The following is a 72,089-nucleotide window of genomic DNA, read 5'->3' on the forward strand; positions in this document are numbered from 1 at the left end:
GCCGCCGCTGCAGATCTCGCCGTCATTGGCGCTTGCATCTCGCCTCCGCCATCGCACTTCGCCGCACCGCGCCGTCGCCGTGTAGCGCCGCCCTCGCCATCGCACCACCCCGCGCCGCCGCCGCGCTGCTGCTGCCGTTGTTCCGCGCCGGAGCCGCCGTCTTGCCTCGCCCCGCTCATCGGAGCCGCACCGCCCTCGCCGGAGCTCGATCAGATCAGCCGCCGTCGGTTTATTTAGACCGAACCGGTATAACCGCAAACCGCCCCGGTTTATTTTTATTCGTTTTCGGTTTTTATCATTAGATCGTTTTTTTATTAGGTTTAGTTATATAGCAAACGCTCACTAGTTTAGCCTCTATAGTGAACGGTTTCGGTTGTTAGGATTTCGTAGCGAACATTCGTTTGGTATAGTTTTTCTTTTCTTTTTAATTTCGGCCAGGGACCCATTAGTAAATACTTTTCTTACAGTTTAGCCCCTGGACTTCAAACACTCACAACTTTTTGTCCACTTATCCAAATCCAACGAAACCAATGTACACTTCTTCATTATGATCGGCTGCTTCTTGACTTGCACTCCAAGTCCTCTGGATCACGTTCGTTCCAAAAATCATGCTCCCGAAGGTTTCATTCCGTTTGGACTCCGTTTGATATTCCTTTTCTTCGAAATACTGAAATAGGCAAAAAAACAGCAATATGGGATGGGCCTCCGGTTAGTAGGTTAGTCCCAAAAATGATATAAATGTGTAAAATAAAGCTCATAAACATCCAAAAGGGGTAATATAATAGCATGGAACAATCAAAAATTATAGATACGTTGGAGACGTATCAAGCATCCCCAAGCTTAATTCCTTCTCGTCCTCGAGTAGGTAAATGATAAAAAAGAAATTTTTGATGTGGAATGCTACCTAGCATAATTTATAATGTAATTTTATTCATTGTGGCATGAATGTTCAAATCCAAATGATACAAAATAAAAGTTCATATTGATAAAAGAAATAGTAACACTTCAAGCATACTAATCAAAGTAATCATGTCTTCTCAAAATAACATGGCTAAAGAAAGTTCATCCCTACAAAATCATATAGTTAGGCTATGCTTCATTTTTGTCACACAAAGATGTTCCCAACTTCTATACCCCCGATGACAAGCCAAGCAATTGTTTCATACTTAAATAATCTCAAACTTTTTCAACCTTCACGCAATACATGAGGGTGAGCCATGGATATAGCACCATGGGTGGAATAGAATATGATGATGGGGATTGTGTGGAGAAGACAAAAAAAGGAGAAACTCTCACATTGAGGAGGATAATCAATGGGCTATGGAGATGCCCATCAATTGATGTCAACATGAGGAGTAGGGATTGCCATGCAACAGATGCACTAGAGCTATAAGTGAATGCTCAACAAAAGAAAACTAGTGGGTGTGCATCCAACTTGCTTGCTCACGAAGACCTAGGGCATTTGAGGAAGCCCATCGTAGGTATATACAAGCCAAGTTCTATAATGAAAAATCCCCACTAGTATGAAAAAGACAACTTATGAGACTCACTATATGAAAAACATGGTGCTACTTAAGCACAAAATATGAGACTCACTACATGAAGAACAAGGTGCTACTTTGAAGCACAAGTGTGGAAAAAAGAGATAGTAACATTGCCCTTTTTATTTATTATCTTTTTCTTTTTTCTTTTTTCTTCTGTTTTTCTTCTTTTTTTTCTATTTTTTGGGCCTTTTTTGGCCTTTCTTTTTTTCTTTTTTTCTTTTTCGACAATGCTCTAATAATGATGATCAGCACACTTCTATTGATTACAACATATGAATTACAACTCGAAACTAGAACAAGATATGACTCTATATGAATGCCTCTGACGGTGTACCGGGATGGTGCAATGAATCAAGAGTGACATGTATAAAAAATAATGCAAGGTGGCTTTGCCACAAATACGATGTCAACTACATGATCATGCAATGGCAATATGACAAAGTAAAGTATGTCATGATGATGATAAACAGAACGGTGGAAAGTTGCATGGCAATATATCTCGGAATGGCTATGGAAATGCCATAATAGGTAGGTATGGTGGCTGTTTTGAGGAAGATATAAGGAGGTTTATGTGTGATAGAGCATATCGTATCATGGGGTTTGGATGCACCGGCGAAGTTTGCACCAACTCTCAAGGTGAGAAAGGGCAATGCACGGTACCGAAGAGGCTAGCAATGGTGGGAAGGTAAAAGTGCGTATAATCCATGGACTCAACATTAGTCAAAAGAACTCATATACTTATTGCAAAAATTTAGAAGTCATCAAAAAACAAGCACTACACGCATGCTCCTAGGGGGATAGATTGGTAGGAAAAGACCATCGCTCGTCCCCAACTGCCACTCATAAGGATGCACAAGCCAGGTACACTTCATGTTTCAAATTTGTTACACAACTTTAACCATACATGCATGCTACGGGACTTGCTAACTTCAACACAAGCATTCTTTAAATTCATAATCACCCAACTAGCATGACTTTAATATCACTACCTCCATATCTAAAAACAATTATCAAGTATCAAATTGATCATAGCATCCAATTCACTTCGTATTATAGTTTTTATTATACCCAACTTGAATGCCTACCATTCTAGGACCAATTTTATAACCATATCAAATACCATGCTGTTCTAAAGGACTCTCAAAAGGATATAAGTGAAGCATGAGAGACTAGCAATTTCATCAAAATAAATCACCACCATGCTCTAAAAGATATAAGTGAAACACTAGAGCAAAAACTATCAAGCTCAAAAAGATATAAGTGAAGCACATAGAGTATTCTAAAATATTATAATCAAATAGGCTTCTCCCAAAACGTGTGTACAGCAAGGATTATTGTGGCAAACTAAAAATCAAAGACTAATATAATACACGACGCTCCAAGCAAAACACATATCATGTGGCGAATAAAAATATAGCTCCAAGTAAAGTTACCAATGAACGAAGACGAAAGAGGGGATGCCTTCCCGGGGCATCCCCAAGCTTAGGCTTTTGGCTATCCTTGAATATCTTGGGGTGCCATGGTCATCCCCAAGCTTAGGCTCTTGCCACTCCTTATTCCATAGTCCATAAAAGCTTTACCCAAAACTTGAAAACTTCACAACACAAAACTCAACAGGAAATCTTATAAGCTCCGTTAGTGAAAGAAAAAAAAACCACCACATAAGGTACTGCAATGAACTCATTATTTATTTATTTTCATGTTAAACCTACTGTATTCCAACTTCTCTATGGTTTATAAACTATTTTACTAGCCATAGATGCATCAAAATAAGCAAACAACACACGAAAAACAGAATCTGTGAAAAACAGAACAGTCTGTAGCAATCTGTAACTAACGCAAACTTCTGGAACTCTAAAAATCCTACCAAAATAGGACGTACTGGACAATTTGTTTATTGATCAGAAGCAAAAAGAATCAATGCAAAAGCACGTTTCTGTGATTTATTGAATGTTTTCTCGTGAGCGCAAAGTTTCTATTTTTCAGCATAATCAAATCAACTATCATCATAGTTTATCCTATAGGTTCTACTTGGCACAAACACTAATTAAAAGATAAAAACACATCTAAACAGAAGGTAGATGCATGATTTATTACTAAACAGGAACAAAAACAAAAAACACAAAGAAAATTGGGTTGCCTCCAAACTAGCGCTATCGTTTAACGCCCTTAGCTAGGCATAAAAGCGAAGATAGATCTAACGAGTGCCATCTTTTGCACTAAATTCATAAGTAGCCCGCATGATAGATTCATAAGGTAATTTGGCTTTCTTTCTTGGAAAGTGCTCCATGCCTTTCTTTAATGGAAATTGGAATCTAATATTCCCTTCCTTCATATCAATAATCGCGCCAATCGTTCTAAGCAAAGGTCTACCAAGAATAATAGGGCAAGAAAGATTGCAATCTACATCAAGAACGATAAAATCCACGGGCACCAATTTTCTATTTGCAACAATAAGAACATCATTGATCCTTCCCATTGGCTTTTTAATGGTGGAATCCGCGAGGTGCAAATTTAAAGAGCAATCATCAAGATCATGTAAACCTAGAACATCACATAAAGTTTTCGAAATCGTGGAAAAACTAGCACCCAAATCACACAAAGCAAAACACTCATGATCTTTAATTCTAATCTTTATAGTAGGTTCCCACTCATCATTAAGTTTTCTAAGTATAGTAATTTCCAAATTACTTTTTTCATCATAAGACTGCATCAAGGCATTAATGATCACTACAAAAAAAAGACACATCCATGACATTTTGGGCCGAACGAATTTTTTTTCTGTCATACATATGACACTTCTATGACGATAATTGTGAGAAAACCTGGTATCATCATAGATGTGGTGGGCTCCTACTTCTATGACAAAAGTCATGACAGAAAATGGGCCTTTTGTCCTGGGCGGGCCGGAGACGCAGCTGCATGACATTCTTTGGGCCGTCCATGACAGAAAAAACCATGGTAGAAGTGAGGGGGAGGAAAATTTTGGGGAGTTGCCGGTTATGGTGGGAGGTGGGGGGCCGAGCAATGCGCGCATCTCTCGTACACGTACGCGCGTGTGTGCGAGGCATTGGCTCTAACTGAACCCGAGCGAGGCGTTGGGCTCTAACTGAACCCGAGCGATTGCACTGCAGGCTACGCGTTACTGAACCCGAGCGATCGATCAATGGCTGTTAACTGAACCCGATGGAGCGATTCATTCGCTACTACCGCTAACTGAAGCCGATCGATTGGATGAACAGTGAGCATTGCGGGGGGGGGGTGGATGAATAGTGAGCGGTGGCGTTGCCTCTGGATGAACAGGACCCCGTGGTGTGGAGGGCTGGATGAATAGTAGACGGTGGAGGGGTGGCCGTGGAGGGGTGGTTGAACAGGACCCCGTGGTGTGGAGGGCTGGACGATCAGTAGACGGTGGAGGGCTGGATGAACAGTAGACGGTGGAGGGGTGGTTGAACAATAGCCGGTGGAGTAGCGCACGGTGGAGGCTGGATGAACAGGAGCCCGTGGAGGCTGGAGGAGGTCGACTGTAGCCCGTGGAGGCTGGAGAAGATCGACGGTGGAGATGAACAATATCCCGTGGAGTCCTGTTTTGCGGTACGCCACACCCCTCCTGATGAACAGGACCCCCATTTCGACCGTAGCGCTCCAACACAAGTCCGTTTCGTCCATTTTGTGGTACGCCACACCCCTCCCGATCAACAGGACCCCCGTTTCGACCGTAGGAGGTCCGTTTCCTCCGTTTTGCGATACGCCACACCCCTCCCGATCAACAGGACCCCGTTCCGAACGTAGGAGGTCTGTTTCCTCTGTTGTGCGGTACGCCAGGCCTCGTTTTCATCGCCTGTTCCGACCAAGCCCTCCCGATGAACACGACCACGCATTCTGTTCAGACCCAGCCGGTTGGCCCCCCATGAACACGACGACGACGCTGTTTCTCTGTTCCGACCCAGCCATGTACGTATGCGCGAGTAGGCGTTCGAGACCCTGCCCGTATGTACGTACGTGGCCGTATTTTCTTTCTTGCACCCTCGCCGTTGTACGTACGTGTACATGCTACGTGCGTGCCTCTACTACGACACGTGCGCGCCTCTACTACGACACGTGCGCGCCTCTACATCGACCAGTATGTACGTACAGGTTCGCGACCAGAATGACAACGCTACGTACGCTTCAACCAGGTGGGTCCCAACTGTCAGGCACTTCCTTGCCTGCAAAGATGTAGCTGGTGGGTCCCAGCAGTCAGGGTGGCGAATCGTTTTTTTAACGCACTTCCTTGCATGCGAAGATGTAGCTGGTGGGTCCCAGCAGTCAGGGGGATGAATCGTTTGTTTTGCCCAGACGCACTTCCTTGCGTGCGAAGATGTAGCTGGTGGGTCCTACCAGTCAGGGGGGCGAATCGTTTTTTTCTGAACACACTTCCTAGCGTGCGAAGATGTAGCTGGTGGGTCCCAGCAGACAGGGGGGAATGTTTTTTCGCAAAATACGGTGGTCCATCCGGTGGGTCCCCGCTGTCAGGTGGAGGAATAATTATTTTGCGCATAATAAGGAGGCACTTCCTAGCTGCGGCCGTGGACCCAGCTGTCAGCCTCTCCACGTACAGTCCACGTCCGATGGAAGCCATTACTTGACCACATTAACCACGCCGCGCCGAGAGCACCAGGGCGGTGGACGACGGCGAGGCCTAGGAAGGGGACGACATGGAGCCGGGGAAGACGCGGCAGTGGATGCCCACGCATAGAGGAGTATGAGGGTTCACTCGTTCGGCTGCGGTGTGAGGCTGCCATCGCCGCAGAATAACAGGGGGTGTGGGTGCGTAGAGGGATGGCCTGGCCAGCGGTGGGAGTAGTAGGGGGCGGTTAGGCCTCCGCGGCATCACAGCCGGCCACGGGCAGCAGGAGCAGGCGGCACGACCGGCGCTGCTTTGGGTGGCTGGAGCAAGAAGACCAGAGGTTGAAGAAGCACTACGGCCGTTGGTTGGACATCGTACGGTCACTGGAGCTAGAATCGTTCATATATTGACTAAAGTTGACAAAGGCCTCCGTCCCAGTCAACTTAGTAGGCCCACAAGTCAGCCTCCCACCAAGGTTGGTCCCAGCTAGCAGGGGGGTATTCATTTTTTTGTGCGTAATAAGGAGGCACTTCCGGTGGGTCCGAGCTGACAGCGGGGGGAACGTTTTTTTTCGTGAAATACGGTGACCCATCCTGTGGGTCCCAGCAGTCAGGGGGAAACGTTTTTTTAGCGAAATACTGGTGTCCCGTCTGGTGGGTCCCTGCTGTCAGGTGGAGGAATAATTATTTTCCGTGTAATAAGGAGGCACTTCCTTGCGGCTGCCGTGGACCCAGTTGCCAGCCTCTCCATGTACAGTACTCTTCCGATGGAAGTCAGTCGTTGACCACATTGACCACGCCGCGCCGAGAGCACCATGGCGGTGGACGACGGCGAGGCCTAGGAAGGGGATGACGCAGAGCCGGGGAAGACGCGGCAGTGGAAGCCCACGCAGAGAGGAGTACGAGGGTTCACCGGTTTGGCTGTTGTGTGAGGCTGTCGTCGCTGCAGAATAACAGGGGGTGTGGGTGAGTAGAGCGATGCCCTGGCCAGCGGTGGGAGTAGTAGGGGGCGCTGAGGCCTGCGCGGCAGCACAGCCGGCCACGGGAGGTGGGAGGCGGTCCCACCGGTGCTGCTTTGGCGGCTGGAGCAAGAAGATCAGAGATTGAAGAAACACGACGGCCGTTGGATTGACATCCAACGGTTACGTCTGCTAGAATCGTTTGTTGACGTAGTATATAACAACTAAAAAAATCTTGCATACGCGTCAACTAAACAGGCCCACAAGTCAGACCACTCCCTCTTTTTTTTAATAATTTATATATAGCTCATGGCAACTTCTTATGCAATTTATTGCAGCCGTTTTTTTGGTTGGCCAGGGCCAATTTTGCATATTTCTGTGGGTTCCAAACTATTTTTAATACCGAAATGTCGAGCCAGATTTAAAGTACTTTGAAGATATATTTAAATTAGGTTAATGCCCAGTGAAATAGGAATCTGAAAATGTGAAAAAAAAAATCAGAAATTATAAAGTAATTGCTAATTTGTCATCTATTTTTATATTTACAACCCATTTCATATTACTTTCAAGATTTGCAGGCGTCTTGAAAGTGTTGCAGCCCATCAGAGTAGGCCTGGATTGGGTATTCTTCAGAAAAAATAAATTGGGCTCATTTTCACCAATAAAAAAATAGCTGGGTTGGTCACATGGTGAACATAAAATATAAGCCTGGGCTAGACGGGCCACAACCCAGTTCAAACCCTGCTCCGTCTCAACAATACCAAACAAAAAAAAGTACTGCTCGAGTAGCTATGTCCTAGGTATCAGCCGATCTTGTGTTGTTCTCTTGTCTATTAACTATATACGCTCACAATATCGTGGGTCCCAGATGTCAGGAAAACACTAGGAGGAAGCATTTTATTTTTCTATACGTTGACATGGTGGGCCCCTACTGTCATCCTCTCCACGTACTTCTGCCGATTCCTGTTGTTTGTTGACCATGTTGACAACGTGAGAGGGCGGCGCCGCGGCGAGCACACCAAAGCGCGCGGAGGACGTCAGTGTTAATGATTTAGGAGACAATGGGGCGACGATGCGTGCGCTGAGGCGCAGCCACCCGTGGGAGGCGGAAGCAGGCGGCCCCACTGACGCTGGTTTGGTTTTGGCGGCTGGAGGAAGACAGGACTGAAGAAACACGACAAACTGTAAAAGCAGCAGGAGTACTTAACAACCTTAACTGAAACCAGGAGGAGCACTTAACAACCAAATCTGAAAGCAGTATGAGTACTTATATAGGTTCAACCGTACAAAGCACACCTCGAACAGTGCTACTTTGCCTACAGTTAACCAAGGGTGAGGCTGCCAAGCCCCAGGACAAGGCCCAGGCGCCACCCCGCGCATCCACAACCTTCTGAAAGTGGCTTCATCTTGCAACGTGGTCAATAAACAGGATATTCGCTTTAGAGCCATGGAAAAGCATGAACATAATCTTCTGTCCTATTCTCCAAGATGGACGGGCCTTCATTATTTTAGACCACCCACAAATAAGTATCTTTTCACCTCCAAGGGGAATTGAGTAGGTCGACATAAACATCATGTTGTGACCAAGTGCAAGTCTAACCCGACCTTGGTTAGGCATCTGTATAGGAACAATAGAACTCGGCAGTTCCTGTTTCAAGAACATCACAGCTGTAAAACTGTGTATAAGCAATAGTTTATGAACAACATATATAACAGAAAACATCTCGTACCATAAGTTTCTCGACACAGTTGGACCTGTTCAACGAGTGCAGCAGTGGCACACATATCCCACGTGGCCTTCCACCATTGAAACGCCCCACAAGGACCTCAAGACGATCAATAAAGTGTAGGAACTTGTGGATGTCGATCCAGTCAACTTCAGTGCCATTAGTAATAGCCGAGTTATTACAGAGTAACAAATGAGCAGACTGCTTAACTCTGAAAAAACCTACACGTGCCACCAATTATAAGAAAATATTAGTTAGAAGTAGCATCTTCGTGAGAGATTCGTTGCTACTTCTAAAGTTAAATTGTGATTAGTTAGACATAATAGGTGGATTAAGAAGTAATCGAGGCAACAAGCAAGAACCAGATACTAAACTAACATGGATGAACAATTGGAACGACGTCGGGGTGGAAGATCGCAGTGAAGATGAGACCAGGTTCTGCTATTTCCATCAACATTTGTGCGCCAACTTTTAGTCCGTAACACTTGAGAGAGTTTATCCAAGTTCGGCCATAAAAAAAGCAGCGATCTTCTTGGTTCATGAACCCAACTCGAAAGTAATATCCATGGCTTGTCTTCACTATGACCATTAAACTAGTGTATTCAGTTATGGCAAGGCCGAGCATCTTGAGTACATGTGTTCTGGCAGAGCAAATAATACACTGTAGGAAAAATAATATGAGAACACAACATGTTAAAAAAAACCACCCTCCCGGATAGAGAACAGGACTCTAGGAACATACTGTGCGTGTTTCAAAATGCTGTGGTAGGATGAGAAGGAACAAGTGTGGCATCTCGCCGAAGGCACAGAAATCTGTAGGGTATTGGCACTTTGGGCACTGCAACTGAAACACACTAGATTCAGTACGAAGAAAAATGCATCAACGGCGGCGGCTGCCATCCTAGGATTACCTGCGACCAAGGGACTTGGATTTATTGGGGATGGACGAAGAATTCGTACCTGGTTCTCCATGAGAAAACCCTATGCAATCGCCGAGCGGGGGTTTTCTCTGAACAAGCAGACGAGGGTGAAGGGGATTTAGGCCCAGTGAAATATTGCCGCTTCGTCCATCCAGCTTACTGCTAAAGCTGGAAAGGGGGGGGTTGTGATTTGACGGCTCATTGGGCATTACTGCAGCGCTACGACCGGGGTGTGTCTACCATGAAGTTGTGCACTCTAATTTGTGCATATGGCACGTGGACCCCGTTGCCGGTTGCCCCACATATCAGTGAAAGGAAGTAGAAAGACAATAGTAACTAGTTACACATAAATATATATTTTGACAGAGAGATACTCCCTCTGTAAAGAAATATACAAATCTTTTATATCACAGGCTCACCTTGCCAAGAAATATACTCCCTCTGCAATGCACGGGCGTTATGGGGGTTCAGCTTTTTTTATGGGGGTTCAGCTGAGAATATAATACTCAGATAGGCTCGCGGTTCTGGACTTTGGGCCGCAGGTCGACCGTGCATGTTTGGGGGCCCATGTGTTCTACCTCAGCGCTTTTCATATTGCAAGCGATCGGTACTGCGCTGGTTTTAGATGCTGTCGCAAGGCGAATACACAAAACTGAATAAAGCACGGCAGCTGTTGGAATGAAATCGAACGACAGTTCCTAACCAGCAATCAGAGTTGCAATTCTATCAACGATATACCATGTGATAAGTAATACCGTCGTACTACTTATACACACAGGACACTTATTTCACCATGCCAGATTATCACATCAAAATCTCTCGGAGGATAGATCAGTTTAGTAGTTGCGTGCTGCTACTGAAGAATTTCAAAGTTGATTTGGACCAGCTCTCCTTGCCGAGAAAGTTCAATTTTGACATCATCCCCTACCGCAAGATATGATTTAGATTTGAACCTTGACCATCCTTTAGCATCAATCATCATGCGACCATCCTTTGTAGTTACGGTATATTGAGCAGGTTCATTCACACCAAGGCTGCGCATGGTTAGAGAAACTTGGCCACGGTCGCCCGGATTGTTGAACGACTCCCTCGTTGCTCTAGGAATTCTCTGTTTGCAAACAAGAAGACATACCCAAACAGTTAGATCAACACAGTGAATCATGTGAAACAACATGGAAAGAAAAAAGAACGAAGCACTTGGGCGGCCAATGCTTACCAAGAAGGTGGACATGTCGGTTTTTGTAAGGACTTTGGTATATGAAGTGCGAACTGCAGCCCAGTCTGTTGCCAGTGCAACTGCACGGGCCGGACCAAATGCAAGTGCAAGTGTTGGTGCAGGTGCCGAAGCCACCGCTGCTGCCGGAGATGGTGCTCCTTATAGAGCTGGTGCCGGTGTCGATGCCCGATCCTCTGGTAGATAAGACTGATCTGCTGATGCGGTCGGTGCCCAATCCTCAGCTGGATCAGACTGAGCTGCTGCCGCTGTCAGTGCTAGAGCAACTGCCGGTGCTCAATCTGTGCGAGATAGCGGCGATCATGTCTGGTCTGCTATGATCAGCTTTCTAACTTGACTAGGATCCGTGACCGTGATCCAGTTTTTTTCTTCATTTCTTTTAAACGCGAGAAGGACTAATTGTGGCGTTTTTGTTAAACCAAACTGCAGTTCATCATAGGGATTCAACTTGTACCCAGACAACAGACTGATCCAATTTTTTCCAGTAACATAAGTGATGGACAGTGCCTTCATTACTGACACGACATAAGAAGTGAAACCTGCAAAAATAGCCATCGTAGAGCAAACCAAACAGTTTATTCTGTGATGAATGTCACATGGCAAAACCTGCATCGTAAAATTGCAGGAAAAGAAAGAAAACATGACATTAAATCAATAAGATTTAGACAGTAAATCAATAAGATTTACTTGATGTGACATGAGTGCATCCTTACCAGGAAATCACTATGTTGAAGTACTAAACAGAAGATTGATCGTCCAACTACGCATGGCATACAGGGGCCCTGCATACTCCCACAAGCAGGACAGTCCAAAGGTCGTGACAAATCGTATGGACCGAACATCCATTGGACTGGAAATTCTAGTGGGTGCGATAAACCCTGCAATGCATACAGATATTGGAGTGTAACCATAATTGATAAACCGTCCTCACAAAAAATATGATCTGGATACTTCAAAATGTACAGACTAAATTGAGTGGACAAACATTAACATAGACCATTCTCAGGACTGACCACACACCAAAAGAGGCAGTACTAATAAACAATACAGATTTGACAAACACAAATCAAGTAATGAACAATAGTACTTCCTACAGACAAGCAAAGTTGAACTAACTAAACTCTTTAGACTATTTCTTGCCACCGACCTATGGAATGAACCCCACATAACTGACTAGGCCATGGACTTCGTGTGAGATGTCTACATGCACCATCACCATCCTGTCAACCTTGGAGAACCTAACAGAGTGGTCTTTCCACTCATAAACATGATGATGAAGACAGGCCGCATCAGATTTGTTGGGAAGCTTTACAAGAACCACACCCTTCGTAATCGAAGGCACAGCTAGGAAATTGTTGTGGTCAAGTACAGCCTCGAGAACACGCCTGACAACAATGCTGGAGGAAAACACTAGTTCAGGACACGTGGTGACAAGGACACAGCAGCTGGATAGTTCAGCAGTAGAACTCATCATCAGGTCTTCCAGTTCACACGACATGACTTTGCGAACTTCGTCTCCATCGTGGACCTGGTTCTAATTCAAACAGAAACCATATTTTATTACTACCTCCGTTCAGAAATATAAGATGATTTTCGATATTATACTCCATATATGACTACATATACACACAGAAATGAGTAAACAAAGACACTAGAACATGTCTTCAAAGGCATGAGCACAGAGGGATTACATGCAATATCCATAACACAAGTTACTGAGGCAAATATACCCTCTTAAAAGGTAGCATTGGTGTTCATAAAGTACTCCCTCCGTCCCAAAATTCTTGTCTTAGATTTGTCTAGATACGGATGTATCAAGTCACATTTTAGTATTAGATACATCCATATCTAGACAAATCTAAGACAAGAAATTTGGGACAGAGGGAGTAGTTGAAAGTAATCTATAAGAAATCAGTGTCAACCTCTCGCATGTTTTGGTCAAAAGAGGAATTTAGAACCGTCATTTGGCACACTAAAATCACATGCAAGATCACCCAGAAAGTTGTAATACCAGTACTAGTACTGCGTGTTAGATGAAAAAACACGATCAAGATCGAGAAAAAGATCGTCAACAAGAGACATTACCTGGACTTGCTTAATGAGGGATCCCGGAGAGGGGGGCTTGGACAGGGCGATGGCTTTGAGCTTGTCTGCGGTAGTCTCGGCGGGGTGCTTGTGCTTCTTCGTACCATGAGCCTCGACGGTTTTGGCCAGAGCCATAGACATCACGCCGGCCGGTGCTCCGGCGTCCATCCAAGAGAGGAAGCTGAGAGAGAAGAGTGAAAGGAGGAACGAGATGAGGGAGAAGCGAAGCGAGTGGGGGTTTTCTTCAAGAGAGGAAGCTGAGAGATAGGAGTGAAATGATGGTTGCTTCGTCTGTCCAACTTACTGCCGGAAAGGAGGGGGTTTTGTGATTTGATGTCTCATTGGGCATTACTATGGCGGTTCGATCGGGGTAGTCTACTGTCACTCTACTACGGAGTAATTTAGTGCATGGCTGGTGGATCCAGGTGCTGGCTGTCCCACACGTCAGTGAAAGTGAGTAATTTAGTGCATGGCTGGAGGAGGATCCGCACGGTAGAGCGTGTCCATTGTTTTTCATCCTGAAAAAAAATGATTACAACAAGCGTTTCCACTCTTACGACGGAGGAGTGCGACACACGACAGCCACTTGAACATACAGAGTGCTCTTACTACTAGGCATGTGCAGTGGTTCATACATCAGTACTACACAATCTTGTTGCTAGTGTAGTAAGATATGACGATAACAAATGATGTTGTGCGCACGCCAACTACTCCTATATGTAACATATTACCGCTTTTTCGACTGTCCGGTCGAGAATGAACGGTGAGATCAATGTTAACAGAACTAGGTCCATAGCGCACGGAGAGTACGGTGCTACAGTACTCCACGAAACATGAACCATATGAAGCACATCCTATAGTGTTAGACAGGGTGTATGAAGGGTGCACGGGATGGGAGCAAAAGTTCCCTCCTCGACCCACTTTTGGGTGTTTGGCAGAGTGCATGAACCATGAAGGGTGCATGAGTCCACACTAGTAGGTTGACAAAAATACATGAAGAGGAAACAACTATATTGAGATGAGAATGCAACCAAACACACCCACACGCTTTGTGCTATAGTGACTGATCTGCACCGTCTGAGTTTGATCCAACGGTCATGTTGCACCGAGACATGGACATGCCCATGCAAAGGGCACCTAAACACCACTGAAGTCCCTCTGCTTCTCGAGGCACACGATGTTGGTGATGCAGGGTGCAACCGCCCGCAGAGCCCGCTCCCGGTCGACGGGAGCCAGCTCGTCAAAGACGGCGTCCAATGGCACGAATGGATTCCGGTGACGGAGCCCTGAAAGGATTCGCCCGGCAACGGCGACGGCAGCCCGCAACCCCTCCTTGTCCACTCAGCCCCCACCATCGCGTGGATACGGCTCAGCTCCTCGGAGATATAGGTGAAGAAGGAGACCAGGTCAGGAAGCCACAACTCGTTGAAGTCGACTGCGTGGTCGAAAGGGTTTAGCCCGACGACCGGCATCGTCGCGCTGGCACGATGGTAGGCATCACGCAGCCGCAACACGTGCGTGGCAACTTGGTTCACCAAGTGGCTGAGGTGATCCTGGACCTCGTCATGATCGGCCCGCTCGCGCTCCAACCGGATCCCCTGACGGCCTATCGTATCTCCCGCTTTCTGCAGCAACGTCGTCGACGCCTCGAGCATCTTTGTGGTGGACGCCTGCCGCTTTTGAAGCTTCGTGAACTCCCGCACATAACGGAGGAGCATGGCACTCCTCTCCTTCTAGAGCTCACGGAGCTCCACGTCCTTGGCCCTGAGCTCCGCATCCTTGGCATGGAGCTCCTGTGTCAGGCGCCTCACCTCGGACTCCGTGATCTGCTGCGCCGCCATGGCACCAGGTAGAAGCAACGGGGACAGGAAGCAAAGGGGGCGAAAAGGCTGAAAGGTAATGCAATCTACGGGAAGGCGGAGAGAGCCAGCCGAGGAGCAGGGAATCTTTTGGTTTTCACCACGGTAAAACACCAGTCGACGACTTCTCACATCAGGGAGCAGTGGGTTTTTACAGGCGGAGTCATCGTGACTAATTGCTGCCGCGCCTGCTCCCGTCAATCAAAAAAATAAAAATCCTGCCGCGCCTGCTCCCGTCAATCAAAAAATTACAAATCCTGCCGCACCCAAACACCAGAGCAACGCCGCGGTGGATATTTAAATTTACCTGCCGGCAAGTAGATAAAAAAGGGGTGAAAAAACAAATGTGGCGGCGGCCTAGCTAATCGGTCGAACTAGCCCAACTAGCTAGCCACCGTGCTTCACTGATGTACTCGGCGGGAAAGGTGGTCTTTCGTGATTTGACGACTCATTTACTTGCTTCGGCGCTACGACCGAGGAGGACCCAGAAAATGTGCGGTAGGGCGTCCCACGTCAGGAAGAATATATGCGTGCACCACCCGGGAGGACCCCGAAACCGCGCGGTAGGGTGTGCCACGTCTCGGCACGGAGGAAAAATGTGCGTGTAAAAATATACTGTATCAGACGTAGTACCTATGGTTCGACCTCGGGCCCCAGCCAATCGGTCGAAAACACCCCACTAGCCACACAGCTTCATCATGCAAACGTGGCACTGTTAGCTCCGTCTCGACCAGCCACAACGTCTCTTGTTCTAGGCGATTCTTCTATTTTCCAAGCTTTTTTTAGTTGTAATAACACCACGGCAAGCTAGCGCCGCTCTTCGTGTGTGCCCGTGCAAAGGTTAGACGATGGAGAGAAGAGAGATTGAGATCGCAGACCTGGGACCCACCAGTAAGTGAGACAACGGTCATGCACGTGTTGACGAGGCACTCCCTCTACTCTACTCAATGCAAGTACTGTATAAAATCAAGTTATGGGACAAAGCCAACAACCGTTCGTTTTTTCAGGCTATCGACTTACGCTTTGTAGTCCAGGTTGCCAGTTCGAATCTCGTCTTTCAGATTTGTTAGTTTTAGGTCCAAATTTGATTAATGACAAGTGGGACCCCCGTGTGTTGTTCCGATATTTCAGTGTAGGATGGTTTTTTGAACAAACACTTTGCGCGGTTAGACAAGTAACGGCACGAGTTACACGTATTTTGCAAGTTTACGAACAAGAATGATAGCGGCATAGAATATCACATCCACCCCGCAGCTTAGATACTATGGTGATACGAGTTTTTACACCGTTGGAAGTGAGATCCAATGGCTTGGGAGTAGTCTTTGTGATTATGCGCAATTTCCAAACTCTCCAAAGGTTTTTTTTGCAAATAAAACTTTCAGGCCTCGTGTGTGCCGCTGCATCTTCGATCCAACGGCTCCCCGGTGCTCATATTAGGTGCTCCCTGTAGCTTAATTACCCGCTACGGTGATATGAGCATCTAGGTCGTATGATCAGTGATCAGATGGCACATGCATAGTACTTGTACTTTCTGCGCATTTCCCAAACTCTATCAGCCGTATATTGCAAAAACATTCAAACCTCCTACTGTGGGCCGTTAGATCTCAGTGAACTCGTATCACCATAGAATCTACGGTGCGGGAGCACCTCATACTCTCCCGTGCGAGAAAACATAAGGTGCTATCGCAGCTTGGATGCTACGGTGATACGAGCTTGGAGGTCGTTTGATCTGAGATCCAATGGCATCTGAGCAGTCTTTGTGCTTGTAAGCAGTGGCCGAACTCTTTTGGGGCTTTTCTGCAAAAAACCATTCGAACCACCGAGGAGGTGTTGGGTCACAAATCCAACGCCTCCGAAGAGCTTGTATCACCAAAGCATCTAAGGTGTGGTAGCACATGATATTCTTACATACAGGAGAATATGATGTCCTCCTTCATCTTAGATGCTACGGTGATACGAGCTTCGAGGTCGTTGGATATGGGATCAAAGGGCATCTAAGTAGTTTTTGTACAAATTGTGTGCAATTCTCAAACTCATCAAGGTTTCCTGCAAAAAAATTAAGACACATCATGTGAGCTGCTATATCTCAGATCTACAAGCTCCAAGCAACTCGTATCGGCATATAGCATCTAAGGTATGGGGGCACATGATATTCTCCCGGGGAGGAGGGGTGGGGCGTGCACAACCAATCGGTGGTTGGGAGGGTGGGGACAAATATAATCTAAACAACCCTAAACAGAGCTCCACAATTTTATCTAAGGTCGAGGGGTTGACCCCCGACAATCATAGCTCCGCCTAAACACAACATTTGCATGTACTGTAGTACTAGACTTAATATTCATGTTTCAGTTTCATGTTCATTTTAAATATTGAACTGAGGACCATGGATGTCTTACATTTTACTCCCTTCGTTCCTAAATATTAGTCTTTTTAGAGGCTTCAAATGGACTGGCACATACGGATGTATATAGACATATTTTAGAGTCTAGATTCACTCATTTTGCTCCGTATGTAGTCACTTGTTGAACTCTCTAAAAGACTAATATTTAGGAATAGAAGGAGTATTTTTGAATTCGTGTCATACATGCATGGGTTGGAAAAATAGATGCACTATACTTATTGGATTGTTGTTGTGTTCGTGCGTGTGTGTCTCTGTGTGTGTGTGTGTGTGTGTGTGTGTGGTCATATGCTTGATACATACAAAGTTTTCTCACCTCCATATTGTTCATCTTTTAAATTTGAATTTGCATTGGAAAACTTACTAGGGATACCATGAAATGTGAAATCCACGTTGAGATCACTATATCACAAACTCACTCTAATTCAACAACTCGTCATAAATCAATTACCACGTTGAGATTAGTATTTGCAAGGAAAATACGGGTATTGTAATACACATAGATTCGTTCGGCAATTTAAAAGGTTCCTTTCGTATTCTCGAATGGTAGGACCCAACGGTGTACCAGCCAGACCTTGGCTCATGTTGATCCTAAAAAAACGGGCTCGTGTCCTTCGGTGGCGTGCGTGGTATGCACATTAGGCAACCCCAACCAGTCGAGCCTCAGTGTTTCAAGTCGAAATATCTGGCGGCCAGAATTCCAGCCCTAGGAAATTCCCCTCATGTCCCCGGTCCATAATGACTACCGATGAACAACGGAGGGATGCTTTAGTAACTAGACAACGTTACCTACCGTGCCGAGCACGGTTCAATTCCCTCGGTCGCCACTCGTCAAGGTCACCCGTCAACTGCATTGCCTAGTACTACTACTACTACACAAGGATGAGCACATAATTGAGCCCGTTTGTTCGTGCCTAGTACTTGAGTTAATATATCAGGCAATGCACTGGTATGTAGGGATTATCCTTTTATAAGTCTCAATTTGGTTGTTCCCCATCACATGTTCAGATTTCAAGGTGCAATAAATCATTACATGCAAGAATTAAGAGAAAATTGACCAATGCATGTACTTTATGCATGCATGCATTGCAATTAATGCATTCGTAAACACAATTTTTGAGGAAAACAAGCGCATTAATTGAGGGGTTTTGCAAACTACAACAATTGTTCCACCACTCACCATATACCTTGGTTGGTGAGATTTTTGAATTGAGCCCTATAAACCGGAAAGGAGGTTTAACTAAGAAAAATGTTTGACCAAATCCATTCTTAAGAAATACAACAGGACAGATGTACGGCTTGAAAATTTATTGCATGATGCAGGTTATGATATTGTTTCGAATCCTGGATCTTAAATTTCAGAAAATCCAAAAGTGAGCATAAATTCTTGAAACTGAGCATGGTCACGTGATATGGCACAAATATTACTTCGTAAGTTTTTTCTTCAATTCGAGACAAGCTGCTTATGACAAGTTGCACAAATGAAGAGCCAAGGTATTTTGGAACAAAGACCTGTCACGTTAAGGCGAACACTTTCACTATTGAAACCGTGGGCGTTTACGTGCCGCCATGAGTCCCCGCTTCTCATCGGCAGGTGCCGTCCCAGCAAGCGTGTGAGTCGACGGGAGGCGTGCGAGCAGACCGCTGCGCCAGCTGTCAGGGAGGCGTGCGAGCAGACCGCTGTGCAGACTCACCGGGAGGCGAGCCCTTTGACCAGGCTCCGCCGCCCACCGTCGTCCCAACTGTTCTGACTTTTAATGTCGTCGGCGCCGCAGTTTAAAATCAACCCCGCACTACCTAGTATCGCTACAATCCTCTCTCTTCCTCTCCGATTCTCCTGTTGTCTACCTCCAACTAGCCTGACCTAAACGTACGCCATGCCGCATCACAATGGTCTACCCTTAGAGTTCCAGTTTCATGAGGAAGACACCCAGCCGGAGTCTCAAGAACATAAGGCGCTTTGGGACGAGCTTGAACTGGCCTTGCGGGAAGACGCCGCGCCTGTCCCCGCTCCCGTTCCGGCTCCTGTCGCCCCGACTACGCCAGCGCCCATCCTCGTGGCATTGATGGGATGGGAGACGCACATTGTCGTCGAGCTTGATGCCACGGGGTTCCACGAGGTCCCCGCCGACTTTCACGCGTCCGTGCACCTGCCAGCGCATGCGCCTGCGCGTGCACTGATGCGCACGCCCGTGCCGGTGCCCGTGCACCTGCCAGCGCATGTGCATGCGCATGCACTGACATGCGTGCCCGTGCCGGTGCCCGTGCACACGAATGTCTCCGCCGCGTCATTGACAGGGCCTGTCCCCGCGCGGGTGCCAGTGCCCCCCTCAGCGGCATGGATGGCCGCCATCGACCGCTTCCTTGCACCAACGCCAGTCACCTCCTCCCGCCAGTTGACTCACTCCAAAGTCCTGAACATTTTGGCCTTCCTTGAAGCTAGGCCAACGTCCAGGAGTACGCCAACAACGGCGCAAGACGCCGCTGTCGCTGTCGGTCAGTGGCCCGACGACACACAGAGCACGGCAGAGGAGCCGCTTCCCACCACGGGACGCCCCCGCCACCGCCGCGTAATCTAAATTTGCCATGAAAAACGTTCGGATTGCCATGCTTAAAATCCGAACGTTTATCATTTCCGTTTATTTTATATCGATCGTCGTATAATTTAAAGTCGGAGTCAGACTGAACGAAATGTATGGTTTGATCGATTGAATGTTCTGCTAGAGCCGTATCAAATTAAATATAAAACGTCATCAAGCCACATGTATTCCTTGTCATCCAACGACCTAGACTGCTTCAATGTCGAGCGCTCAACACGTTTAGCGTGCAGTTAATTTCATGCCAAAAATAGTGCTAATCACATGACAACACGCAAATAATATCCTAGTAGTTAATATCCGCATGCACTTAATATACTTCCAAATTAACGTGCATTGCACGTACACACTGACTAGTGCTGCTAGTACGTGAAACTGGTGCCGTGACTTGTGAACGCGTCCAGATATGGTCAACGGCAACATCGCCCGCGAGTTCTTCCTGTTTGCCCGTGCGTCTAAACGCAGAAGGGGAGGAGAGAGAGAGAGCACACATGGAACCCACCAGTAAGTGAAGGCGAATAGTACTAAAAATAATATTACATGTTATCCATTAATTAGGTTGTGGTAATATAAAAACATTATGTGAACAAAGGGGGTACAACAAACATTGCTATTCTACGTATGTTGCCTATTGACGTGCGGCTTGAAGGCCCGGTCGCATGTTCGATCCTCGTCCTTTATTTTTTAATTTGTATATGGGTCCAAATTTGTTTCATGACATGTGGGCCCCTCGGTGTGTAGTTTGTAGCACTTTAATTTGTGGGTCGAAATTTGTTCCATTCCAAGTGGACTATCGGTGTGTAGTTTTGTAGCTTATTTATAATAATTAAAGAGAACAACATAGTTTTTACAATAATACCATGGTGCAACATTGAAGGCGAGAAAAGGACGTGCGAGAGAGCGATGACCGGGCCAGAGGGAAATCAACTAGGGGAGTTGCGTGGGTTGCAACGGTGTTTGGGGTAGTTGTGGGCCGAATGCTACGAAAATATAATCTAAACCGACCGAAATAAATGCCTACACAAATTAATCCAAGGTTGGAGTGCCCCTTGCAATGTAAATAGCGCCGGCTTTGCGAGGGATGGAGAGGTAGTAGCTTCAACGCGTGGAATATACGGTGTGAGAAAGCGAGGTCAATCGAGAGACATATAGATAGAGAGACAAAGTGAGTGTGGTCCGACATTCATTGAACAGATATATATGCTCCGGAGAGATATTGTCCGATTGAGCTTTTGGTAAGGGTGAGGGCTGTAAGGTAGACCTTGAGAGATGATCCAGTCACAGACGTGTAGATATATTTTGTGCGTGGGAGGAGGCAAGGTCAACCTATCACATAGGGGCCGTGCGATCGGAAGAGTGAGACGGGTTGGAGAGAGTGACCTAGATAGACGATGTGCGTGAGAGAGTATACAATGTGAATAGGTCGAATTGGGCTCAAACATTGTGATATATCATTTTTTTCCGAGAAAGAGCGAGGTCAATCGAGACAGAGAGAGATTGAGTGAGTGTGGCCCACCATGAGGTCGAAAGAGTGGCGGCGGCTTGGATGGACTGACCTAGATAGACAATCTGCGTGAGAGAGTATAGAGTGTGTCGATCGAGGCCCGGACAGGGAGATATATCATTTGTGTGTGAAAGAAAATGAGGCTAAATGAGACTCAGATAAAGAGAGCGAGATTGAGCGAGTGTGGCCCGCCGTGCGGAAGAAAGAGTGAGACAGTCTCGAGGGAGTGACCTAGATATACAACGTGTGTGCGTGCGCACGAGAGGTTGGGGGGGGCTAGATAGGCAATGCATGTATTTAGCGTGAGAGGGTGAGAGGGAGAGGGGGGAGAGAGAGCTCGGCATGGGGTGCAATGGCGGGTGTGTGAGGTAAATACATTTGGTAACAGGAGTGGAAAAAGGGGTTGTGTAGTTGAGAGACTTAGAGATCGAAACATGGAGAGAAAGAATGAACGTGTGTTGGAAACCGATAGCTTGCTAAGGTGGTTAGGAGAGGAAGATTGACCGATACAGGAAGTATGTAGCGTTTGTGCGCGGGGGGGGGGGGGGCTAAAAACAACATTTGAATGTACATAGTACGAGACTTAATATCGATGTTTCAATTCGGTGTACATTGTAAGATTTGAACCGAGGACCAGGCATACAGGTAATTATTTCGAATTCGTGCCATACTAAGTTTCGAAAAGTTGACATTGACTCAATTTGTTGTGCTATTTTGTAGGTCATATGTTTGAATCCATCCAAAAGTTTTCTCACTACCATGGTGTTCATCATATACATATGAATTTGTATTAAAAAAGTAGCGTGGATACAGTGAAATGCGAAATCCACGTTAGAATTGGAGATCGCTACGTGACACACACTCTAATTCAAATAACTAACTACGTGACACACACTCTAATTCAAATAACTAATTATGTGACACACTTTAATCCACGTTAGCGTGGGTACCGTTTCGATTTTTTTTCAAATAACTCCTCATTAATTAATTTTTAGTACTCCCTCTGTTCACTTTTATAAGACCTTGAAGACATTTCAGACAATGTGCAAAACAGTTCATTTTAAGTTGTCTGAAACGACTTACAAAAGTGAACGGATGGAGTATCTCGTTTTGAATGACTAATTATTGCAAGGAAAACACGGGCATGGTAATACATACAGATTCATTTGCAAATGAAAGAAGATTCGTTTTGTTTGCATTCTCAAATGTAGGCGCACCAGGCAAACCAGGGTCGTGTCAGGGTGGACGCTGCGTCGGTGCCTTAAAGGCAACTGCCCTTGGGTGACTGACATGTGGGCCAGCCACCTGTTGGGCCCACATGTCATGGACACAAAGGCAGGTGCCTTAAGGCACCGAAGCATAGTCCTGTCGGGGTGGTCGCGTGTGTCGGATGGACGCGTAGCACCCAGCCACCCACCCCCTCCCCCCAAAAAAAGGACGACGGCAATATAAGTTTGCGCTTCCATGTTTCGGATTGAAATATCTGGCGGCCCCAATTCCAGCCCTGCAAAATATCTCTTCTGCATCGTCCCCTTCCGCATCCAGATTGCTCAAATCCCTAATTCGCTGCCATCCCTCGAATCGCCCCTCGTCTCGTCTCTTTCCCCACCATTCCCCACCTCTATGCCGGACGAGGACGATGAAGACGACGGTCGCGCTTCACCACCGCACCGGAGCTACCACATCTATGCCCTCGTCCACCGCACCGGGTGGTCCACTGACAACATCGGCCGCCGCAACCGACATGCCTCACAGACACCGAGTTCCACCGCATCAGGTGCGCTTCACCGACGCCGTCTCCCAGCTCACCGGGGCTACTTCACCGAGCACATCGTCGCACCTCCGCCCCCCGAGGCCGTTGGGGCTTCACCAACGGTCTCGTCCACCGCATCGTAGCGCTCTGCTGCCACTCAAGATCTGCATCCGTGCATGGCCAGCCAACGCCAGTGCATCACCCTCAACGGATCTGAAGTGACCCGCACTCTAGCTAGGCGAGCATGCCCAAACGCCGGCCCGAACTAGGTATCCACACATCACTCCCTTGTGCACTGTTCCGACGATGTTTGGATATCCTTTCACTGCTCTCTTAGCTTACACGCCTATGCAACTCTGACTTTAACTCTTATTTCTTCTGGAGATATCATCTGAAACAAGCAAATCCATTTTTTAGCGAAGCATGACGGCGCTACGGGATCTGGTACACATCCTGCACACCCGTATAACCTTGCAAGTATTTGTCCTCCGATAGAACATCAAGGTCGATTCCTCTTATTTGATCAACCATTCGCCATGTCAAAAATGCAGAGGGGGATGCAAGGAGCACAAGGCCTGCACATCCAAGCAAGTGGTAACATGGACTTGTACATGGAACATCCCAAGCGCAAGCAGAGCTGCAGTGAGCCTGTACAACGAGCTAGCGTAAGTCCCTGCATTTCATTTAATTCGTCTGGCATTCGTGTATGATTTGTGTGCAGTGGCTGATCCACGAATTCAAGTTACCAGGGGCGAACACTTAACTTAAAAAATACGAAGGCACTTGCACTCCGGAAATCAACATAACTTGAGAAATGTGAAGCTACATGCACTTTGAAAACCAGCTAATGATCCAAAGTAGTTCAGATTATAAACACTAAATGATGCAAGCACCAAAAAACACAAAATGCAACATGGTGTACAAGGACTACAAACATGGTCTGTACCTGCTTGAATTATTCGTTCTCTGGCTGAAAATATCGAAGTGTAATTGCACGTATAACCAGTGCGCAAACTGCATATCAATATATCTATCCTGCACAAGTATGCCAATAGTTTCAAACAACAGATTAGAAAAGTATTTATGCTATGTTGTCATGATACGGGGACTTTCTGGTAGATGGCCTCGACGTTTCCTCAAGCTATGAAAATGCACTATAATTTGCTTGTCATCAATGCCTGCAAATCTCTGTCTCTCTCAACATAGTAGATCATCATTAGACACTAAATCCTTCAATGAGCTTGCAAAATGCTTGCATTAGATCCCTCATTAGACACTATATGTTCATCACCAGGAGCATGTAAAATGTTTGCATCAAATCCTTCATTAGCAGTCTGTTCATTAGACACTTCAGGCTCAAGAACAACATGAGCTTGTATGTTTGCACCGGAAACTTGATTAGATACATCAGATTCAGTCAGTTCAGTATTGATTGGGGGAGTTATAAAATAAGTAGAAATTGGTTTCATTTTCTCATAGATTCCCTACATACAAGCAGTTTTACAACACCGTCAGGTTTAACTATTGGCCAGAAATTGAAGAGTTGAATTAGATATAATCAGGGATGTGATGTACCTGCTCGTTGCGCATGCTACTCTTGCAAGCTGCGACTGTCCGTTTGCGCAAGCTCGATGCCATGCCCGTGCTGCCGCCGCTGCCTCCCACGCAGGCTACACCCAGGGTTGGATCTTCATCTTCTTGTCCTTCCGTTCGCTTGAAGCCCGGCGACCGCCCTCCAACGAGGGCGCGAGGAAGTGTTGTGTCGGTCTGTCCAGCGGCGGCTAGGTTAGGAGCGAACCAGACTGGAGGCTGGAGCGAATGAATTGGGATTTTTCCTGCTGTCGATCGATATGGGAGGCGCTCGTATGGGCCGCGAGCCTGCTATAGGGCCTGCCTTGCACTTATGTTATTGGCCCATCCAAATTGAAACATTTTTCTTCATTTTTTACATTGCCTGCTCGTGCGTTGGGACGAACAAAACTAGCATGGGCCAACCTGGACGACTCAAACTAGGTGCACACTTTCCAGCCACCTGAGGCGGCCGCCCATACCAGCCCCTATGGTGGCGTCGCCCCTTTTTGCGTGTATGATTGGATAGTGAAAAATATTCCAGTGGCGCTTTTGATTTACCCACAGAATGGTTGAATTGCTTGTTTCTATGAACTGAGTTCGCCAATAATGTGAAGGATGCCAGTCTTTTCATCCTATTGTAGATTGCTTAGATCTCGATATGCCAAAAGTAATCGCATGAAATATACAGTAAAAGCCAGTGTGATGTGTTTGGCTACAACTAGTCTGACTACACGTCCTCATATAACATATCAAGGACGCACCATCTTACCAGATTAACCATTCGACTTACCCATGCAGTGTGGGAAGAAAGAAGTATTGGGACTGCGTATCCAAGCAATTGATGCCATGGACTCCTTTGTACAACCTTGTAAGCGAAAAAGAAGTTGCAGTGTGCCTGTACAAAGAACTAGCGTAAGTTCAGTTACCTGCTTCTCGGAATTTTAGTTAGCCACTTATTGCAAAATTGTTCAATTACGTTGCTTGGCTTAATTTAGTTTGCTACTGATTACATAATGGCACAGCCTGTTAATCATATTGTAGACTGCGCCTATCTATGTGTTTGATACTTACTGTTAAGAATTACCTGTTTGCCTTAACTTAAATATCTACTTGTTTGTTTAACTGCTTTGCTGCTGCAACAGCGGGTTACAATGATGTTAATAACTACTGTACTTTTCAGCATCCAATTGAAACTCTTTAATTCCTTGTTTGTTTAACTGGTTTGCTGTTATAACTCCCAGTTGAGATGTTTTGCTAACTTCAACTTTTCTGAATCCAATCGGAACTTTAATGGCAAAACAGGTTAGCCCAAGATCAAAGAGCGAGGTCCCCATGGACGTTGCATCATCCCACAGCAGTGGCACCGGCCCAATCGTGCATTATGAATTGCCAACTGCTGATGCTCTAGAGGCTAAACTAGTGGTAGAAAGAGATTCTGCTTCTGCACTTAGAGATGAAGTTGACATGTTGAGGAAGCAAACAACACAATCACAAGCAGTACTCAAGACAACCATTAAATATTTGGTGGATTTCAAAACGAAGCAAGCTGAGACTGACCAGATTGTTAAGGTCCTGAAGGAAAAAAGGAAATTAAATTCCTACTTGGTAAATCATAGGTGAAATGTTCTTTCCATAGTTGAATAACCTTTGTGTTGTCTGTTCATGTAATCAATCAAACCATTTGTTTTAGAGATCATGTAATAATTGTTTTTTTTGTTTTTTGGTTTGTAATTTTATTTGAGCACAAGTCTGTATTAATTGATAAGACTCGGAGACATTTCATTTGGATTGCTGTGCCAGACCTACAAATATGCCAATCGGGCTGAATGTGCATTCAGCAATAGTAGTAGTATAGATGGACCATAAGTGGCACGCATCGGAAAGGGCCAAGATGCTGGCTAAAAAAAGGATGTTGTTGTAGCCAAAAAAAGTACAGCGGCCTGGCTTATGTATGTTAGTTGATATTATTGATCCATATACTCTATAAGTGTTTATATGTCTGTTAGTTCTGTACATTCTTGGTTGATTGACTCGGTATTTGAATCTTGATACATCGCTTGTGTACATATCTAAATGGGAGTACACATTATGCTGCGTGTGACATTTGAGTTGGACATGAAGTGTTCCAAATATTCGAATTCACCTTAAACTGGATTCTAGTTTCTGAATTTGAGTATCGGCATTTGTAAACCATATTCATATATGACAGTGGAATACATCTTTGTCGTCCTTTTGAAGATATATAAAAACACATAGAATGATTTATAAAGATTCATATAGGAATACAAAGTGGATTCGAATTTAGTTGCCAGGGTAAACGTGGATGCTTATTGTCCCAAAATTCGAAAGAAGCAGCAAAATGTCCACTCCCACGTCGGCTGCCCGAAGCCAAGTGTTTGGGAGATGGAAATTACTGTCTACCCATTACACGGACAATCCATCGGCCCGATTTCCACTGCTCTAAATAGGGGTAGGTTAGTAACTTCAATTAGACGTGACACGACCGCCTCTGAGCCCATTCCGACACGGTGGGCGTCAAACATGGGCGGCAAAACACATTTGATTCAAGCTCGTCCGAAAGACCTCTGTTTCTCCCTCCATTCCCCATTCATACACGGTGGGCGGCAAAACAAACTCGACTCGGCCGAAATCGATGTAGGCAAATATTTTCAATAGGGGCAGGTTTGTAACTTCACTCAGACGTGACACAACCGCCCTACCTGTCAGCCCCGTTCATACACCGTGGGCGCCAACCATGGGCGCCAACCACCCTCTCCTCGCCCGAAATCGCTCTGGGCAAATATTGGCGAGATGCGAGATTACCGTCCTATCCCCAACCGACGAGACGTCCAAATTTTAAACGGGGGCTAAGTTCGTAACTTTCCCATATTTCAGACAGGCGCGTCCCAAAAACATGGTTCCCCGTACCTCTCCCTCCATTTTCCCATTCATACACCGTCCGCGCTAGAACACCCCATCCCCACACCAGCCTCCGTCCGCCACCCCATCCATCGCCGCCGTCCTCCACCACATCCATCGCCACCGTCCTCCACCATGCCGGAGCGCCTACCAAGACCGCGTCGTCCACTGCTAGAGATGGACGTTTCTCATCCACGGCGACGGACCAATAGCCTTGCATCGCGTCCTCTCGCTTCATCGGCGCCGTCGTCCTCTTTGCCGGGGCCGCTCACACGACCTTCTCTTCCACCGCAACGGGACTTATCCCCCGATGCACCCGTCTACCGTCGCAGATCTGCTTCAACGCCACCGACAGCCATCGCACCCCCGATGCCTACACGGCGCCGCAAGAGAGATGGTACTTCATATCTCCTCAACTTTTTTATCTCAACCAGAAAATAGATCTTAACTTGGTTACTCTACTTTCTTTTCAGCTCTTAGAATTTAGTTCTTAGTTCGAAGCAAACAACGGATGCTAAATATCATTTCTCCAGTTTGCAGCTTCAAATCTGCCATGGCACAGCCATAATATAGTTTAATTGATCATGCTTAGGGTTTAATTGATCATGTTGGTTCCGTGGTGGTTTCTTTAATAGAAATCGGAGGGGAAACCCTCTTTTGCTAAAAAAATATACTTAGAGTTTCCCCCTTTTATGATCACTATACGATTAGAATATGTGCTTCATGTCATAATAACACTGCTCCACCCATTAAGCTAAACAAGCTTAGATGTTCAAATACGAATCTGATATTATTAAAATATAGTTGTTTAATTAGTCAGCTAAATGATCCTAAATTAGTTTCGAAAATGCATGTTCGCCGCTCGGGTGTGTATCTCTACAGAGTGCCCACGATGGGCCGGCCCACCCTAGGATTTTGGGTCATCCCTGGTCCCGATTCCCCTCTGTTCTGCTGCGCGCTTCCGATCTCTACTCGCCCCCAGCCACCTGCCTCGCCGGCGACTTGCCGTCCCCGGACGGCATGACTCTAGGAGGAGACGCCGGACTAACAGGAGGCCAGGAGCCGCTCGCCCAACAACGTCACTGCTGCCCGGGCGCGCCGCCGTGCCTACCTTCCCAGTCCGTCTAGGGCTCAGGCAAGCAGCACCCACCAAGCCAACCCGATTTATCCTGAGATACGTCCTCAACACTCAGCAGCCACTCCTCATCACCCATTTTCTAATTGATTCATTACTCATTAGGCAGGACTGTCATTAGGGTTTGTTGTGTGCTCAGTGCTACCTACACTTAATGGTTCAGATGTATTTCGGTAATCTTTAGTACCTCTAAAGTTCACAGGGTTTTCAAAATTCCGGCCCTCGGAACAGAAACTAGTCATTTTGGATTGTTGGTCGTAGTGACATTGACCCAGATTACTACTGCAAGCCAGGTTTGTTGACAATTTTACTTGTCTTTCTTACTCATTCGATATAATATCCAATTATTCACGTCGATTAGTTGCAAACAATAAGTGCTAGACAAACTTCTTCATTCAGATTTTGGACGGTCTCTTACTGCAGTTACAATTCTGCATACTTGTCCTAATAAGCTCACAAGTAAATGATTGATTCACTACATCTATGCTTGCCTTGTCATATTTGTTGTCAATATTCTTTTAGGGTGGACCACCCTGTTTCTAAATACTGGAACCGTAGACATGAGTGAATAGTATTTCTCTATGTGATCTCTTCCATCATGTGTGGGTAACGAACACTGCATTGTATAGAAAGAAAGTGTCATTTCCAGCTTTTACATAGGTTTCGATCTTTTACATGGAATACAATCTGCCTACTTGCTTTGTGTCGCACTACCAACACTCCACCCTTGAAGCTAAACATTACGCCACTCATAATTGCTTAGTTTATTTGTTCAAATACGAATTTCATATGATTCTAATGTTCCTACTTCAGTTTTGAAATGTGTGCCTGCCTGTTATAGAGACATAAGGGGTTTGTATTTCTGTGTGTGGTCTGGTCAGCACGGTTGGGGAGGTGAACTTTGCATATGCAGGGGTTTATAGGGAGACACTCTCCGAGTTGAATCCGCAATGCATTCCATAGATAATCTGACTACTTTTTATGTTTTCATGAATCTCAGATTCTGAACAGCATCATAATGATTATGAGCTTGCGCGCATGAAAAGAATAAAGCAGAACAATGCCATGGCTGTCAAACTTGGCATTAAGGGACTGAAATCAAGTCTGGATGCAATGCAATGCAAACGCTCTCCACCTACAGATTCATGCTCAGAATATGATCCTAACAGTGATTCTGAGCTAGAGGGAGACCTAAGTCAATGTAGCTCCCTAGTGGAGGAGTCAGAGGAAGATGCCCTATCTTATTCACCCATCAAGGTACTTGCTCTAACTTTCCAAGGTTACATTGCTCGCACATATCTTGCAACTGATGCTTTGCATTGCTTCTACTTTGTTGAACTGCCATTAGCTTAGTTTACACATCGTGTATGTGAATACGCCCTGCCTATCCATTTTCAGTACATATTCCATCTGTCATCATACCATATTTATCCATTCAAATGTTGTTCTTGTGTATCAGACGTTCAAAAGGAAGAGGGCGATTGCTGATCATGGAGGAGCACAAGCAAAGTATTTGGAAAAGGTAGTGGCACCTGATAAATCAAATAGCCCATTAGGTGTAGTTGCAATATCACCTGACCCACAAAATACCCCAACTCTAGCAGACTCTAGCCCTACTACACTGGTCATTTCTGATGCCCCAACTCAGCAGACCCCAACTGCAGCAAATAGTATGATTATGCCAGTTGACATAGCACCAGTTGTACGACGCAAAACCCCCATTCCAGCAAAGAGTACACCAAATCCAGTTGCCAAATCCCTTTTCGAACCAGAGAGAGCCCCAATTGCAGCAAATAGGACCCCTGTTCCATTTCTTCCTAGTTTAGAAGATGAAGCTTATGTTGTTGTCAGGAACTTTGTGCGCATCTTTCCTTCATGGAAAGATTATACCGCAGACACAGAACAATTTCCAGTCTTCCTCCGCAACTTACGCATAAGTAATGTACTAATGTTATTCATGGTCATTACTGCATATGTTTCTGCTGACAGAAGACACAAGATTTCATTCTTTTAAATAGGCGAGGAGCAAACTGGATTGTGATGACGAGCAAGAGTTGGTTGCGCTTTTCAAGCACTCGTTGATGAAGTATCGTTCCTACCTGAGGCAAGCGCACTTCGATGGCAAGCCTCTGAACAAAATTTTTGTAAAGTTTCCGGTGCTACATTTATCCGACGGTGACTGGAATAATCTTGTTACACATTGGTCTCGGCTACAGCGTAAGGTACTGTCTATGATATCACATCACAATTTGAACTACATTTCTGCATTTGCCTTAATGTCTCACTTGTACGAAAACTGTTAGCAGAAGAACATTCGTTCTCAAGGGACCACAGAATCTCGCAACTATACTGCACACTGCATTGCTCTTGTGAGTACCTCTTGCCTTGTATGACCATACTTACTTTCATAGCTGTTTGATTATGTAGCATCACTGCACATGTTAGCCTCGTAATCGTCCATTTGGTGGACATTATAAGATCCGTATGGACTCTTACACAAATTTAGAATCAACCCAATGCTTTTGAAGAGGTTTAGCTCTGCAGTCCTCTTGTAAGGACTGAACGTGGTCTATCACTGTACTTACATTAACAGCTACTCCCTCCGTCCCATAATATAAGAACGTTTTGTACAGTACACCAGTGTTCAAAACACTCTTGTATTATGGGAAGAGGGATTGGTTCATTTTGTAGCATTCTGCATCTTATCTCCCTCGCCCACCATTTACTAAAAAAGATCAGATCTATATTTAATCTTACCAACAAGTAGAATACACAGACAATGCCAGTGCAGAAGTGTAGCCCATTGCTCTTGTCAGTACATTTTGTCCTGTAACGCTTGTACTTCCAGGGATTGGTAGTTGATTATGTAGCATCAATCTGCATCTTATCTTCATTATCCTCTATCCCTTCCAGTATTATCATATCTATAATTACTCTCTACAAAATGTAGAGTACAGGCAATGCTTATGAAGAAGATTATGTGCTGAAATTATTGAGTTATCCTTCCCTTGACATGGAGAAGGGCATTATAAAGCCGGTGTTAACTGTTAATGTAAGTCAGTCCTTCTAAAGCCTTTATCCTCAACTGCTGTTTAATTTGCTCATACTCCCTATCGTTTACTGCTGTTTAGTTTGCTGTTTCTACCAAAATGCATGTTCGTAAGAACCGTAAGTTCTAAGTTTTACTTGTAAAACCAAATTTCTTATTCATACCATGCACATTACTTAATACTCCCTATATGTATGCTTGGTTTTGTGGATCAATAATCCAGTGTGTGGTGAAGCAGCCCATGTTTGCACCTTGTCATCTCCTGTTTTATCTTACTGATGTGGCTGATAATATGAACAACATGCCATGCACATTATCCAAAATAGATACAATGATTTTCTTACCCTTCATCTATGATTGTTATGTTGACATGGTAATCCAGTAGTGTGGTGAAGCTCCCCGCATTATGAACAATGCCAAATTATGCTATTGATATTTTGAACTTACTCTTTATTTTCTAATTTGAAATTGGATAGAATTGATAGAACAGTTATCATCTTTGTTTATACACGTGCAAAACCTGTCATCTCTCTGCTTTGTTTCAGGGTGATATGCCTGATGGCATGCACAAGTCTGCTGAAGGCTGTGAGACAAACCCAACATATATTGCGCCAAAGAAGACAAAACATCTTGAAGATAGCGAGACAACCCCAAAGTCTTGTCTTGATGCAGTGTTCAACTTACTTGAGACTAACAGTCAGACAAGCTCACATAATTCGTTGTCTGAATCAGTACGACTTCTTTAGTCCCAAGTTCTAGCAAAAAGGCATTCTGCAACTCAACTTCGACTTGAAGTCCTATCTCTAAGAAAGATTAGGGAGAACACCAATGAGAACCTCATCGCTAAACATCTACACCTGGAAGCTATGACCAACATGCTAGGCCGGTCTCACAGCCTTGCTCAGCAGCTTGCGTAGCATGTTCCCCCGCAAGGCTAACCTTTCTTGAACTGTCTTGGAAGTGGTCTCGGTTCAGTATTATTTTGTTACGCTGCAATGGTGCCCAGTTTTTGTAATCTGCTTCTTCGTTGCGCTTTATGATCACTTGTGGCAAACTTCGATGCCTAGTGGATGTAATATACCTTAAATCCTTTATTGTATAGTGTAGGTTTATTCTTAGTTACTATGCCGTAATTTCTTTATTGTATAGAGTAGGTTTGGTCTTAATTCCTACTAGTTACTGCCATCACTCGCTATCTGAAAAAAAATTAGATGTAGTCGACCGGGCTGAAACATTTGACTCTAATGGGCCAGGTTTTTAGCGGGCCACAATTGGGCTGGCTTGCGTCTTTCTTGGGCCCGAATGATTGGGGCCTTCACACATTGCGCCAGGCCCAAACTTACACCGGCTTATATTTTAGTTGGGCCTTTTGTCGACCCAACGCTTAGTTTGGCCCATTTAGCGTTGGGCCATTAATAGGCTGAATATTGTACTGGCCTGTTACGGCCGAGATGAAACCATGGGACTTTAGCAGGCCAAAATGCATGTTGGGCCTCAATTTTCACTAGTCGTCGACGGGCCTTCAGTAGGCCGAAATGTAGACCGGGCCGTTATGGGCCCAGTTAGCTCACGGGCCGTTACCAGGCCGAAACATATCTCGGGCCTTAGTTGGCCCACTGATATCATGGGCCTTTAAGAGGCCGAAAGCTTAGTACATGCATCAACGGGCCGAATTACGCGACAGGCCTTTAAGAAGCCCAAAGTCACGTTGGGCTTAACTGTTGCCACCTTTAGCACGGGCCGTTAGTGGGCCCGATGTCCCGTCGGACCATATATGGCCCATGGGCAGCACATGCCATTCCGAGGCCGAAAGTCACACCGGGCTGAAATGGGCCCATGTCTACATCAGGCCTCTAACAGGCCGAAAGTCACTGGGCTGTAGTTGGGCCCGAATATTCGGTAAACAATTAACGGGCCATATATGGCTTCGGGCCGCAAATGGGCCCAAATATTGGGGAACAAGTAAGGGGCCAGATCTTACTTCGGGCCGTAAATGGGCCCAAATATTGGGCGAACAATTAACGGGCCAGATCTGGTTTCAGGCCATAAATGGGCCTTTATTAAGCAGGCCATTATTGGGCTGGCCCACTAGTACCTGATTAAGATCTATGGGCCTTTGACTAGGCCGGCCTTTTTAACCTATATGGGCCTCTGTTGGGCCCAGCCACGTGTCGACGTACCATAGGCATGTCTCCTCCAATGGACGGGCGACATCTGGCCCACTGACGAGCTGACAGGTGTTCCCTTCGACCAATCAGAATTTTACACATGGAAATTTCCCATTGGTCGTGGCTGTTAACGGGTTATCGGATCCAAAATTCGACTCGATAGCTTAATGGTGTTCCTTACGGTGGATGCCACGTGTCGGTCACCCTTGACGAAAGCACTTCTGTGACGAGCGATTTATCGTCATGGAAGTGGACACTTCCATGATGATAATTTTGGTAATGTCATGGAACACTTCTACGATAGCACATGTATGACTATCTTGATTCTGTCATAAATTTGTCATGGATGTACATGCATGACAAAAAACGCGACCTACTGTGACAAACACGTATCATCACGAAAGTGTGTGTTTTTTTGTTGTGGATATGTTTGGTAAAAGCTTTATTTTGACTATAAGCATGAGGAGAATTAACAACGGATTGCAACAAGGAAATACAACCTTTTAAAGAAAAAATATCATAATCAAATTCCTTGAAATCCGAGATAGTGGGTTCAATGCTATTTAAAGTTGTGACTTCTCCAATCTCACTTTTACCAAATTTAGCATCAAGATCTAAAGACTCCGAATTTTTGGGACGCCTTCTAGGCAAAGTTGATTCATCATCAGTCCCATAATCATCAAAATTCATATTGCAAAACATAGATCTAATAGGAGACGCATCAATAACTTTAAGATCCTCATCATTATTTTCATGGAAACTAGAAGAACACGCTTTTATAAAGCTATCTTTCTTAGCACGCAATCTAGCGGTTCTTTCTTTGCACTCATCAATGGAAATTCTCATTACTTTGAGAGACTCATTGATATCATGCTTAGTGGAAGAAGATCTAAGTTTAAGAGAATCAACATCAAGCGAAAGTCTATTAACGTTCCTAGCCAAATCGTCAACTTTGAGAAATTTTTCTTCAAGCAAAGCATTAAAATTCTTTTGAGAAATCATAAATTCTTTCACACTATTGTCAAAATCAGAGGGCATCTTATTAAAATTACCATAAGAATTATTGTAGAAATTTCCATAATTATTAGAGGAATTACTAGGGAACGGTCTAGCATTAAAGTTTCCTCTATAAGCATTGTTTCCAAAATTATTCCTACCAACAAAATTCACATCCATAGATTCATTATTATTCTCAATCAAGGAAGACAAAGGCATATCATTGGGATCAAGAGGAGTATTTTTAGTAGCAAACAATTTCATAAGTTCATCCATCTTTCCACTCAAAACATTGATTTCTTCTATAGCATGCACTTTTTTACTAAAAGATCTTTCGGTGTGCCATTGAGAATAATTAGCCATAATATTATCAAGAAGTTTTGTAGCATATCCCATTGTTATTTCCATAAACGTGCCTCCCGCGGCCAAATCTAAGAGATTTTTAGAAGCAAAGTTCAAACCAGCATAAATTTTTTGTATGATCATCCATAAATTCAAACCATGAGTAGGGAAATTGCGAAGCATCAATTTCATTCTTTCCCAAAATTGGGCAACATGCTCATGATCGAGTTGTTTAAAATTTATAATATCGTTTCTAAGAGTGATGATCTTAGCGGGAGGAAAATATTTAGAGATAAAAGCATCTTTGCACTTGTTCCAAGAATCAATATTATTTTTAGGCAAAGACGAAAACCAAACTTTAGCACGATCTCTAAGTGAAAACGGAAATAACTTAAATTTGACAATATTGTTATCCGTGTCTTTCTTCTTTTGCATATCACACAAATCAATAAAGTTGTTTAGATGAGTAGCGGCATCTTCACTAGGAAGGCCGGCGAATTGATCTTTCATAACAAGATTCAGCAAAGCAGTATTGATTTCACAAGACTCAACATCATTAGGAGGAGCAATCGGAGTACTAAGGAAATCACACAATCATCATTAGGTTTCACTAGTGGCTTCTCTCAAGATAGCATAAGTATTATGGTGGGTGATTTCTCGAATACCAATAATAATGATTTCCTTAGTACTCCAATTGCTCCTCCTAATGATGTTGAGTCTTGTGAAATCAATACTGCTTTGCTGAATCTTGTTATGAAAGATCAATTCGCCGGCCTTCCTAGTGAAGATGCCGCTACTCATCTAAACAACTTTGTTGATTTGTGTGATATGCAAAAGAAAAAGACACGGATAACAATATTGTCAAATTGAAGTTATTTCCGTTTTCACTTAGAGATCGTGCTAAAGTTTGGTTTTCGTCTTTGCCTAAAAATAGTATTGATTCTTGGAACAAGTGCAAAGATGCTTTTATCTCTAAATATTTTCCTCCCTCTAAGATCATCACTCTTAGAAACGATATTATGAATTTTAAACAACTTGATCATGAGCATGTTGCCCAATCTTGGGAAAGAATGAAATTGATGATTCGCAATTGCCCTACTCATGGTTTGAATTTATGGATGATCATACAAAAATTTTATGCCGGTTTGAACTTTGCTTCTAGAAATATTTTAGATCAGCCGCGGGAGGCACTTTTATGGAAATCACTTTAGGACATGCTACAAAACTTCTTGATAATATTATGGATAATTATTCTCAATGGCACACCGAAAGATCTACTAGTAAAAAAGTGCATGCTATAGAAGAAATTAATGTTTTGAGTGGAAAGATGGATGAACTTATGAAATTGTTTGCTACTAAGAATGCTCCTATTGATCCCAATGATATGCCTTTGTCTACTTTGATTGAGAATAATAATGAATCTATGGATGTGAATTTTGTCGGTAGGAATAGTTTTGGAAACAATGCTTATAGAGGAAACTTTAATCCTAGACCGTTCCCTAGTAATTCCTCTAATAATTATGGAAATTCCTGCAATAATTCTTATGGTAATTTTAATAAGATGCCCTCTGATTTTTAGAATAGTATGAAAGAATTTATGACCTCTCAAAAGAATTTTAATGCTTTGCTTGAAGAAAAATTGCTCAAAGTTGATGATTTGGCTAGGAACGTTGATAGACTTTCGCTTTATGTTGATTCTCTTAAACTTAGATCTACTCCTCCCAAGCATGATATCAATGAGTCTCTCAAAGCCATGATAATTTCCATTGATGAGTGCAAGGAAAGAACTGCTAGATTGCGTGCTAAGAAAGATTGCTTTGTAAAGGCGTGTTCTTCTAGTTTCAATGAAAATAATGATGAAGATCTTAAAGTTATTGATGTGTCCCATATTAGATCTTTGTTTTGCAATATAATCTTAATAAGAATGGGACTGGAGATGAGTCAACTTTAGTTAGCAGGCGTCCCAATATTTCGGAGTTTTTAGATCTTGATGCTAAATTTGGGAAAAGTGGGATTGGAGAGGTCATGACTTTAAATAGCATTGAACCCACTATCTCGGATTTCAAGGAATTTGATTATGATAATTGTTATTTAGAAGGTTGTATTTCCTTGTTGCAATCCGTTGTTAATTCTCCTCATGCTTATAGTCAAAATAAAGCTTTTACCAAACATATCATTGATGCCTTAATGCAATCTTATGATGAAAAACTTAATTTGGAAGTTTCTTTACCTAGAAAACTTAATGATGAGTGGGACGCTACTACAAAGATTGAAATTAAAGATCATGAGTGTTTTTCTTTGTGTGATTTGGGTGCTAGTGTTTCCATGATTCTGAAAATTTATGTGATATTCTAGGTTTCCATGATCTTAATGATTGCTCTTTAAATTTGCACCTTGCGGATTCCACCATTAAAAATCCAATGGGAAGGATCAATGATGTTCTCATTGTTGCAAATAGAAATTTGGTGCCCGTAGATTTTATCGTTCTTGATATTGATTGCAATCTTTCTTGCCCTATTATTCTTGGTAGACCTTTCCTTAGAACGATTGGCGCGATTATTGATATGAAGGAAGGGAATACTAGATTCTAATTTCCATTAAGGAAAGGCATAGAGAACTTTCCAAGAGATAAAGTCAAATTACCTTATGAATCTATCATGCGAGCTGCTTATGAATTGAGTGCCAAAGATGGCACTACTTAGATCTATCTTCACTTTTATGCCTAGCTAGGGGCGTAAAACGATAGCGCTAGTTGGGAGGCAACCCAATTTTATTTGTGTTTTTTGTTTTTGTTTCTGTTTAGTAATAAATTTTGCATCTACCTTTTGTTTATATATGTTTTAATTAGTGTGTGTGCCAAGTAGAACCTATAGGATAACCTACGGTGATAGTTAATTTGATTCCGCTGAAAAACAGAAACTTTGCGCGCACGAATTTAGTTTTGTTAAATCACAGAAACGTGTTTGTGCGTTCATTCGTTTTGCTGTAGATCAATAGACAAATTTTCCAGTAGTTCCTATTTTGGTAGGATTTTTAGAGTTCCATAAGTTTGCGTTAGTTACAGATTGCTACAGACTGTTCTGTTTTTGACAGATTCTGTTTTTCGTGTGTTGTTTGCTTATTTCAATGCATCTATGGCTAGTATTAAGTGGTATGAACCATAGAGAACTTGGAATACAGTAGGGTTAACACCAATATAAATAAAGAATGAGTTCATTACAGTACCTTATGTGGTGGTTTTGTTTTCTTTCACTAACGAAGCTTATGAGATTTCCTGTTGAGTTTTGTGTTGTGAAGTTTTCAAGTTTTGGGTAAAGATTTGATGGACTATGGAATAAGGAGTGGAAAAATACTAAGCTTGGGGATGCCCAAGGCACCCCAAGATATTCAATATTAGCCAAAAGCCTAATCTTGGGGATGCCCCAGGAAGGCATCCCCTCTTTCGTCTTCGTTCATTGGTAACTTTACTTGGAGCTAAATTTTTATTTGCCACATGATATGTGTTTTGCTTGGAGCGTCGTGTATGATATTAGTATTTGCTTTTTAATTTTACACAATAATCCTTTCTGTACACACCTTTTGGGAGAAGCCCACTTGATTGAAATTTATTAGAGTACTCTATGTGCTTCACTTATATCTTTTAGAGCACGGCGGTGGCTTAATTCTGTAGAAATTGCTAGTCTCTCATGCTTCACTTATATTATTTTGAGAGTCTCTTAGAACAACATGGTATTTGCTATGGTTATAAAATTGGTCCTAGAATGGTAGGCATCCAAGTTGGGTATAATAAAAACTATCATAGAAAGTGAATTGGTGCTATGATCAATTTGATACTTGATAATTGTTTTGAGATATGGAGGTAGTGATATTAAAGTCATGCTAGTTGGGTGATTATGAATTTAAAGATTGCTTGTGTTGAAGTTAGTGATTCCCGTAGCATGCACATATGGTGAACCGCTTTGTGATGAAGTTGGAGCACAATTTTATTTATAGATTGTCTTCCTTATGAGTGGTGGTCGGGGACGAGCGATGGTCTTTTCCTACCAATCTATCCCCCTAGGAGCATATGCGTAATGATGACTTGTAGATTTTTGCAATAAGTATATGAGTTCTTTTGACTAATGTTGAGTCCATGGATTATACGCACTCTCACCCTTCCACCATTGCTAGCCTCTCTTGTGCCGCGCAAACTTTCACCGGTACCATACACCCACCATATACCTTCCTCAAAACAGCCACCATACCTACCTATTATGGCATTTCCATAGCCATTCCGAGATATATTGCCATGCAACTTTCCACCGTTCCATTTATATGACACGCATCATCATTGTCATATTGCTCTTTGCATGATCATGTAGTTGACATCGTATTTGTGGCAAGGCCACCTTCATAATTTTCATACATGTCGCTCTTGATTCATTGCATATCCTGGTACACCGCCGGAGGCATTCATATAGAGTCATATCTTGTTCTAAGTTTTGAGTTGTAAGTAAATAAAAGTGTGATGATCTTCATTATTAGAGCATTGTCCCAGTGAGGAAAGGATGATGGAGACTATGATTCCCCCACAAGTCGGGATGAGACTTGCGGACTTTACAAAAAAAAGAGAAAGGCCAAAAAGAGAAAAAAAAAGAGAAAGGCCAAAAAGAAAAAAAAGAAATGCCAAAGAAAAAAAGAAAGAAAGAAAAAAGAAGAAAAAAAGATAAAAAAAGAGAGAAAAGAGAGAAGGGACAATGCTACTATCCTTTTACCACACTTGTGCTTCAAAATAGCACCATGATCTTTATGATAGAGAGTCTCCAATGTTGTCACTTTCATATACTAGTGGGAATTTTTCATTATAGAACTTGACTTGTATATTCCAATGATGGGCTTCCTCAAAATGCCCTTGGTCTCCGTGAGCAAGCGAGTTGGATGCACACCCACTTAGTTTCTTTTGTTGAGCTTTCATACATTTATAGCTCTAGTGCATCCGTTGCATGGCAATCCCTACTCACTCACATTGATATCTATTAATGGGCATCTCCATAGCCCGTTGATACGCCTAGTTGATGTGAGACTATCTTCTCCTTTTTTGTCTTCTCCACAACCACCATTCTATTCCACATATAGTGTTATGTCCATGGCTCACGCTCATGTATTGCGTGAAAGTTGAAAAAGTTTGAGATTACTAAAGTATGAAACAATTGCTTGGCTTGTCATCGGGGTTGTGCATGATTAAATACTTTGTGTGATGAAGATAGAGCAACAGCCAGACTATATGATTTTGTAGGGATAACTTTCTTTAGCCATGTTATTTTGAGAAGACATGATTGCTTTGATTAGTATGCTTGAAGTATTACTATTTCTTATGTCAATATGAACTTTTATTTTGAATCATTTGGATCTGAACATTCATGCCACAATAAAGAAAATTACATTGAAAATTATGCTAGGTAGCATTCCACATCAAAAATTCTGTTTTTGTCATTTACCTACTCGAGGACGAGCAGGAATTAAGCTTGGGGATGCTTGATACGTCTCCAACGTATCTATAATTTGTGATTGTTCCATACTATTATATTACCCCTTTTGGATGTTCATGGGCTTTATTTTACACATTTATATCATTTTTGGGACTAACCTACTAACCGGAGGCCCAGCCCGTATTGCTGTTTTTTTGCCTATTTCAGTATTTCGAAGAAAAGGAATATCAAACGGAGTCCAAACGGAATGAAACCTCCGCGAGCGTGATTTTTGGAACGAACGTGATCCAGAGGACTTGAAGTGCGAGCCAAGAAGCAGCCGAGGTAGCCACGAGGGTGGAGGGCGCGCCCACCCCTACAGGGCGCGCCCCTATCTCGTGGCCCCCTCGGGCGTCCACCGACCTACTTCTTCCTCCTATATGTACCCACGTACCCCGAAACACATCCAGGGAGCCAACGAAAAACAATTTCCACCGCCGTAACCTTCTGTATCCGCGAGATCCCATCGTGGAGCCTTCGCCGGTGCTCCGCCGGAGGGGGAATCGACCATGGAGGGCTTCTACATCAACACCATAGCCTCTCCGATGAGTTGTGAGTAGTTTACCACATACCTTCGGGTCCATAGTTATTAGCTAGATGGCTTCTTCTCTCTTTTTGGATCTCAATACCATGTTCTCCCCCTCTCTTGTGGAGATCTATTTGATATAACTCTTTTTGCGGTGTGTTTGTCGAGATCCGATGAATTGTGGGTTTATGATCAAATTTATCTATGAGAAATATTTGAATCTCCTCTAAATTCTTTTATGTATGATTGAGTTATCTTTGCAAGTCTCTTCGAATTATCAGTTTGGTTTGGCCTACAAGATTGATCTTTCTTGCAATGCGAGAAGTGCTTAGCTTTGGGTTCAATCTTGCGGTGCCCTTACCCAGTGACAATAGGGGTTGCAAGGCACGTATTGTATTGTTGTCATCGAGGATAAAAAGATGGGGTTTATATCATATTGCATGAGTTTATCCCTCTACATCATGTCATCTTTCTTAATGCGTTACTCTTTTCTTATGAACTTAATACTCTAGATGCATGCTGGATAGCGGTCGATGTGTGGAGTAATAGTAGTAGATGCAGGCAGGAGTCAGTCTACTTGTCGCGGACGTGATGCCTATATACATGATCATGCCTAGATAATCTCATAATTATTCTCTTTTCTATCAATGCTCGATAGTAATTTGTTCACCCACCGTAATACTTATGCTATCTTGAGAGAAGCCACTAGTGAAACCTATGGCCCCCGGGTCTATCTTTTATAATATAAGCTGTCAATCTACTTTTATTTGCATCTTTAATTTTCCAATCTATATCATAAAATACCAAAAATATATTTATCTTATCATATTATCTCTATCAGATCTCACTTTCGCAAGTGGCCGTGAAGGGATTGACAACCCCTTTATTGCGTTGGTTGCGAGTTCTTTGTTTGTTTGTGTAGGTGCGTGGGACTTTTGAGGAGCCTCCTGCTGGATTGATACCTTGGTTCTCAAAAACTGAGGGAAATACTTACGCTACTATTGCTGCATCACCCTTTCCTCTCCAAGGAAAACCAACGCAAGCTCAAGACGTAGCATTATGATCAACACTACTAGTTGGAATAGCTTCTAACCACTTAGTAACATAATCAACAACAACTAGAATATGGGTATACCCATTATAAGAAGGAAAAGGTCCCATATAATCAAAGCCCCAAACATCAAATGGTTTAATAACAATGGTTCAATAACAAGTGAATAATTCATAGGCTTTTGCTGACGTCTACTAATATTACCAATTATTTGACATTGATCACAAGACAAGACAAACTTACGAGCATCCTTGAAGAGAGTAGGCCAATAAAAACTAGATTGCAATACCTTGTGTGCAGTCTGTTCCTGTTCATGCTCAGGTACACAACGTCTAATAACACCATCTACTCCTTCTTTTTAAAGGTGTGGGTCATTCCAAAATTAATGTCTTAAATCATAGAAAACATTTTTCTTTTGCTGGTATGTGAGACTAGGTGGTATAAATTTAGCAATGATATATTAGCATAATCAACATATCATGGAGTATTACGAGAAGAATTATGACAGCTAATTGTTCATCAGGAAATCTATCATCAATAGGCAGTGGGTCATCAAGAAAATTTTCTAACCTAGACAAGTTGTCTGCAACGGGGTTCTCAGCTCCCTTTCTATCAATAATATGTAAATCAAATTCTTGTAACAAGAGAACCCATCTAATAAGTCTAGGTTTAGCATCTTTCTTTTCCATAAGATATTTAATAGCAACATGATCAGTGTGAACAGTTAATTTGGAATCAACAATATAAGATCTAAACTTATCACAAGCGAAAACAACTGCTAAAAATTCCTTTTCAGTAGTAGCATAATTTCGCTGGGCACTATCTAGAGTTTTACTCATAATGAACAACATTCAATTTCTTATCAACTCTTTGCCATAGAACTGCACCAAAAGCATAATCACTAGCATCACACATAATTTCAAAGGGTAGATTCCAATCAGGAGGTTAATAGGTGCAGAAATCAAGGCTTTCTTATGTATTTCAAATTCTTCTACACGATCATCATCAAAAACAAAAGGAATATCTTTTTGCAAGAGATTAGTGAGAGGCCTGGAAATTTTAGAGAAGTCTTTAATAAACCTCCTATAGAAACCACCATGACCAAGGAAACTTCTTATACCTTTGATGACTTTAGGACACAACATCTTTTCAATAACATCTACTTTAGCTTTATCAACTTCAATACCTCTTTCAGAAATTTTATGCCCCAAGACAATACCTTCATTAACCATAAAGTGGCACTTCTCCCAATTCAAGACAAGATTAGTTTCTTCACATCTCTGCAAAACCCGATCAAGGTTGCTTAAGCAATCATCAAAAGAAGTTATGTAAATGGAGAAACCATCCATGAAAACCTCAACAATCTTTTCACAAAAGTCAGAGAATATAGCAGTCATACATCATTGAAAGGTAGCAGGTGCATTGCATAAACCAAAAGGCATACGTCTATAAGCAAAAGTACCAAAAGGGCAAGTAAAGGTGGTATTTTCCTCATCATCTTTTGACACAGGTATTTGAGAGAAATCAGAATAACCATCTAGAAAGGAAACATGTGTATGTTTGGATAGTCTTTCTAGCATTTGATCAATAAAAGGTAGAGGGTAATGATCTTTTCTAGTAGCTTTATTTAATTTGCTAAAATCAATTACCATTCTATAACCTGTAACAATTCATTGTGGAATCAATTCATTCTTATAGGAACAACAGTAATACCTCCCTTCTTAGGGACACAATGAACGGGACTTACCCACCTACTATCAGCAATAGGATAAACTATACCTGCCTCCAGAAGTTTTAGTATTTCATTTCTTACCACTTCTCTCATCTTAGGATTTAACCTTCGTTGGTGATCAACAACTGGTTTAGCATCAGCCTCCAAATTAATTTTGTGCTGACATAGAGTGGGACTAATGCCCTTAAGATCATCGAGAGTATATCCAATAGCGGCATGGTGCTTCTTCAGAGTTTTCAATAATTTCTTTTCTTCATGCTCTAAAAGATTAGCACTAATAATAACATGACATGTCTTCTTTTCATCAAGCTAAGCATATTTCAAAGTGTCAGGTAAATGTTTAAGCTCAAACACGGGATCACCCTTGGGTGGAGGTGAATCTCCAAGGATTTCAACAGGCAAATTTTGTTTCAAAATAGGTCCTTGATTAAAGAATATTTCATCTATTTCCCTTCTTTCATTCATAACATATCATTTTCATGGTCTAGCACATATTGTTCTAAAGGATTAGTAGGAGGCACGGCAATAGAAGCAAGACCAATAATTTCATCCTTACTAGGCAATTCTTTATCATAGGGCTGTCTATGAAATTTAGAAAAATTAAAATCATGAGACATATCCCCTAAACCGACAGTAACAATTTCTTTCTCACAGTCTATCTTAGCATTAACAGTGTTCAAGAAAGGTCTACCAAATATAATGGGACAAAAATCATCTTGTGGGGAACCAAGAAAAAGAAAATCAGTAGGGTATTTAATTTTTCCACATAAGACTTCAACATCTCTAACAATCCCAATTGGTGATATAGCATCTCTATTGGCAAGCTTAATAGTAACATCAATATCTTCTATCTCAATAGGTGAAATATCATTCATAATTTTCTTGATATAAGGTAAAAGGAATTGCACTCACACTAGCACCCACATCACATAAGCCATGATAACAATGATCTCCTATTTTAATAGAAAGAACAGGCATGCCAACAACAGGTCTATGTTTGTCTTTAGTAGAGGGTTTAGCAATCCTAGCAGCTTCATCATAGAAATAAATAACATGCCCATCAATAAGAGATCTTTAACCATAGCAATACTAGGTTCAACTTTAATTTGTTTAGGAAGTGTAGGTTTTCTAGTATAACTCTTACGAACCACAGTTGAAGTTTTAGCATGATCCTTTATTCTAACAGGAAAAGGTGGTTTTTCAATATAAGCAGTAGGGACAATAGGATTAACATTATAAGTAATAGTTTCTTCTTCAAGTTTAATAGGTTCTACTCACTGGTACAACGAGGTGTTATGCAAACAGTTTTTAACCCCTTTTCGCGACAGCATTTGGAACCGTCACCTAGTGAGTGTGTGCGATAGGGGGGGGGGGTCCTTCCCACACGACCCAGAAACCATCGGGGATATGCCCTCCTGGCACACATGCTCGACAAAATGAGGTCGTGTGCGACCGAAGAGCGACCAAATACGGTTATATGTACAGTAGTGCTAAAAAAATACAATTATATAGGCAAAATCATTTCCGCTCGTAAGTACATCCCACATCGTCAGTCCCCGCTAAACGTTTCCGTTCGTATATACATTCCTCATAGTCGCTCCAAGGAAAACGTTTGTGCAAGGTGACCTAACGCAAATAGTTTTCAAGAGAATGTCGTGTGTGATTGTTCATTGATCCAACACAGTTTATTCCTAGAAACTATGTGTGTTGTCTGAGGTCATCGCCCACGATGTTTTCTCAATAACCGTTTGCAATAGGAAAACCCAATTAGCAGGCTAATTGGACAATTAGCAAGCTAATTGCCCTATTATTAATAATCCATTTATTAATCTAATTGACATTCATTTTAAGCACATAATATATTTCATTTCCATATTAAGGAAGCAGGATTTCATAATTGAAATACACCCGTGTACAACATGATATAGCTTCAGCACTCAGCTACCCATTACACAACTGCACCAGCACCAAGTTTCACATGCAACATTGAGAACCTTTCGAAATTAGCATAATAGACGGTACATAGATAGATGCATCTCATCTGGAAAACTGCTGAAGCGGAAGGCGAATATTGAGCCTTCATTCATGTTGAAGGTCTTTGCAACTTTAGGCCAGTGCCTATGGATGATTGACTGTCCATCCTTCGTCCTCTTCAGGAACACTTCAATATTGAACCGTGGGTGTTGTATGAAAAATGTCCTCACCTCCTGACCATAGAGGTGGTTTGAGAGGTAATCATCAGTGAACTGCTTTGGAAATTCTTGAAAACAAGGATGTGCATAAATATATTGTCTATATTGGAAATGGGGCAAAGGAATAAAAAAGGCAAGGTATAATAGTTAGTACCATCTTGTAGTGAACTGATGTCTTCTTCATTGTGCAGACAAAGATTTTGTTGTTTTTTGCTGCTAATTTGTTTATCCTAACAATCTTTCCGAGTTTCTTGACTTGATTGATATTCATGGACAACTCATCTCCCCATATGCAAAAAGGGTCGAACAGTGGGTCAAAACCTCTGGTAGCAGGACATACATGTGCAAGATCAAATTGTTAAAAACCTAAATATTAGAATGTTTCCTACAATTGCACAATAATGTGCTATTAGACAACGGAGCATGCATGTGCTAACATCGATTGTAAACCTCAGTGCTTCCCATTGTTTCCCTGCAACATATATAAGGTAGTTAGTCATCAGGTTAAGTAAGGGTTCGCATGCTGTCAGTAAAATATGTTGATGAAAAATAAGCACATTGCAGATTCATCAGATTAATTCAAGCCACGTGGAAAACCCATTTATCCAAACCAAGCATGATTAAGAACTAGGAAATATAGCACTTGTATATGTTTCTCATGTATTAAGTGCAACCAAATTCAATTTATTCCTTAGATGCACAACAATACAAAATTCTACCCACGGCAATTGGACATCGCATTGCAGAATTGAACCAAGCAGTTAACTAAACACCACAACAAATGAACCAAACATTAACTGAGCACCACGTTGCACAATATAGCATACTCCCGGTAGAAGATCAGAGAGTTAACCAAATCAAGCATGCTTAACAACTTGGAAATATAGCAATTGCATTTGTTTCTCATCTATTTAGTATAGCCAAATTTGATTTATTTCTCACATGGTATACAATAACAGAATGCATCCACAACAATTGAACATCGCATTGCATAATTGAACCAAGCAGTTAACTAAACACCAGAACAAATGAACCAAAGATTAACTGAGCACCACATTGCACAATATAACATACTCCTAATAGAAGAGCAAGGAGTTAAACAAACCAAGCATGCTTAACAACTTGGAAATATAGCAATTGTATTTGTTTCTCATGTATTTAGTACAACCAAGTCCGATTTATTTCTCACATGGTATACAATAACAGAATGCACCCACAAAAATTGAACATCGCATTACAGAAATGAACCAAACAGTTAACTAAACACCACAACAAATGAACCAAATGTTAACTGAGCACCACATTGCACAATATAACATACTCCTAATAGAAGATCAGACAGTTAACCAAACCAAGCATGCTTGACAACTTGGAAAATTGCACCCTGAAGAATTGAACATCACATTTGCAGAATTGAACCAAACAGTTAACTGAACACCACATTGCATGACATATAGAACATATGCACTAGAGAAAAAGATGCATGGTAAAATTAGATAGCACAAGTCACTAGAATTTGTTAAGGAAAGGCAGTAGCTAGCAAACTGAACATGGGTCCTTATAGTGAGCTAATAAGACAAGCTACTCCTCATTGTCAGAGATATCGATGACGATTGGCTCCTTGGACATGGAAGAGGGCGAGGCCTCCGCATCGTGGGTGCCCTCGTCGTAGTGGTGAGTTGCCTGAGCCGCTCCGGGCACCAACCTGCTGGCTCTCGAGATGAGGTAAGCACGTGCACGCTGAGAAAACACCTCATAGTCTTCGTGGAAGGTATCGAGGGTGGCCTCGAGAAAACGCCACAAACTGTTGTTTAAAGCAGCCAACCGCGCCACGGCGTCAGTGCACGAGGCGTCGATGGTAGCCTCGATAGTGAGGTGCTCCTCAAAGATCTGGGGGTCTGCACGAATGGCAGCCATCGCGACCTCATCTGTGCGTGCTGCCACGATTTGCTTCTCCGCTGCCAAATGGTCCTTGAGATCCTAGCTATACTGCATGCACCATGGCTTAGGGCGGCGCTTATTTGGTGGAGGGCTCAATGATTTCGGTGGAAGGTGTCACGCCTGTGGTCGGGGCATGTGGGATGTGGAAGGAGGAGGAGGATGGGGGTCAGGTGTGGATTACCTGCCTGGATAGGCGAGGCCGAGCAGCGTGAAGGAGGGTCACCGGCGAGGAGGCGACCCTGCAAGAAAGGAGTGAAGGTTTCAACTTGCAAAGGAAGGCGGAAATAGGGGAAATGTGGCTTTTGGTAAGGGGGAGGGGGCAGGGAGGTAGATATTTCCGCGGAAGCCAAAATTTTGGAATCGCTTAAGCAAAAAAACCGCGCAAAGTGTCATCAGACACGGTCCCTTATTCAGAATGGGTTGTGGACTATAGCCGTTGCACCTTCTCGCGTAAACCGTATGTATACTATACTCCAACGGTGCTCCAAGATATTTTGTGCTGCATCTCACACGGTTGGTGATAATAAATTGTGTGATGTCTACTTGATTTTTCATCTTGATTTGAATTACATAATGGGGTCACAGTGGCAATGGACGGTGTTTGAATTGGTAGACCTTTTATATGCAGTGACCAAGCAACTATATGTGTGTCGTAAAAAATTGGAATTATTTAGGGTTTGTTTGGAAATTTTATACATTAAATTGGTTTTCTAGCCATTTCAGGTGCACAATTCCAAATTAAAGCACATGCACATGCTCCGATGCACCAACATGGGTTGTAAAATGATATAGGTTTCCCTGGGTTTATGCTTATGTCCCATGCAAGAAATGGGGATGAATTTCAAACACCATGGCACTGTGGCTCTTCGGCAAATGTTAAGGTGCTTGCTTTCATAATTCTAGTAAATGCAAAACCCGTCTAAAATTCATGAACATTGGCATGCTATCATGGAATGGCATCAACATGTTGGGGTAAAAAATATTGTCCCATTTGGGGTAGGTTGTGGTATAAGCTTCTCACAAACCAGAGCTTCTCACAAGAAAGCCTCATGGTCCCGTTAGGGAAATGTGTCACCTTTGTGGACAAAACGATATTCGTCGCCTCTTCTTCCTTTAATTTTTTTCCTGGTGTCAACATAGAACAACAGGAGTGTCGTGTTAAATTTTGGATTTTTTCGGGGATCGTTTGGACATTTTTATATGTTAATTGAGTTTTCTAAGCATTTGTGTGCATAATTCACAATTGAACTACATGCACATGGTCCAGTCCATAAAAACAGGTTGCAAAATCAAATGTTTGTCCTTGGTTGCAAGAATAGGTCACATGCAAGAAATGAGGACGAATGTCAAACACCTTGACACTGTCGCTCGGCCGCTAACATTGAGATAAACGGTTTTAAAATTCTAGTAAATCGAAATCTCGTCTGAAATTCATGAAACTTGAAATGATATCATGGAACATCAGCGACATGCCATAGTAAAAGATATTGTCCCATTTGGGGTAGGTGTGGGTATAAGCTTCTCGCAAACCAGAGCTTCTCTCACAACAAGCCTAATGGTTTTGGTAGGGTACGTGCCACCTTGGGGGACGAAACAATATCTGTTGCCTCTTCTTACTTTCAAAATGTCTCTCGTGTCAATGTAGAACAACACGAGTGTTGTGCCACTTTTTGGGATTTTTCGAGGTTCGCTTGGACATTTTTATACATTAACTGAGTTTTCTATGCATTCATGTGCATAATTCAAATTTGAACTACATGCACATGCTCTAATACATATAAATTAGTTGAAAAGTCAAATCTGTGTCCTTGGTTGCATGCTTAGGTCCCATGCAAGAAATGGGAATTAATGTCAAACACCCTGCCACCGTGACTCGGTCCAAACATTGAGATACCTGGTTTTTAAATTCTAGTAAATCCAAAGCTCGTCCGGAATTCATGAAACTTGGCATGCTATCATGTAGCGGCATCAACATGCCGTGGTAAAATTTTGTCCCATTTGGGGCAGGTTTGGGGATATGCTTCTCACAAACCAGAGCTTCTCACAACAAGCATGATGGTTTCGGTAGGGAACATCCCTGTTGGGGAACATAGCAGAAATTCAAAATTTTCCTACGTGTCACCAAGATCTATCTATGGAGAGACCAGCAACGAGTAGAAAGAGAGTGCATCTACATACCCTTGTAGATCGCTAAGCGGAAGCATTCAAGTGAACAGGGTTGATGGAGTCGTACTCGTCGTGATTCAAATCACCGATGATCAAGTGCCGAACGCACGGCACCTCCGCGTTCAACACACGTACAGCCCGGTGACGTCTCCCACGCCTTGATCCAGCAAGGAGAGAGGGAGAGGTTGAGGAAGACTCCATCCAACAGCAGCACAACGGCGTGGTGGTGGTGGAGGAGCGTGGCAATCCCGCAGGGCTTCGCCAAGCACCATGGGAGAGGAGGAGTAGGGAGAGAGGTAGGGCTGCACCAAGAGGGAGAGAACTCATGTGTATGGCAGCCCCAAACCTCAACTATATATAGGGGGAAGGGGGGGCTGCGCCCCCTTTAGGGTTTCCCACCCCCAAGGGATGCGGACAGCCCTAGATGGCAAAGGGGGTGGCGGCCAAGAGGGGGGAGGAGAGGGAGGCGCACCAATATGGGCCTTAAGGCCCATCTGGACTAGGGTTTGCCCCCTCCCACTCTCCCTTGCACCTTGGCCCCCTTGTGGGGGGCGCACAAGCCCTACTAGGGGCTGGTCCCCTCCCACACTTGGCCCACGCAACCTTCTGGGGCAGGTGGCCCCACTTGGTGGACCCCCGGGACCCTCCCGGTGGTCCCGGTACATTACCGATATCGCCCGAAACTTTTCCGGTGACCAAAACAGGACTTCCCATATATAAATCTTTACCTCCGGACCATTCCGGAACTCCTCGTGACGTCCGGGATCTCATCCGGGACTCCGAACAACATTCGGTTACCACATACAAGCTTCCTTTATAACCCTAGCGTCATCGAACCTTAAGTGTGTAGACCCTACGGGTTCGGGAGACATGCAGACATGACCGAGACGTTCTCCGGTCAATAACCAACAGCGGGATCTGGATACCCATGATGGCTCCCACATGTTCCACGATGATCTCATCGGATGAACCACGATGTCAAGGACTTAATCAATCCCGTATTCAATTCCCTTTGTCTATCGGTATGTTACTTGCCCGAGATTCGATCGTCGGTATCCAATACCTTGTTCAATCTCGTTACCGGCAAGTCACTTTACTCGTTCCGTAACACATCATCCCGTGATCAACTCCTTGGTCACATTGCGCATATGATGATGTCCTACCGAGTGGGCCCAGAGATACCTCTCCGTTTACACGGAGTGACAAATCCCAGTCTCGATCCGCATAAAACAATAGATACTTTCGGAGATACCTGTAGTGCACCTTTATAGTCACCCAGTTACGTTGTGACGTTTGATACACCCAAAGCATTCCTACGGTATCCAGGAGTTACACGCTCTCATGGTCAAAGGAAGAGATACTTGACATTGGCAAAGCTCTAGCAAACGAACTACACGATCTTTTGTGCTAGTCTTAGGATTGGGTCTTGTCCATCACATCATTCTCCTAATGATGTGATCCCGTTATCAACGACATCCAATGTCCATAGCCAGGAAACCATGACTATCTGTTGATCACAACGAGCTAGTCAACTAGAGGCTCACTAGGGACATATTGTGGTCTATGTATTCACACGTGTATTACGATTTCCGGATAATACAATTATAGCATGAATAAAAGACAATTATCATGAACAAGGAAATATAATAATAACACTTTTATTATTGCCTCTAGGGCATATTTCCAACAGTCTCCCACTTGCACTAGAGTCAATAATCTAGTTCACATCACCATGTGATTAACACTGACAGGTCACATCACCATGTGACCAACATCCAAAGAGTCTTGGGTTTGATCATGTTGCTTGTGAGAGAGGTTTTTAGTCAACGGGTCTGAACCTTTCAGATCCGTGTGTGCTTTACAAATCTCTATGTCATCTCCTAGATGCAGCTACCACGCTCTATTTGGAGCTATTCCAAATAACTGTTCTACTTGGAGCTATTCTAAATTATTGCTCCATTATATGTATCTGGTCTCTCTACTCAGAGCTATCCGGATAGGTGTCAAGCTTGCATCGACATAACCCTTTACGACGAACTCTTTTACCACCTCCATAATCGAGAAAATTCCTTAGTCCACTAGTTACTAAGGATAACTTTGACCGCTGTCCTATGAGCCATTCTTGGATCACTCTTGTACCCCTTGACTAACTCATGGCAAGGCACACTTCAGGTGCGGTACACAGCATAGCATACTGAAGAGCCTACGTCTTAAGCATAGGGGACGACCTTCGTCCTTTCTCTCTATTCTGCTGTGGTCGAGCTTTAAGTCTTAACTTCGTACCTTACAACTCAGGCAAGAACTTCTTCTTTGACTGATCCATCTTGAATACCTTCAAGATCATGTCAAGGTATGTGCTCATTTGAAAGTATTATTAAGTATTTTGATCTATCCTTATAGATCTCGATGCTCAATGTTCAAGTAGCTTAATCCAGGTTTTCTATTGAAAAACACCTTTCAAATAACCCTATATGCTTTCTAGAAATTCTACATCATTTCTGATCAACATATACTCATCAGAAATTCTATAGTGCTCCCACTCACTTCTTTGGAAATACAAGTTTTTCATAAAACTTTGTACAAACCGAAAATCTTTGATCATCTAATCAAAGTGTACATTCCAACTCTGAGATGCTTACTCCAGTCCTTAGAAGGATCGCTGGTGCTAGCATACCTTTTAGCATCCTTAGGATCGACAAAACCTTTCTGATTGTATTGCATACAACCTTTCCATACAAAGACTGGTAAGGAAACTCGTTTTGTCATCCATCTGCCAGATTTCATAAATGCAGCTAATGCGAACATGAATCCGACGGACTATAAGCATCGCTACGGATGAGAAAATCTCATCGTAGTCAACTCCTTAAACTTGTGAAAAAACTCTTCGCCACAAGTCGAGCTTCATAGATGGTGACATTACCATCCACGTCCGTCTTCTTCTTAAAGATCCATTTATCTCAATGGCTTGCCGATCATCAGGCAAGTCCACCAAAGTCCATGCTTTGTTCTGATACATGGATCCTATCTCGGATTTCATGGCTTCTAACCATTTGTCGGAATTTGGGCCCACAATCGCTTCTCCATAGCTTGTAGGTTCATTGTTGTGTAGCAACATGACCTTCAAGACAAGATTACTATACCACTCTGAAGTAGTACGTATCCTTGTCACCCTACGAGGTTTGGGAGTGACTTGATCTGAAGTTTCATGATCACTATCATAAGCTTCTACTTCAATTGGTGTAGGTGCCACAGGAACAACTTCCTGTGCCCTGCTACACACTGGTTGATGGTTCAATAACCTCATCAACTCTCCACCATCCTCCCACTCAATTCTTTCGAGAGAAACCTTTCCTCGAGAAAGGACCCGATTCTAGAAACAATTCATATTGCTTTCGGATCTAAATTAGGAGGTATACCCAACTATTTTGGGTGTCCTATGAAGATGTACTTTATCCGTTTTGGGTTCGAGCTTAATCCTGAAACTTTTTCACATAAGCGTCGCAGCCCCAAACCTTTAAGAAACGACAACTTAGGTTTCTCTAAACCATAATTCATACGGTGTCATCTCATCGGAATTACGTGGTGCCCTATTTAAAGTGAATGTGGTTGTCTTTAATGCCTAACCCATAAACTATCGTGGCGGTTCGATAAGAGACATCATGGTATGCATCATATCCAATAGGGTGCAACTATGATGTTCGGACACACCATCACACTATGGTGTTCCAGGCGGTATTAATTGCGAAACAATTTCCACAATGTCTTAATTGTGTGCCAAAACTCGTGACTCAGATATTCATCTCTATGATCATATCATAGACATTTTATTCTCTTGTCACAATGATCTTCAACTTCACTCTGAAATTACTTGAACCATTCAATAATTCAGACTTGTGTTTCATCAAGTAAATATACTCAACATTTACTCGAATCACGCGTGAAGTAAGAACATAACGATATTCACTGCATGCCTCAGCACTCATTGGACTGGACACATCAAAATGTGTTACTTCCAACAAGTTGCTATCTTGTTCCATTTTACTGAAACCGAGGCTTTTCAGTCATCTTGCCTATGTGGTATGATTTGCATATCTCAAGTGATTCAAAATCAAGTGAGTCCGAACGGTCCATTTGCATGGAGTTTCTTCATGCATATACACCAATAGACATGGTTCGCATGTCTCAAACTTTTCAAAAACGAGTGAGTCCAAAGATCCGTCAACATGGAGCTTCTTCATGCGTTTTATACCATTATGACTTACATGGCAGTGCCACAAGTAAGTGGTACTATCAATACTATCTTATATCTTTTGGCATGAAAATGTGTATCACTACGACCGAGATTCAATAAACCATTCCTTTAGGTGCAAGACCATTGAAGGTATTATTCAAAAAATAGAGTAACCATTATTCTCCTTAAATGAATAACCGTATTGCGATAGACATAATCCAATTATGTCTATGCTCAACGCAAACACCAATCTCGGTGGTAGAGGGAGCGTGCGATGCTTGATCATATCAACCTTGGAAACACTTCCAACATATATCGTCGGCTCACCTTTAGCTAGTCTCCATTTATGCCGTAGCTTTTATTTCGAGTTACTAACACTTAGCAACCGAACCGGTATCTAATACCCTGGTGCTACTAGGAGTACTAGTAAAGTACACATCAACACAATGTATATCCAATATACTTCTATCGACTTTGCCAGCCTTCTCATCTACCAAGTATCTAGGGTAATTCTGCTCCAGTGGTTGTTCCCCTTATCACAGAAGCACTTAGTCTCGGGTTTGGGTTCAACCTCGGGTTTCTTCACTGGTGCAGCAGCTGATTTGCCATTTCATGAAGCATCCCTTCTTGCCCTTGCCCTTCTTGAAACTAGTGGTTTCACCAACCATCAACAATTGATGCTCCTTCTTGATTTCTACTTTCGTGGTGTCAAACATCACGAATATCTCAAGGATCATCATATCTATCCCTGATTTGTTATAGTTCATCACAAAGCTCTAGCAGCTTGGTGGCAATGACTTTGGGGAAACATCACTATCTCATCTGGAGGATCAACTCCCACTCGATTCAAGTGATTGTTGTGCTCAGACAATCTGAGCACAAGCTCAACGATTGAGCTTTTCTCCCTTAGTTTGCAGGCTAAGAAAATCGTCGGAGGTCTTATACCTCTTGACGTGGGCACGAGCCTGAAATCCCAATTTCAGCCCTCGAAACATCTCATATGTTCCGCGACGTTTCGAAAACGTCTTTGGTGCCTCTACTTAAACCATTTAATTGAACTATCACGTAGTTATCAAAACGTGTATGTCCGATGTTCGCAACATCGACAAACGACGTTGGGGTTCAGCACACTGAGCGGTGCATTAAGGACATAAGCTTTCTACTGATCGCATAATCGCTACTATCAACTTTCAACTATATTTTCTCTAGGAACATATCTAGACAGTAGAACTATAGCGTGAGCTACGACATAATTTGCAAAAGGTCTTTTGACTATGTTCAGGATAATTAAGTTCATCTTATGAACTCCCACTTAGATAGACATCCCTCTGGTCATCTAAGTGATCACATGATCCGAGTCAACTAGGCCGTGTCCGATCATCACGTGAGACGGACTAGTCATCATCGGTGAACATCTTCATGTTGATCGTATCTACTATACGACTCATGCTCGACCTTTCGGTCTCCGTGTTCCGAGGCCATGTCTGCACATGCTAGGCTCGTCAAGTTAACCCTAAGTGTTTTCGCTGTGTAAAACTGTCTTACACCCGTTGTATGTGAACGTAAGAATCCATCACACCCGATCATCACGTGGTGCTTAGAAGCGACGAATTGTAGCAACGGTGCACAGTTAGGGGAGAACACTTCTTGAAATTGTTGTAAGGGATCATCTTATTTACTACCGTCGTTCTAAGCAAACAAGATGCATAAACATGATAAACATCACATGGAATCAAATAGTGACATCATATGGCCAATATCATTTTGCTCCTTTTGATCTTCATCTTCGGGGCTCCATGATCATCATCGTCACCGGCATGACACCATGATCTCCATCATCATGATCTCCATCATCGTGTCTTCATGAAGTTGTCACGCCAACGACTACTTCTACTTCTATGGCTAATGCGTTTAGCAATAAAGTAAAGTAATTTACATGGTGTTCTTCAATGACACGCAGGTCATACAATAAATAAAGACAACTCCTATGGCTCCTGCCGGTTGTCATACTCATCGACATGCAAGTCGTGATTCCTATTACAAGAACATGATCAATCTCATACATCACATATATCATTCATCACATCCTTTTGGCCATATCACATCACAAAGCATACCCTGCAAAAACAAGTTAGACGTCCTCTAATTGTTGTTTGCATGTTTTACGTGGCTGCTATGGGTTTCTAGCAAGAACGTTTCTTACCTACGCAAAACCACAACGTGATATGTCAAGTGCTATTTACCCTTCATAAGGACCCTTTTCATCAAATCCGTTCCGACTAAAGTGGGAGAGACTGGCACCCGCTAGCCACCTTATGCACCAAGTGCATGTCAATCGGTGGAACCTGCCTCACGTAAGAGTACGTGTAAGGTCGGTCCGGGCCGCTTCATCCCACAATACCGTCGAAACAAGATTGGACTAGTAACGGTAAGCATATTGAACAACATCAACGCCCACAACTACTTTGTGTTCTACTCGTGCAAAGAATCTACGCAATAGACCTAGCTCATGATGCCACTGTTGGGGAACGTAGCAGAAATTCAAAATTTTCCTACGTGTCACCAAGATCTATCTATGGAGAGACCAGCAACGAGTAGAAAGAGAGTGCATCTACATACCCTTGTAGATCGCTAAGCGGAAGCGTTCAAGTGAACGGGGTTGATGGAGTCGTACTCATCGTGATTCAAATCACCGATGATCAAGTGCCGAACGCACGGCACCTCCGCGTTCAACACACGTACAGCCCGGTGACGTCTCCCACGCCTTGATCCAGCAAGGAGAGAGGGAGAGGTTGAGGAAGACTCCATCCAACAGCAGCACAACGGCGTGGTGGTGGTGGAGGAGCGTGGCAATCCCGCAGGGCTTCGCCAAGCACCATGGGAGAGGAGGAGTAGGGAGAGAGGTAGGGCTGCACCAAGAGGGAGAGAACTCATGTGTATGGCAGCCCCAAACCTCAACTATATATAGGGGGAAGGGGGGCTGCGCCCCCTTTAGGGTTTCCCACCCCCAAGGGGTGCGGCCAGCCCTAGATGGCAAAGGGGGTGGCGGCCAAGAGGGGGGAGGAGAGGGAGGCGCACCAATATGGGCCTTAAGGCCCATCTGGACTAGGGTTTGCCCCCTCCCACTCTCCCTTGCGCCTTGGCCCCCTTGTGGGGGGCGCACCAGCCCTCCTAGGGGCTGGTCCCCTCCCACACTTGGCCCACGCAACCTTCTGGGGCAGGTGGCCCCACTTGGTGGACCCCCGGGACCCTCCCGGTGGTCCCGGTACATTACCGATATCGCCCGAAACTTTTCCGGTGACCAAAACAGGACTTCCCATATATAAATCTTTACCTCTGGACCATTCCGGAACTCCTCGTGACGTCCGGGATCTCATCCGGGACTCCTAACAACATTCGGTTACCACATACAAGCTTCCTTTATAACCCTAGCGTCATCGAACCTTAAGTGTGTAGACACTACGGGTTCGGGAGACATGCAGACAGGACCGAGACGTTCTCCGGTCAATAACCAACAGCGGGATCTGGATACCCATGATGGCTCCCACATGTTCCACGATGATCTCATCGGATGAACCACGATGTCAAGGACTTAATCAATCCCGTATTCAATTCCCTTTGTCTATCGGTATGTTACTTGCCCGAGATTCGATCGTCGGTATCCAATACCTTGTTCAATCTCGTTACCGGCAAGTCACTTTACTCGTTCCGTAACACATCATCCCGTGATCAACTCCTTGGTCACATTGCGCATATGATGATGTCCTACCGAGTGGGCCCAGAGATACCTCTCCGTTTACACGGAGTGACAAATCCCAGTCTCGATCCGCATAAAACAATAGATACTTTCGGAGATACCTGTAGTGCACCTTTATAGTCACCCAGTTACGTTGTGACGTTTGATACACCCAAAGCATTCCTACGGTATCCAGGAGTTACACGCTCTCATGGTCAAAGGAAGAGATACTTGACATTGGCAAAGCTCTAGCAAACGAACTACACGATCTTTTGTGATAGTCTTAGGATTGGGTCTTGTCCATCACATCATTCTCCTAATGATGTGATCCCGTTATCAACGACATCCAATGTCCATAGCCAGGAAACCATGACTATCTTTTGATCACAACGAGCTAGTCAACTAGAGGCTCACTAGGGACATATTGTGGTCTATGTATTCACACGTGTATTACGATTTCCGGATAATACAGTTATAGCATGAATGAAAGACAATTATCATGAACAAGGAAATATAATAATAACACTTTTATTATTGCCTCTAGGGCATATTTCCAACAATCCCACCTTTGGGGACGAAACGATATCCATTGCCTTTTATTGCTTTCAAAAATTTTCTCGTGTCAACATAGAACAACAGGAGTGTTGTGTTAATTTTTGTGATTTTTCGGGGTTCGTTTGGACATTTTTATGCATTAATTGAGTTTTCAATGCATTTATGTGCATAATTCAGATTTGAACTACATGCACATGCTCTAATGCATAAAAATGGTTGAAAATTCAAATTTGTGTCCTTGGTTGCACGCTTAGGTCCCATGCAAGAAATGGGAACCAATGTCAAACACCCTGCCACCGTCACCCGGCCGCAAACATTGAGATACTTGGTTTTTAAAGTCTAGTAAATCCAAAACTCGTCTGAAAATCATGAAACTTGGTATGCTATCATGGAGTGGCATCAACATGCCATGATAATTTTTCTGTCCCATTTGGGGCAGGTTTGGGTATATGTTTCTCACAAACCAGAGCTTCTCACAACAAGCCTGATGGTTTCAGTAGGGAATGTCCCACCTTTGGGGACGAAACGATATCGCTGCTTCTTATTGCTTTCAATTTTTTTCTAGTGTCAACATAGAACAACAGGAGTATTGTGTTAAATTTTGGAAATTTTTGGGGTTTGTTTGGACATTTTTATACATTAACTGGTTTTTCTAGGCATTTTATGTGCATAATTCAAATTTGAACTACATGCACATGCTCTAGTGCATATAAATTGGTTGGAAAATCAAATCTATGTCCTTGGGTGCATCTTAGGTCCCATGCAAGAAATGGGAATGAATTTCAAACACCAGGGCACCGTTGATTGCCGGCAAAACGTTGAGATACTTTGTTTTTAAATTCTTGTAAATCCAAAACTCGTCTAAAATTCATGAAACTTTACATGTTATCACGGAATGGCACCTGACATGCTGTGGTATTTTTCGTGTCCATTTTGAGAGAAGGCGCACTTGAATAATAGCCAACAAAGGCATTTTGAAAAAATAGCTGCCACTTTAATATAACATTTGTATGATTCAAATCGTGTGCGTTCTATTAACCATTTACGTGACGCCACATGTCTTCATTTTAATGGCAATAGGAGGTGCTATGCGGACAGCTGCTTGACTGAACGAGAGGCGTGCAAGCACAGTCCGGTGCGCAGGCTCCCCGGGAAGCGTGCAAGCTGTTCAACGCAGGATTTGTGCATCTCTTCAACACAGACGGCTCAGATTGAATACAGTATGCAAATTAAAGCCAGACTCCGGCGCTAAGCCAAGAGACACTATGATTTGTCAAAATATGCAGCTAAAAATCACTAGCACTGTCTAATTTTTGCAAGTAAAATCACTAGCACTATCTACAACCTGTTTGGTAAACAGTTGGGCAGGGGAATGGGAGTTTGCACAAGGGTGTTTATGGAGGGATTAGTCATGGGAAGTAGATTTTTACTCCCATTCCCTTGTTTGGCATATGGTGGGAATTAACATGGGATAAAACTCTGCTCACGAATTAATAGGGTACCCCTGGGTAGAAATAGGTGGAAATCGGCTTCCTCAACTCCCATTCCCCTTCCCACTTAAACTCCCATTCCCCCTAATCAAACAATGCCAGCAGTCCGCCGTGCAGGCTCACCGGGAGGCGAGCCAGCCCTTTGACCGCCGCCCACCTCACTCCCACTCCTCCATATTAATGGCGCATCCGCATCGCTCCGTGAAATGATGGTATAGGAATGCCAGAAGTCCGCCGCACATGCTCACCGGGAAGCGAGACAGCCTTTGACCGCCGCCCACCTTGCTCCCACTGGTCTGTATTAATGGCGCGCTCGAGAGGCCGCACCCCCCATCCTCGCCACACACACAATCCTCTCTCTCCGCCCGCATCCTCGACGCCGCTCTCAGTCCTCAAAGTGCACCGGAGCACGGCGTGAATATGGAGACAGAGGTTTCCGTCGCTGCCGACGAGGTGGAGAACAAGGCTGCCAACAAGCAGAGGCGGGTCGAGAAAGAACCACAATTGACTCCCGCATGCCTATACTTCATCAGCAACCTCCCCGATGATATGTTGAGAGTCATCATATCCCTCCTCCCAATCAAATACGAGGCAAGGACAGCCGCACTTTCCCGGTGGTGGCGCCCCCTATGGCTCCTCACCCCTGTCGACCTCCTCGACACCCACAAGCTCTACCATGGCTATCGCAAAAGCTTGGATGCGTTCTCCCAGATCCTCGACAGTCAATTTATAGAATCAATTTATAACCTTAGTTGATAGACAGGAACCACCATCCCATAACAAAAAAGGGGGGCGAAGGTTATTTTGTACCAATGAAGATGGATTTCTCTCTCGAGCTGCAATCCATAAGCATTTCTCCTTTGGATTCATCTGTACTAGTTTTCTAAGGGAATTTTTCATCCAATCCAACCTCTTGCGAAGAAGGCTACATGTTTCTAGATTGTAATCAAATGCCCATGTTAATCATGTCAGATCAAAGATGGCACATTGGTGCATTTTACAAATCCTAGAGAGTTCTTGAGGGTGACTCCACCAACGTACTTCACTCATATTCATCTTGGCAAGTACAAGTTCAAACAACTTCCACATCTTGCACTAGTTCAAGGAGTCACAAACCCTCTTGTTGGTAAGACAAGGGACAAGGTAATCTAATGCTTTCATGGACATCATCATGTGTATGCTTCACTCCATGTCTATGGATATCCTTGTTTGTTCCTTGTGGGACTAACCCATGTAGGTATTGAAAGTGCAACTCACTCCAATGGATTGCTTCAAATGATCTACATCAACAATGAGCATCCACATCTTCAACATCTACACGAAGTCATCATCGACAAAACCCAAAGTTAGTTCATCCCTCTTAGGGGGGATATCACATCTAGGGGGAGCTTTACTCTAAGAATTGAGCTAAAGCAACTCTAATGGTGTGAACACAACATTGCTTTATGTAAAAGTGGTAACCCCACTTGTGCTTAAACGATGAGTATGACCTATGGTCAAATGTTCTCATTTGACTCCTAAGTCAAGATACTCATATATAGATGACCTAGTCATTGCCAATTGCTTGATAGATGCTAGAGTGATTGTGCATGCTTTTCCACATATTTCATTTGCTATTTTATTGTGTGAGCATGTTGGGTGCATACTTTTCTCATTCGAGGACATCCATTTGTTGCTTTGATTGTTTCATTTTTCTTCTTTTGCCAAATGGATGGACAAGAATGCCTAAGAACTTCCTCTAGCTATCTATGCTTTTATCTTCTCAAACTCTTTTCATGCTACATCACAAAGTTTGATCTAAGTCAAATTCAAACCCTGTGGGTGAGGAACACTCGGAGTCCTGATTTGTCATAGACTTAAAACTTCCAAAACCTCTCTATGTATTTCGGTCTGACCGACTCCTCCATTTCGGTCACACCGAGTTCACTGGGTTAATCAAGTTTTCAATCTCGGTGCAACCGATTAGAACTTTTCGGTCTCACCGAATTGCAGTAATCGCTTGCGATTCTGCATCTCGATGCCACCGAGTTGTTCCACTCGGTCACACCGATAGTGCCAGGATATATATACCAACGGGTCAAATTTTGGAAATTCCACCAAAACCTTTTCGCTCGCACGTGTCCTGCTTTGCCGCCTAGGGTCTCCGGATCGTCTTCTCGTCGCCAGTGACCTCCCGCCGCTGGTCTCCTCTGCCATCAATGGAAATCCCCCTCTCCGTTGCCGTCGTAGCGAGCTCATCGCCAAGCTAGGGTATGAGCTCAACATTTTGTGCTTTCTTTCAACTCTGGTTCCTAGCACAAAGGCAATGCCATGTTTCTTTCCAAGTATGAGATTGATCTATCCACAGAAATCATCCTTTAGATTAGATTAGATTTGAATATTTAGGGTTAGGTTTCCGTTGGACTGATCTCGGACCGACCGAATTGTAGAAATCGGTCTCACCGATTTGGCTTAGGCCAGTGCACATGTGATTTTCGGTCTGACTGAAAGTTGCAAATCGGTGTGACCGATATCAGGACTTGGTGAAAACCTAGCAAACTCTGAGTCACCAAACTGCGTCCCGGTCTGACCGATTCAACTAGTTTAGACTCCAAAGTTGCTTTGGTATCACCGAGTTTTACAAATCGATAGCTCCGAAATGCTTCCTGTAGAAAACTAAAACTAAGTTTTTGACTCATTCTTTTTGCAAAAAAATTGCACTTTGTGATGCTCATCTACTCTATCTCATCTACAACTATTCACAGGGTCAGCTCTCAGTTTGCTGTGCGGAATGTCTGATCAAAGTGATAGTCAGAACAAGTCAAAGGACCAGAGGGACTTGAGTGAGGGCACTAGTCCCTCTAGAAGCTATGATGAAGGTAGCAGGAGCACACCAAGCAATCTGCCTAAGGCTCAGACTAGGTAGAGGAAGAAGAAAAATTCAGACTCTGAGGATGAAGACTTTGAGATTGAAGAAGTCAACTCAAAGAAGAAGGTGCTAAAGAAGGAATATGCTGATGTTGCTTCTACCAAGCCAGGACAGCACAAGAAAGCACCTGCCAGGAGAGTGCCAATGTCTAAGGCTAGGGTATCAACTCAAGAGACCATGGTATTTACACTTGAGCAAAGAAAAGGTGAAGAGGGCAAGAAAAGGGTCAAGAAAACCACTGCTAGAGTGCTTGGAAATCCATCCATGAGGAGATACTCTGCTAGTGAGGAGGAAGAGGAAGAAGAGAATGATGCACTAGCACCTCCTGCTAAGGTACAAAATTTGATGGGGGATGCCATCAAGTCTGGGGCTGCTCCTTCAAAGCCCAAGGCAGCCCCCAAAGCTCCAGCTCAAGCCTCCAAGACTACACCTAAGAGGAGCACCAGGAACATCCCTGCTACAGAAAAGAACAAGGCCCCAATGCCTGAAGTTGAGGAAGAAGATGTTGAAGCCCAAGTGCTTAGGAAGCTCAAACCAAAAATTCTAGACCATGATGACAATCATCCTGTGGCTGAGAATATGAAAGAAAGGAAAGATGCAGGTCTCAGGTTGTGGAGACAAGCCGATCCATATGCGGTGAGGAGAAGGACAGCTGTGGACTGTAGATTCCACATAAAAGAACAACAAGATTTTTATGAAACAGTTCTGCTTGACAAGAAGCCCATTATCAGTGACATCAAGTGGGTTGATTGGGAGTATATTGATGAGTATGAAGACCATTTCCCAGGAGTGCATGAGAGCTTCAAGCTCAATGGTGTTGACAAATTTGTGGGTCAAAAGTTAACCAAATGGAACAATGAGCTCATTATGCAGTTTTACTCTACAACTCATTTCTATCCAGATGGTATAAGATAGTGTGGATGATTGAAGGAACAAGGTACCAGTCTACTGCTGATGAGTGGGAAAAGTTCATCAAAGCACCCAAGGAGCATGAGAAAGACATTGATGTCTATGTTGAGAAAAAGAAAGACCACAACTCCATGGCAAACATGTACAAGGAAATACCTGACAAAGCTTTGGAGACTCACAAGCTAAGGTCAGTGTACTACTTGATGTCTTGTTTGGCCACTATGAACACAATATTGAGGCACACCTTTTTGCCCAAATCAGGAGATCACATGATGATTAGAGGCCATTCCATCATTCTACTTCAGATGTTTGATTTTCCATAGAAATTCAAAGTCATGAGTTTGATTGTGGAGACAATCTAGAGGACAGCTGCTGACCATAAGAGGTCATGTGGGTATGCTCCACACATAAAAAATGTTAATTAACTCCAAGATGCCCAAGGGAGTGTACTTGTTGGACAAAGAGCATCTGCCTTTGAAGCCTGACTTTGAGGACAACACAGTTGTCATGACTGCTGAAGGTCCAACATCCCTAGAAGCTCAAGAGAAAAGACAGAAAGCTAAAGCTGAGAAGGCAGCAAAGATGCCAAGTGCTGAAGAAGCTTCAGAAGTGTTCCTCAAGTCAAAGCAAGACCAACTTGGATATCTTATTTAAGCAACCTTGAGAATTGAGAAAGGACTAGCCACCCTGACTCAGAACCAGGAGAGCTTGGAGAGGATCATTGAAACCAAATTCTATGATCTTGACTTGAAGGTGACTGAAATTCAGACAACAGTTGAAGAGCTCCAGGAAGAAGCAGAAGAGAGGAAGGGAAAAGCAACTACACAGGTGTTTCACAGGGTGCCTAGGGCACAGAGGTCTGCAGCAGTGCTAGTGCTAGATACAAGAGCAACAACTTCAGCACCTGCAGCCACAGCTCCAGTTGCCCCTCCAGTGGCAACTCCACCAGCTCCAACATCTTCCACTGATGCTTTTGTCCTTGGAGTCATCTCGACACCTCCTCCTGAAGATCAAGCCTAGAGAGTCGTATAACACTATGCATTTTCAAGCTTTTTAGTAACTTGTTTCCAAAGGGGGAGAAAGTGTATAGATCATAGGCTTCGGAGAGAGAGAGCTTTGCTTCTTTTGCTACTTATTTGCTTTGCTTGCTTGGCTGAGATACTTTGTTTTTATGTGTGAGATACTTTGTATGGTCATGTGTTTGACCATATTATGCTTAATGCTTGTGCTTGAATGATGACATTATTTATCTCTTGTATGATCATTCACTTTTCCTTGGTGATGAGTGCTTGTTCTTATATTCTATCATTTTGAGCGCTCCACCAAGATGTATGTGACATGGAAGATTAACCCATGATCCTAATTGGTTGTGCATTTGCATTCAAAAGAAAATTTCAAATAATGCAAAAATTTAGGGGGAGCTCTTTCTTATCACATACTTCTCAAAGCAACATTGTATTTCATTCCTATTATCATTTTTCGAAGCTTTGATCTATATGTTGTCATCAATTACCAAAAAGGGGGAGACTGAAAGTGCAACTAATCCCTGGGTGGTTTTGGTAATTCTTAACAACATATAGTTCATTGAACTAATGCTCTTTCAAGATGATCATTTCAGAAAGTTCAATGATTGGCATGGGATGGACTAGAGATGTGGACCCCTCAAAATGCTAAGGACACATATTGGCAACAAGCTCAAGACTCTATTTTTTTATTTAAGTGATCCAAGATCACATTGAGTCAATAGGAAAGCCAATACTAATAAAAGGGGATTAGGTGTTGCTTAATGACTTACTTGCTCAAATGCTTAGTGATATGCTCCAAAACCCTCAACCACTTTCTCATTTCCACATATGTCCTAAACCTAAAAGTCAAACTCGGCCCCACTGATTTGATCTACCCAGCGCCACCGAGTTCCATTTGACATAGTGCTACGTCTCAAGCTTGCGTTGGATTTCCCTGAAGAGGAGAGGATGATGCAGCACAGTAGCGTAAGTATTTCCCTCAGTTTTTGAGAACCAAGGTATCAGTCTAGTAGGAGACCACGCGCAAGTCCCTCGTACCTGCACAAAACAATAGCTATTCGCAACCAACGCTTAGGGGTTGTCAATCCCTTCACGGTCACTTACGAGGGTGAGATCTGATAGAGATAATATTTTTGGTATTTTTGGTATAAAGATGCAAAGTAAAAAGTAAAAGCAAAAGCAAGTAAATAAAGTGATGGAGATTGATATGATGAGAATAGACTCGGGGGCCATAGGTTTCACTAGTGGCTTCTCTCAAGAGCATAAGTATTCTACGGTGGGTGAACAAATTACTGTTGAGCAATTGACAGAATTGAGCATAGTTATGAGGTTATCCAGGCAATGATCATGTATATAGGCATCACGTCCGTGACAAGTAGACCGAAACGATTCTGCATCTACTACTATTACTCCACTCATCGACCGCTATCCAGCATGCATCTAGAGTATTAAGTTAAAAACAGAGTAATGCCTTAAGCAAGATGACATGATGTAGAGGAATAAATTTATGCAATATGATAAATACTCCATCTTGTTATCCTCGACGACAACAATACAATACGTGCCTTGCAACCCTTTCTGTCACTGGGTAAGGTCACCGCAAGATTGAACCCAAAGCTAAGCACTTCTCCCATTGCAAGAACTACCAATATAGTTGGCCAAACCAAACGGACAATTCGAAGAGACTTGCAAAGACAACTCAATCATACATAAAAGAATTCAGAGAAGAATCAAATATTTTCCATAGATAAGCTTGATCATAAACCCACAATTCATCGGTCTCAACAAACACACCGCAAAAAGAAGATTACATCGAATAGATCTCCACGAGAGAGGGGGAGAACATTGTATTGAGATCCAAAAAGAGAGAAGAAGCCATCTAGCTACTAACTATGGACCCGAAGGTCTGAAGTAAACTACTCACACTTCATCGGAGGGGCTATGGTGATGATGTAGAAGCCCTCCGTGGTCGATGCCCCCTCCGGTGGGGCTCCGGAACAGGCCCCAAGATGGGATCTCGTAGATACAGAAAGTTGCGGCGGTGGAATTAGGTTTTTGGCTCCGTCCCCGATCTGTTGGGGGTACCTAGGTATATATAGGAGGAAGGAGTACGTCGGTGGAGCGTCAGGGGGCCCACGAGGCAGGGGGGGCACGCCCCCCCACCCTCATGACCGCCTCTGGCACTTCTTGGAGTAGGGTCCAAGTCTCCTGGATCACGTTCGGTGAGAAGATCACGTTTCTGAAGGTTTCATTCCGTTTGGACTCCGTTTGATATTACGTTTCTTCGAAACACTGAAATAGGCAAAAAACAGCAATTTTGGGCTGGGCCTCCGGTTAATAGGTTAGTCCCAAAGATAATATAAAAGTGGAAAATAAAGCCCATTATAGTCGAAAACAATAGATAAAGTAGCATGGAGTAATCAAAAATTATAGATACGTTGGAAACGTATCAGGCATCCCCAAGCTTAATTCCTGCTCGTCCTCGAGTAGGTAAATGATAAAAAGAGAATTTTGATGCGGAGTGATACTTTGGCATAATTTCAATATAAATCTTCTTAATTGTGATATGAATATTCAGATCCGAAAGATTCAATACAAAAGTTCATATTGACATAAAAATAATAATACTTCAAGCACACTAATCAAAATAATTATGTCATCTCAAAATAACATGGCCAAAGAAAGTTCATCCCTACAAAATCATATAGTTAGGCTATGCTTCATTTTCGTCACACAAAGATGTTCCCAACTTCTATACCCCCGATGACAAGCCAAGCAATTGTTTCATACTTAAATAATCTCAAACTTTTTCAACCTTCACGCAATACATGAGCGTGAGCCATGGATATGGCACTATGGGTGGAATAGAATATGATGATGGGGATTGTGTGGAGAAGACAAAAAAGGAGAAAGTCTCACATTGACGAGGATAATCAACGGGCTATGGAGATGCCCATCAATTGATGTCAACATGAGGAGTAGGGATTGCCATGCAACGGATGCACTAGAGCTATGGATGCTCAACAAAAGAAAACTAGTGGGTGTGCATCCAACTTGCTTGCTCATGAAGACCTAGGGCATTTGAGGAAGCCCATCGTAGGAATATACAAGCCAAGTTCTATAATGAAAAATTCCCACTAGTATGAAAAAGACAACTTATGAGACTCACTATATCAAAAACATGGTGCTACTTTGAAGCACACGTGTGGAAAAAGAGATAGTAGCATTGCCCTTTTCTTTTCTTTTTTTTGGGCCTTCCTTTTTTTGGCCTTTATCTTTTTTTTAATTTGGGCAATGCTCTAATAATGATGATCATCACACTTCTATTGATTACAACATGAGGATTACAACTCGAAACTAGAACAAGGTATGACTCTATATGAATGCCTCCGGCGGTGTACCGGGATGGTGCAATGAATCAAGAGTGACATGTATGAAAAATAATGCATGGTGGCTTTGCCACAAATACGATGTCAACTACATGATCATGCAATGGCAATATGACAAAAGTAATGTATGTCATAATAATGATGAATGGAACGGTGGAAAGTTGCATGGCAATATATCTCGGAATGGCTATGGAAATGCCATAATAGGTAGGTATGGTGGCTGTTTTGAGGAAGATATAGGGAGGTTTATGTGTGATAGAGTGTATCGTCTCACGGAGTTTGGATGCACCGGCGAAGTTTGCGCCAACTCTCAATGTGAGAAAGGGCAAAGCACGGTACCGAAGAGGCTAGCAATGGCGGAAAGGTAAAAGTGTGTATAATCCATGGACTCAACATTAGTCAAAAGAACTCATACTTATTGCAAAAATTTAGAAGTCATCAAAAATCAAGTACTACGCGCATGCTCCTAGGGGGATAGATTGGTAGGAAAAGACCATCACTCGTCCCCGACCGCCACTCATAAGGATGCACAAGCCAGGTACACTTCATGCTTCAAATTTGTTACACAACTTTAACCATACATGCATGCTACGGGATTTACCAACTTCAACACAAGCATTTATCAAATTCACAACTACTCAACTAGCATGACTTTGATATTATTACCTCCATATCTCAAAACAATTATCAAGCATCAAACTTATCTTAGTATTCAACACACTCAAAAGAAAGTTTCACATATCTTGAACACCAAGTATATTAACATTAAGCAAATTACCATGCTATTAACGACTCTCAAAATAATCTAAGTGAAGCATGAGAGATCAAGTTTCTTTAAAACAAATCCACCACCGTGCTCTAAAAGATCTAAGTGAAGCACTAGAGCAAAAATTATCACGCTCAAAAAGATATAAGTGAAGCACTATGAGCAAACTATCAAGCTCAAAAGATATAAGTGAAGCACATAGAGTATTCTATCAAATTCCAAATCATGTATGGCTCTCTCAAAAGGTGTGTACAGCAAGGATGATTGTGGTAAACTAACAAGCAAAGACTCAAATAATACAAGACGCTCCAAGCAAAACACATAGCATGTTGGTGAATAAAAATATAGCTCCAAGTAAATTACCGATGGAAGTGGACGAAAGAGGGGATGCCTTCCGGGGCATCCCCAAGCTTTGACTTTTTGGTGTCCTTGGATTATCTTGGGGTGCCATGGGCATCCCCAAGCTTAGGCTCTTGCCACTCCTTGTTCCATAATCCATCAAAAGAATTCACCCAAAACTTGAAAACTTCACAACACAAAACTCAATAGAAATCTCGTGAGCTCCGTTAGAGAAAGAAAACAAAAGACTACTTTAAGGTACTGTAATTAACTCATTCTTTATTTATATTGGTGTTAAACCTACTGTATTCCAACTTCCTTATGGTTTATAAACTAATTTATTAGCCATAGATGCATTGAAATAAGCAAACAGCACACGAAAAACAGAATCTATCAAAAACATAACAGTCTGTAGCAATCTGTAACTAACACAAACTTCTGGAACTCTAAAAATTCTAACAAAATAGGACGTACTGGATAATTTTCCTATTGATCAGCATCAAGAAGAATCAATGCAAAAGCACGTTCCTGTGATTTATTGAATTTTTTCTCGTGAGCGCAAAGTTTCTGTTTTTTAGCAGAATCAAATCAACTATCATCATAGCTTATCCTATAGGTTCTACTTGGCACAAACACTAACTAAAACATAAAACCACATCTAAACAGAAAGTAGAAACAAAATTTAACACTAAACAGGAACAAAAAAAAGAACACAAAATAAAATTGGGTTGCCTCCCAACAAGCGCTATCGTTTAACGCCCCTAGCTAGGCATAAAAGCAAGGATAGATCTAGGTATTACTATCTTTAATTTTCAATTTTTTAGCGGAGTCATGCTCGAATTCGGGTGGTTCTTGCCGCTTCCCTTCATACTCGGAAATTTTTAGATCTAAAGAATCCAACCACTTATTACAAAGAGTAATCAACATATTCATGCAGTGAAGATTTCCGCTAACACTTTTAAGAGGCTCAAGAGACTTTTGTGAAAAAATTGTTACTTCGCAAATCTTCTCAAACACTTGGGTTTCTTCCTGGGTAGGATGAGATCCTCCCTTTTGGGGTAGTGTTCTCACTATTCCCTCTATAATTTCATGCGCAATACTGGGATCAATTTCAATAAAATGTCCCTTGGCAATGCAATCCAAGAGTTGTCTATGCGTCATATTTAACCCAACATAAAAATTGTGAAGAAGGATTCTAAAGTTCACCTCTAGGGTGCACTTACGATAAGATTCCATCATCATATACCAAGCAGCTTTTAAATTTTCTCCTTGCCGTTGCTTGAAGTGAAGAACTTCAAACTCGGGAGACATAGGAGCGGATAAGGCATTCGACATAGCGACAAGCAAGCAAACTAACACACGAGCAAACAAAAGGCAAAGGGAAAAAGAGGAGGAGATTGGGAAAGAGAGGGCGAATAAAATGGCAAAGGTGAAGTGGGGGAGAGGAAAACGAGAGGCAAATGGCAAATAATATAATACGAGAGATAGGGATTGTGATGGGTACTTGGTATGTTGACTTTTGCGTAAGCCTCCCCGGCAACGGCGCCAAAAATTCTTCTTGCTACGTCTCGAGCTTGCGTTGGATTTCCCCGAAGAGGAGAGGATGATGCAGCACAGTAGCGTAAGTATTTCCCTCAGTTTTTGAGAACCAAGGTATCAATCCAGTAGGAGACCACGCGCAAGTCCCTCGTACCTGCACAAAACGATAGCTACTCGCAACCAACGCTTAGGGGTTGTCAATCCCTTCACGGTCACTTATGAGGGTGAGATCTGATAGAGATAATATTTTTGGTATTTTTGGTATAAAGATGCAAAGTAAAAAGTAAAAGCAAAAGCAAGTAAATAAAGTGATGGAGATTGATATGATGAGAATAGACCCGGGGGCCATAGGTTTCACTAGTGGCTTCTCTCAAGAGCATAAGTATTCTACAGTGGGTGAATAAATTACTGTTGAGCAATTGACAGAATTGAGCATAGTTATGAGGTTATCCAGGCAATGATCATGTATATAGGCATCACCTCCATGACAAGTAGACCGAAACGATTCTGCATCTACTACTATTACTCCACTCATCGACCGCTATCCAGCATGCATCTAGAGTATTAAGTTAAAAACAGAGTAACGCCTTAAGCAAGATGACATGATGTAGAGGAATAAATTCATGCAATATGATAAATACCCCATCTTGTTATCCCCGATGGCAACAATACAATACGTGCCTTGCAACCCTTTCTGTCACTGGGTAAGGTCACCGCA

The sequence above is a fragment of the Triticum aestivum genome, chromosome 1B (assembly GCF_018294505.1).
Source record: "Triticum aestivum cultivar Chinese Spring chromosome 1B, IWGSC CS RefSeq v2.1, whole genome shotgun sequence".
Taxonomy (NCBI): Eukaryota; Viridiplantae; Streptophyta; class Magnoliopsida; order Poales; family Poaceae; genus Triticum; species Triticum aestivum.